This window comes from Manduca sexta, chromosome 25, assembly GCF_014839805.1.
Source record: "Manduca sexta isolate Smith_Timp_Sample1 chromosome 25, JHU_Msex_v1.0, whole genome shotgun sequence".
Lineage (NCBI taxonomy): Eukaryota > Metazoa > Arthropoda > Insecta > Lepidoptera > Sphingidae > Manduca > Manduca sexta.
Genome location: NC_051139.1, coordinates 77,647 through 149,735, shown reverse-complemented (window position 1 = coordinate 149,735; position 72,089 = coordinate 77,647). Strand labels below are relative to the sequence as shown.

General features: G+C 35.7%; 1 protein-coding gene across 1 annotated transcript; it reads right to left on the bottom strand.

Annotated features, from left to right (window-relative positions):
* Positions 1-38,907: 38,907 nt before the first annotated feature.
* On the bottom strand, positions 38,908-48,226 carry LOC115453454 (lipase 3). Its single transcript, XM_037442688.1, has 5 exons — positions 48,075-48,226; positions 46,872-47,076; positions 42,887-43,260; positions 42,510-42,650; positions 38,908-39,759 (listed from the first exon to the last, which is right to left on the bottom strand). The coding sequence occupies exons 1-5, from the start codon at positions 48,141-48,143 to the stop codon at positions 39,358-39,360; spliced, it is 1,191 nt and encodes a 396-aa protein (XP_037298585.1). The 5' UTR covers positions 48,144-48,226; the 3' UTR covers positions 38,908-39,357.
* Positions 48,227-72,089: the final 23,863 nt, after the last annotated feature.

Sequence of the window (72,089 nt, the reverse complement as noted above, 5' to 3'; positions counted from 1 at the left end):
TAATAGCCCGGTACACAAACATTTTACTAATACCAAGTGTATGGAGAGTTTTAAAAATTGCATTTGGCTCCATACCTACTTTGTGTAATGCTATCACAGCGATTCGGTTCTCTTTATCACCCCACACCATTTTAATATCGCAAAATATTTTACAATGTATTGGCGCCAAAATGAGAAAACACAATGAACAATCGTATAAAAATGACAGATTCGAAATTCAAATGTAATATTTTTTTATAATTAAGTGTAACAGTATTTATGGCCAGACTAAGTATATTGTCAAGTCACAATCATTGCGTTTGTGTGAAAATCAGTTTATGACAAATTTTGAAAAACGAACCGTTAACGGGGTTTGCTAGCTTCATACATTCATCAAACTTTCCTCAGCGTTTAGTGAAAGCATAGCAAACACTTTCGCATTTTTAGTATGAATTTTATAAAGGCAGGTTATGGCTTGGAACAATCCCTACCAGTCTACAGGGTGATTTCAATTTCCCCTGCTGAAAAATATGCAGTGATTTTTACCCGTTGTTAAATTGCTGCGTTAAATCTATAAACCGGAAGTTGAGCCACTCGCCAATCGCTATCAATATTCTTTAAAAAAAAGCCACAAAAATGCATCGAAACCGTATTTTATTACTCCCGATTTATTACCCTTTTTTAATGCAACTTACTGTTAGTGTTTCTAGGCGCTACAAATCCAATAGATAACAATTTAGTTTCGCGGTTAACATTTTCAGTAGTAAGTTTTGTTCTCAGCTGTGAGCTAATAATTTAGGTCTGGTGTTATTATTTTTTCGATGTTCCGCTTCAGTGAAAATCTTTTCCAGGAATAAAAAGGCCCCGGGGACCGTATATTTCCAGGAACAAGCGGCCCTGCCGCTTTACATCTCAAAGAGCAATCATAACCGATAACCCGTGACGTGGCCGTGTATGAAAATTGCCATTTTGCAATTAATTTTAATGTTTTTTGTTCCAGGTAATTACGGGAGCGGTGTCCGTTTAATGGAAGTGTCAGTGAAGTAATCGATGTCAAGTGACGGTAGTCATTTTGTTATGGATTAATATATCGCTTTTTGGATGTGAAGTCGATCTACATTATTGGACTACATACTGTCTTTATTGGGTTCTGTATACTTTTATTATACTACACACTGTCTCTATTGGGTTCTGTATACTTGTTCTTGTGCTACACATTTATGCCATTAAGGTGTCACACACCTTTTTTAATCAGTATTCGCCTTTATTTTGAATAATAGTGACATTGACACAAATGAAATCATAATAAAATCTCGCTATGGTCCTCGCACTGTAGTCCACGCGGCTTTTGGTAACTCGAAAATTATTTGCTAGAGAATAACCTACCATCAATCACAAAAAAATAACTCCCAAACAATCCCTAACAAATACCAGTTAATCAAATCTGAATTTCATTCAAGAGAGGCCATATCGATAACCGAACTGCCCGCGGGGCCTGCTTCATAAACATTACGCCTTTGGGCGATGCGTAACAATCGCTGCCCAAGTTTTCGCATGGATTAACATAGTTCATAAGTGAGGTAACTTCGTAAGTTGAGGACTGGTGTGAATTTAATTCTGGAGTTTGTGTATTCCGGGTTACATTTGACCGTCCGTTTTTGCTGCTAAAATTGTACGTCGTATTTCATGCGTTATTAAAGTGATAAATAGAAGCAATACCATCCAGAAATTGTTTTTCTGAACATGGCGGCAGATTGCACGCAACTTAACTCTAACCACATGCCAAACCGGCGAATGGGTAGAGTGCTACTAGTAAAAGGGGAGATCTTCTTTAAAGTTTCACTAAACTATCCACCATGCCTGTAGTTCTGGAAAAATACTGCATGAACCGTCACTATGCTATTAATCCAAAAACATTAAACGTAAACAAATATAGTCTCTTACAGGCACATAATAGGTCACATGTCCGGCACTCGCATACTTCTGCTATACTCTACGTATATACCGCTGCATGTAGGTATACAATATTGATTTGTGCAGTTCAGGACCTCCTTTCTAGGACGCGCAGTTTATATTGGTCGTAAAAATACAATTTCGAACGCGTCATATGGATTGATTTACGATATGACTTCAAGTGTCTTCGCGCGTCTGAAGGGCAGCTATACTCACATGAGAAAATGATTTGTTTGGTTTGTTTATGGTATGGGGTGGTAGAGATTCGGTTATTTAAAACATAAGTGGCCTGTGGGGCTGTGGAAAATAATCGAAAAACCAAATATTAATATACGTTTTGAATACTGTTTTATACGATGTATAATGTGCACTTTAAAATAGATAATTTAAATCTGTTCTTGAAGTAAAAAGAAATCTAGTAAACTTCGAATGCAAAATAAACAAGCTACATTCGTTTCTAACGTCTAAAATTCAAATCTAAGCTAGAAAAGCAGAAAGCACTCATAAAAACCTGAAGTTTTCGGTACAATGAATTTAAAGCAGGCTCCAGTAACAGTACTCGAGGAGCTTGGAATTCAAAGTTGGTTTTTCCAGTCACGAAGGATGGTAATGAAAACTTATTATTTTTCTAAAATGTGCGGTTGCGTTTTCTACTTTTAAATGAATTAGAAAGATAGGGTAGAGGAGTCTGATTTTTTTTAAACGGCTTGGTAAGGGAAATAGATTATAATAAAAAACTGCCCTTAAATAAAAGCAATAGGGCCTAGGATTGTGAACTATGACTGCACTAGGATCATCCTAATACTTTAAAAATTAAGATGATGCTCCCCAATTTCGCTGACTTCAATTATCCCAAGCTGAATGACTATAATGCTCGTAAGGAATAAAAATATTTATTAGCAAACCGACCTCACCTACCATTGAATTAACAAACACTAGACCATTGTGGGATCAGTTATTTTTGCTTAGTTTTTGCCTCAGTGGTATATTTAATCTAAAGAACAGCTAAATACATATTTAGCGACATCTACCGGCACACAGCTCAACTACCTTCTGCTTAAGCAAAATTAACTCAACTAGGTACTGTATAATAAAGTTCCATTATTACAACAACTCCAAAACAACATTTAGTTCATTAAGCAACTGCTTTTTCTTTGCACAACAAATCACAATTATAACTTGGAAAAATCTACTAAATGCTTCTTTTTTAATGCTGCAGGCGAACAAAGAAACTACGCGGGCTTAACGAGATTATTATGAAACTTATTATAATACATCAAGGATTTAAGTCGTTAGAATTACATTTAATGCATATAGTAAACTATAAATGCTGAGGCAGTATGTTTAATCAGCCTTGAAACACAGATTTACGAACTAATGAGTAACCACCCAAGACGTTGATCTATTGACTTTATAACACAGTGCACGACTTTCTGAACACAGGAGCAATATCTCTTCAAAAACACCGCTAGTAGTGGAAATAGAAAATAAAAAATGAATAATATACTTTATTTATCACGTAGGCGAACAACGTTGCACTTATTTATTTATTTATTTATTAACACTTTGTACACATGGTATACAGGCGGACTTAATGCCATGGGCATTCTCTCCCAGTCAACCTTGGGGTGGTGTAGAGTGGACGGAGGTAGGTGTATAATAAAAGAAGTGAAAAACAAATAAGAAGAGAAATAGTAAAACAAATGTAATTAAAACATACTCGCATATATAAATATATAGATATATAAAAAAATACATATATATATACATATATAAAAATAAATAAATATATAAATACACTAATAAGTCAATTAGAGGAATCTGCTACTTCTGCCAGCAACAATCGACGAACTCTCATTTTAAAAGCCAGCCGTGTTGAGGACGACCTGATTTCGAGCGGGAGTGCGTTCCAAAGAAGGATAGATTATCATACAGCCAAAACAATTTATACGAATAACATTTATTATTCCTAAAATACATTTAAATTACTTATACATATTATCACTACGGACATTTTATATTAGCGATAAAATTAATTAAAAAAACACAAGGTAAATCAAAGCGGATGTAGCCCAAGCTAGCCGGTGAGGACTATATGAGCTCTAACCCAAATAAGCTACCAGACTTTTACATGCTACCTAAGACACAGTAACTGTGGTATTCAGATTAACACCATGTCGAAACACTTAGTAACTCGGTTTATAGTCTAGATTCGCGACCTCCACATTAGGGTTTCTCAGAAGTGGGGTACGCGTATCACTTGGAGTAAACCAGTACAAGTGTAGGAGAAAGTACAACGCACGCACGAAGGTTTTCACACCTCATCACAAAAAATAATTTAATAATAATAATATCAGCCCTGTATTATATACTTGCCCACTGCTGAGCATACCTTGAAAGCAGGGTAATAACTGGGTATAAGGATTAAAATCTTAATTAAATGTCGGTCCGAAAAGTTGGGCGTCCACCTGGAAGATGAACAGACGACTTAATTCTCTCTGTCTCTCTCTGGCCTTATACTTCTTTTTAAAAATATTATAATTGTATGGCAAAGTTGCACTTTATTTGACGATTTAAGGTTGCAGAAAAATCGTCGTCTGGAAATCTCTAGGGGAGGCCTATGTTCAAGAGTGAATTTCATATGGCTAATGATGGTTATCACATTTTAGAGTCCAATCTGTGAGTTTCGTTGCTATTATTCCTTAGCACTTATCATCAATTAAGCGACCTTATCTCGTCGGCATAACGAGTAACAGTCCTAAATTACACTCCAAACAAATCTACCGCAGTCGCATGAAATTTTCATTAGCCCGTACATAAGTTTCATAACAAAAGCAATATGAAGTTTCAATATCACTTGTTTGTTCGGTGCATTGAGAACGAATTTAACCACATTCGCGCCGAATTCAGCTTGCCTGTAAGTGATTTTAGCTGTTTCGTGTTATTAGTATCGTTTTTTGTTAAATCTGGTTTTGGTGGGAGTCTACGCGATATATATTGCAGTTAGTACACGTGGTGAAAAGATGTTTTAGTAACTCGCTTCAGGATTACATTAAGGTATTATGCTCGCGGGAATCCAATTCGCCCGCTCTTTCTTACATGATACTGTCTATTATGATTCTGGTCCTATTTCAAGATAAAACTTAAATAATTAATTTCCCGCTTCCACCAGCTTATTTAGGACCCCAGTTTGACGGTTTAATCAGCTGTCACTAGTGTGTTTCAGTAAACAATTCCAGTATTACCATTAACATTCGATCTGATTTCTAAAATGAACAATTCAAAATAAGTCATTTGTATGAAAAAATCTTTATTCAGAGCACTTCTTTTTTTGCCACGCGTTACTTTGACAGTACGTCAGGGGCGAAAGGTGATGTTTTCCAACACAACATGTAGGTACTAATATGGATAAATGTAGTCTGCAAATCGTTCTAATGATAATTAATAAAGGGAAGCCGGCAAGAATCGGCTTAAAGGGACCCTTCGCCACTGCAGTGCGTAACAAACACGTCCATCTCATCGTGTTTAAGACAATAAAAATTGGCATACAAAATACAATTCCACGCTAATTTCACAAAAATAACGTGACACGGCCGCATTACAAGCTTATTCTGTCATAAAAGGATAAAGTCCCTTGTTTATTTTCGCGATCGATCGAAAAATGCGATTCGGTACGTTATTGAAATCAGTATTATACCAACAGTCCAAAACTAAGTTATTACAACTCTCTGACACACTATTCCACGCTACTTTGTAACTCCCGCTAAATACAATTAGTGACCAGTCTCACGGAATCGTTCGACCTTTAATAAAGTTTCCAGTTTCAACTACTTCGCGACGTCGACTGCCTGAGATTTAAACTTTGTCTTCCTCACTTGAATTTCTGAACAATACCGTCATCATCGCATTCATCTGTTTGGCATCAATGATCTATGTATTAAGACTACACTCTTGATGGCTCCCATCGATTTTAAGTATTTCCTTAGATAAAAAAAAATGTTGGGTCGATATCATGAGAAAATATTATATAAAATGAAGTGGTCTGTGTAATAAATTTTAACCAAATCCAGCAAACGGCTTACGCGTGTTAGGGTAACTAATTTAATAATAAAACAAACATTTTTCACATTCAAAATACTTCATAAAATATAAATGCTGATCGTGTTTTGTTAACTAAACTGTCATACAAATATCGCTGTCATATATGACTTTCGTACTTACTAAAGAATTAGGCACTATAACTGGGTTTTTATATATTCATTACAATGTTCCGGTTTTATGTATCAAAAGCAATAAAAATATGATAGCGCAATCCTAGATCACCTTTCACCTGTACAATAACACAAGTAGAAACCGTTACAAAATACATTTCAGTGTAACTTTTCGCTTCCAGTCTGAACGAGTAGTTAGTGCATAGAGCACCAACAGTTTGTGCTACCATACATCTGAAATATATAGGATTTTTCCAAGTTTACAAGATTTCTAAAAATCTTTTTTTTGTGACTGCCAATTTGCTACATTGTATCTGATAGAAACAAAAAACTTCGTAAAATGTAAATTAATAACAGTTATTGCGTCTCGTTCGCAAAAAAATTGCCGGTATTTATAAAACAAATGAGATTCGTAGCTTTGGGATTTAGATAAATTCAATTATAGCATGAAATTTAACAATATAATAACAATAAAAAATATTAGCCAATCACAACGGCCCTATGTCTACGCACTGCTAAGGCTGCCATTCCGCCAACACTGAGAAACCGACTTGTTATCGCAGCAAAGATAGAGCTTAGATAAATAACATCTATGAAGAAGGGGGTCAGACTATAAACCTTCTTTTTCATAATGCATTATCCGCCAAGGAAAGTCCACTGCTGAACATAGGCCTCCCGCAAATATTTCTCTATTATACCTAAAACTATAAACCTTACATAACAATATTTTTTGCAAACCAAAATTTGAAGGATTTGTCCTACATAATCCGAGTATCCAGTTCATCTAGCCATCGTTTAAAAAGTCGTCAGTCGCGAGCGATTGATATACGGTCAGCGGCAGATGTGGCCGGGGGCAATTTATTGCCACTGACAGGAGAACGTTTTTTACGATCGCTACCAGATGTAGGACCGATGCAGTATTGGATTTTGAAGGATAACACTAAGGAGTACAATCTCGATAACGTATTGTTAAAGTTGAAAAAAAATCTTTCAAAATGACCTTTGTGCGTAAAATGTAGTAGTGAAACGCTAACGAATGCATTTAAGAATTTTTAAACAATATTTCTGGCATTTTCTTTGGCACTTTGCAGTTAGTTGGAAATGTAAATTCTGGAAGACTCATACACCTTCACACGTTGTTAGTAATCACTCCTTTTTGGGCCAGCACCGCATTTATTATAATTCTTCTTGTAATGTTAGTGTTTATAGGCCATAGGCATCACTCAAATCAGGCGACCTTCTATATCAGGCTTATGCTCTTTGTGTTGCTTTCTCTATTGCAAAACATTATTTATAATAAAAACAGGACACGAACTATTGCGCCAAACGATTATAGGATTTAACTAAGCAATTAGTGAGTTACGCAACTGGGCTTGGGTTTTAAGCGCTCACCGTTCATTTAACAAATAACTAAAGTAATGTTATTCGAAAGGCTAGACAGCTAGCTTTGTAGAATAATAAATTATTTGTGAGCAAACGACTAATAACATCTTTAACGAGGTATAACATCTTTTATTTATAAATTAATATAGAGACGAGCTAGTCGTTTTGGTATAATAGCTGACAAACAACTAGAACACATTACTATGGCTGGATGATTTGTATGCCGGCTATCGATATCACCACGAACTGCCCTGAGCAGTGACAATGTCACTCAAAATTTTAGTAACAAAAACTTATCAGTCATTTGCGGCACTCGTCATCCTAAAATATTAGATTTTAAGTCTCGTAATGACTCGTAATGACTAGAAACACTTTGACTATAATGTCTTTCGAAAGGGAACACTGCTGTTTGATCTATTACAATGCGTGTGTGTGAGTGTTACTCTTTTCAGTATTAAGCTGTTTGCAAATATACTAAAATCACAATTCTTTAAGCTTTGAAATTATTTAAATTATCTATCTAACCCTATTCGCTAACTAAAACCACAAATGGCGCAATTAGAAATCAAAGTACTAGGGTCTAAACATTACAAATGAATATCTAAATCAGTCAGGGAATCAAACGCAATAAATACTCGCGATCTAATCTAAAGGAATCAGCCGATTTGAGCTGAAAGGTATCATTTATCAGCTGAATGGAAACTACGAAATGATACCCGCGCGGCGTGGCTGCCGTCTTGGGTCTGAACATCGTTGTTTGTGATAACAGCCCTAATGTAAAGATCGAGGTGCAGTGAATGATGTTTAGGGGATGTTTTTATTTACTAGCGAATTGGCGATACCTGGTGGAGTTTTCTTTGTATTTACCTTGGCTGCTTTGAGATTGTCATAATGGTTTTCGATAAGAGTTTTTCTTTAGATATGAATACTGTAAAAGACTTGGCAGGAATAACTCTGTGGCTAGATTTATTTATTGATGAGTTGATAGTGACTTCGATAAGTGGAGTTTTATTTGCATTAACCACTGTCATATTTCTTGAACTAAGCCTATTTGTTACTGAATTTCAAACAACATAAAAGGGATTAAAATTCGTTTAATCATAAACGAAATAAGTTAACAGATAGATTTGTGATACTATTTTAATAAATAGTAAATAGATTTGTGTGGCTTAATATGTTTTTAAAGGTAAATTTGGATTAATGTGAAATTCCATTATTTGCTCCTTAACTGCATATTGGATATAATTATCCACCACAAAACCAAAGTATTTTACGAAATTTATTTGTTTATATTTTGCACAATGGTACTAAATAGTTAATTATCTCTATGATCAACTTATAAAAAAACTGCGGCCAAGGAAATCGCATAAGATCTTGTAGAGCCTAGAGAACGGGGTTAAGCATCGAAGACAATTGCTTAAGAGAACAGTTATAATCTAGAACCATTCCCCCACATGTGATCTCTCCCCTGGGAGCAATAACCACCGCTAGGTTTCCTAAGTGACCGTTGCAGAATGCAATTTCATTGAGATGCGCTAGGGGAGACATTTGTCTAGGTTTATTCTGGAACTAGTAGTTTTAATGTGATTTTATTAATATTTTAGGATTTAACATGAATAGTTTAATCAATAATTAACTTATTATTATTTTGGCTTTTAAATGATTTAATATGTTTTTTGTTGACTACTTTGTTTTATGTAAAATGATTTTAGACATAGTTGTTTTCATTTTTCTTGAACATATATTATTCTACGTGACGGAATATACCTGGTTTTATTTTCTAACCAGCAAAGGAAATTTATCACTCGGTCATAAATTGGAGACAACGTTGCTTATTCCAATTTTATGCTGTTTCCAGTAAGTACTATGTAATACGTTGTGCACCTGTTTGGTGAATCCTCGCTTAACTCTTTGTCTTTGACACAGACAGGTTTACACGTAGTCTATTGCGTTATACTAGAGCCTTCTTATTCCTGTCCTTAAAGATCGTCATCAATTTCTCTATTGGGAGTATTTGAATAACCTAATGACTTATAATCTGTTAACCAGATGAGTCGTTACCAGAGTTCAGTAACAAAATCCTAAGTTTTATAAACTTCCTTATTAGGCATGGCAAACGTTGTCAATTCTACCGACAAACTCAACTGCTTGAGCACCTTCAGCAACTGGCAGTTACAGTAGTATGGAACATATTAACAGCGTCTACGCGGTGCCTTAGGTCGGTGCACGTAATTTCGGTTGAATCTGCCGCGACACACTGATGTATGCGCCTATAAAAATGGTTTATTTTATGAGTTCTTTTATGCCCGCCGCGTATGAGGTTCATGCCAATATCGGGTGTTATGCAAACCAGCAATGTACTTTGTACATGTTTTAGTAGCAATCCTATAGAGGTCAGTGTGCGAATACTGAAGTGAAAGGACATTGTAGCCAGTACCATAACAGCAATATTGTAACTTTGACTTTTTGGACGAGTCCTCAGTCCCCTCCGTGACGATGGAGCTGCAAACTTTTCAAAACGTAGGGAGAAAATTTTAAAGTAAAAACCATGATAAAATTCTAAAAATAGTTTTATTTTAATATCTAACATTCGCTTAAACACAAATCATTAAGTAATTACTTTTTTATACAGGCACAGGAATATGCCGCTCTCGATCTGATGGTAAGCCGAGTAGGTCCAGATGTTAACTAACGTTAGATGTTTATCTCTCGCCTATCGAGACAATTATGCCAGTTTGACCGGATATCCTTGGCTGATCCCGGTACGCAACACACTTACTTGGGCCACTATGGCGGGTTTAACATAACGTGAACTATATACTGATGCCAATATACTACCATCGAGTTTAACTGAAGTGTGATGAGGAGCGTAGGTCAGTCGTTACTCAAAGTTCTACGTTCCCTGAAAGTGCATAGTGTGACGCCACGAACCAAAATAATAATTAAAGTGGTCTAAAAGTTCATAAATATAAATAAAAATTCTAATGAAACTAAACTTAATGTTTTCTCATTAACGCTTTATTTCCTCATTTTATGGATCTGTAATAACAAAGATTTACTGGAGTTGTAATTAAACATTAAGTTGTTTATCTTTTGACCTCATGCTATCTGCGGCTTCTGTCTTTAGTGTTTCTGTGGTATTTATATTAGAATATTGAATTATCTTATTAAGAATTGCTCGACATTCAATCATGATATTAGGTTTTTCTGGTCAGTATCATATCACATCCTAAACACACATGGCGAAAAGTGGCTGCCATGGTTGCACCTCTGCCTACCCCTTCGGGAATATAGTTGAATTGTGATTGTTTCCAACGCCTTTTCGCCTGCGGCAATCCTTCCCTGGAATTATACAATTACACAATTTTCTGAATACAAATTAACCAATGTGCCAATCTAAAATTAGCTCTATCTAAGTGCCAATATCATCTCAATCCCTTTAGTGGTCTTTGGGTTAAATGCTAATTACTAGAACTATTGTTACGATGCTGATTTTAAGAATTACATGCTGCCCTTGTCACCTTAACCATTATTATGCCGCATTAGTCCAATAATCACACTAACTACAATGTCGTTCAGGAATACAATAAACTGCTTGGCACAAGAAATAAACATTACATTCCCACTCAGACTTTTGTATGAGAGATCTAGTAAACATTTAATGTAAAATGGTAACTATATAATAACTTAACCTCTTTAGCCGTTATCACACTATTTTTCTGTACTACCTACAGGGCCTTTATAGATGAAGGTATGTATGTACTCCCTAATTGTCAATTTCAATCGCCAATCAATAGTTACTACTGCTATTGTGTACTGTTGATTTGTCGATTTTTTCACCAATTTGGTCTAGCTCTGGTGATTTCTAGTTTGAAAATTTTGTAGCCGTTGTAACTATTGCGCATTATAAGGTAAAGTCATCTCAATAGGGGACCGGACAGGTATTACCAAAAAATCTGAAATTCAGTTTAAAGTAAAGTTTGTAATATTAAAAATTTTATCTCATATTTGTTTTTGTAAAAGAGTTGTGATTTGTATTTTTAAATCAATAAATAAAATACAATAATTATAATATTTTTAGTCTATTCTTTACGGCAAATGAAACACCAATCACGGCGCATGACGTCACACGTGGGTAAAATGTAAACAAACAGACGTCATCTGGATGTCATACCGCGTTGTGTTATTTTAATGCTTTAAAGGTGTTTTTTGACACAGAACTGCTCTAATAATTAATATTAATTTATACGGGACGTTGTTACTATCTTCCAGCTTAACGTTTACAGATTGTTTAATCGTTAATCATAATGGACCGCAAAAAATATCGTTGGTGCGTCGTACCTCAATGTAATAATACTTCTATATCTTTACCAAACAAATTATTTATTGATGTACCACGAAAAGCAGATATACGAATAAAGTGGTTGCAGTTAGCAAGACGAACCTACGACGGAATGTCTGCAGACTTACCGATTTAGTTCTGTGAGGATCACTTTGATGTAAGTAAATAAAAATAGTGTTTCGGTTTAAAATAAATCGATGAATATTTCAAAAAATTAAGTAAATCATTTGTACACCCAGCGAGGTTATGGTTATGAGATGTATTTATTTATGTTTTAGCTGCCACATGATATGGAATAGAATATTTATTTATATAGAATTCTGGTTGTTACACAGTAACCTGAGATTGCCTGAGATTAGCACGGTCTATGCAGTGTTGCCAGATCATAATTTCTCTTTACCCCAGGATTATTTGGAATTTAAAATTTTACCCTTAAACCAATCATAAATAATTCGGTACTGTTTTTCTATATCCTTATCTATGCAGACGCCACTTCTTTCTTCACTTCCACTTCAATAATTATTAAATTAATTATCTCATTTTATTAGGAATAACTAGCTGTACACGAAAATTGTATTGAATAAAAAATTATAATTGTTTCATGGTCTACAATTTTTGTAGGAAACATCTTTCTCTAAGATCAATATTTATTACAATACCGTGAAACAATAGCTTTAATACCTTAACTCGTAGAATTACCCCAAAAATTACCATAAAAAAAATACCCTTCTGATTCAGTTTTACCCTAAATCTAGGGTAAATAACCCTAATCTGGCATTATTGAATCACTGTTCAAATGACTTGTCAAGTTGCTTTATCCAGGGGGTGGACACTTAGAACATTTTGTGTAATGGTGAATGATTATATATCTTAATGCCGTTACATAGAGTTTAGTTTTGGTTGACAAAAGGACGTCTCATCGTAACATCTTGTACCAACATAATAATCCAAAAAAATTAAAGCATGTTGGCTACCATGATAGTTGATAATTTGCCGCCATTATTGACGGTAGATTTGTCATTGTTGGAGTTTATTTGCAAAAAAAATTGTATAATTGCGATTATGTTCAATAATAAGTTAAGTTTTATGTCGAATATGTTGAGTTGAGCCAGCTTTTCCGTTTCGTGTATATTTCTTCTTGAGGCAATTTGTGTAGTGTGTGTTACGAGATAGTGATTCTTATTATTCCGAGATATTGACTCTAATTCTGTTTACATTTGTGTAGTTTATTTATTTTGTGTGCGAGAATGGGGAAAAGAATTAATGTGTATAAAAATGTGAGGTTTGTGGCATACAAAAGTACCCAAAGTCAAACATATTTATGGCTAAGTATCCACTTGATCCACACCGGTAACAGAAAATTTATATTATGATTTAAAACATTACATAAAAGTGATGTATATTTAATTCAAATTTACAAACTCAGGTAGTCGTTGAAGAGAATACTCTAGATTATGGAGTTTCAATTCTATGCTTAGTAACCTAATCAAAAAGGCACGTGCGAAATCTATGAATTTGCCCTTGCAATAATTGTATCATAGTAATTGTTGATTGGACGGAATTTGACAATTTCTATATAAAATTGGAAATAAATAACGGAAAACTGGAGTGTTATGAATTTCTAAGTAGGACACCTAAACATTATACAATTTATACATAAGAAATTCACGTGATAATATTGTGTATTTTCTAATTAAATAAAGGGAATTATTAAAAATTGTGGACGTTTTATTTTTAATATTCTAAATTCAATCATAATTTATACCAGTGTAAGATTTATGGTCAGCAATTTTTATCGATATAAAGCTGTCGATACAAAATTATAGATAATATCGATTACATAAGGAACGTCCCTAGAAACGAGCAGATTTATAGTAAGTTGGCAGCCTTGCGTGTCAGTTTTTCTGCGTAATATTGGTACAAAATATAACTCTACTGGGCTCACGTATGTGTGCATGAGCTCAAATTCAATGTACCAAGTGCCGCCTCTTCTTACGTAGTATATTACTTACTCTATGGCTTTATCCACGTATGACGTCACACGAGACGAAATGACATAATGTGGCATTTGCGCGGGAATTATAGCTATTTAACATTTAGGCATGGTTTTATGTACTTTTTAAGCTTTATTTGTGCAAAATACTATTTTTCTTGGCTATTTATATCCACAATGATCAATTTAAAACACCTTCTGAAAATTTGTCCGGTCCCCTATTATATAAGAAATATCTTTTGTCCGCGGCTCCGCCGGCGTCAAAGCTTTTTTCCGGGATGAAAAGTAATGTAGCTTTCTATTAGTGGAAAATTTTCAAAATCGATTCAGTAATGCCAGAGATTAGCCTCACAAACTCATAAACATTTTCTTTATATATCAATATAGATAACTGCGAAATAATATGACTTCCCAGAAATACTCTGCAAATATATTATTAATCTTATTATTGTTTGGTATATATTATTTTATAACAAAGCACAGATCTTATACAATGTAATGACCTCGTTAATGTGAATGAATATATTTCCCTGGCAGCGGTCATTTTGATAATTCGCATGAATTAGTACGGTCACGTCGCTATCTTTCTTATTTATACATGACGATTATCTTGGCTTCACACTGGTTGTTTTTACCCCACTGTTTGTTAACGGGTAATAGTTAACGCGACTCCATTGGTACACCATTACTAAAGATTTTATAAACGAGAAACTTAATATTTAACAACAAATTATTTTATGAAAAACTATTTGTTTGATAAATATTAAAGTGCCTCGACGTGTTCAAGTTTAATTACATTATAAAGGCGCGATGAGCGTGTTTATGTCATACGACTTTCGGCAGACGAAACCTTTGCTGGCGTATCTATTCTCTTGGGCGTATCGGTCCAAATATAGACGATAGTCTTTTTATTAAGTCACGTGTCAGATTTGGACTGCATTTGACATTAATTGCCAGATTTCAACCATCATGTCAGGGGTACAAATACACGGACAGAATGTTTTAATTATATTTAAATGTCATTATACAATTTCTTAACGTTATTATGAACAGCGGGCTGTTTACTTGAATTCTTAATTAATTATCTATTAATTAATTGGTATCTTTGTAAATACCGTAATTTTTCCCGACCGATTCTTAAGAAGGGGGTGAAAGGTCAATTATACGTACATACTGTAAATTATCTTTTAGTGTTAAGAGCATAGTGATAGCGGTAAGTAGAACGGACGGAAGACGGAGGTCGCGTGTTTATATACAACTCTAATCCCCTTATTTACAAACGTTACTTAGAGACAGAGCAATGCTATGATAAAAAGGCTTTCTTAGTGCTTTCAGCATGAAAGTGTTCATAGTGCGTAGACATAGGAGAGAACGGGGCGCTGTGATTAGTTAATATTGACATCAATAGCGAAGGGTGGAATTTTTGATTGATTGAGATACCGCTGTGGTTTAGTTTGCTGTCAAATGAAACTAAAGAAAACTATAAAATTGTTGAGCATGTATAAGATTATAATATAATAATATCAGCCCTGTATTATATACTTGCCCACTGTTGAGCACGGGCCTCCTCTACTACTGAGAGGGATTAGGCCTTAGTCCACCAGGCTGGCCTAGTGCGGATTGGTAGACTTCACACACCTTCGAAATTCCTATAGAGAACTTCTCAGATGTGCAGGTTTCCTCACGATGTTTTCCTTCACCGTTAAAGCGAACGATAAATTCACAAAGAATACACACATGATTTTTTTAGAAAAGTCAGAGGTGTGTGCCCTTGGGATTTGAACCTGCGGACATTCGTCTCGGCAGTCCGTTCCACACCCAACTAGGCTATCGCCGCTATGTATAAGATTATTGTGTATAAATGTACTAGAGACCAAGTAGAGTATTTTGAATACGGGTATAAAACACTAGTTCAAAAAATTAGGACACAAATCCTTGATGACCTATTTACGTATTTATTATTTCGAAACCACAAGGATTCCATGCAATTTGTGACTGATAATACACAATGGATGTATGTAGAAGACATATTGTATTGACAGTACATTGGCTTTGCCACTTTTTTATCTTCTTGAAGTGCTTCTTCATTGCTGAAGGTTAGCTGTCAAGTTCTTGTATTCCTCCTTGTAATTGGGCAGGCGGAACAGGTGTTCAATAGAGTTGGTCCCCCGGGTGTTTCTTAGCGACGATTTTTTTCTTTTACCTCTGTTTCTTCACCTTGCTCACCATTATTAATTGTAGCAGCATATATTTTTCCTACCTAAACACGTAGCTGAGATATCCTACCTTGATTTTGTTTATATTGCATATTACTCAGTCCACTCTCTACTACTCAAACTATTCTGAATTAACCCACGCGTTACATTGACAAAGTCACAAGTTTGGCAACATTCACACTGCGCAGTGATTGTGTTTCCAACTCATTAGGGAAGTTGTATCGCACTCCCGAGCGTGGCTCGTTTACCCCTAATGGTACGGACTAATAGTAGCCAGGTGGACCTTGACCCTAAGATAAGATGATTAAAGAGATCGTTTAATTAAACCATAAACGTTATTAAAATACGTTGCCGTTTGTTTTTAGCTCAAATTATTTTATAGATAAAAACCGAAAAAAACAGTGATTTTCACAGTGTATTATTTGTTCCCTTAGGCTGTTTATATAGAACATACTAAGATGTGATATGATTTCCTATTAGTTCAAGTATTGTTATTGTCACTAGAACTTAGACATAAATAAAATCTCCCTACGATGTCGACGAGGCTAGAGAGCGTTGATTGGAGTCTATACACCAGTGGCGAAGCGTCCATACAAGCCGATTCCTACCGGGTTACCTTTTGTAAATTAACATAAAATAATTTAAATGAAAAACATAACTATATAACTAGAATAATAATAGTATTTTCAAACAAGTCATCCTATACCTACTTATTTCATTTACTTCAACGATTACGGTACATAGTTCATATTATCAATTCGTTAAATCGTAATTCGCGCGCAGTGCTCGCGCCTTATAGTGTTCGAAGTGAACCCGGCCGCGCGTAGCTTCCCTCGCGATATTGTTGTCTCTTTCACACGCAGCACGGTGTCTTTGTCTAATCTTTTGGAAGTGACGTAAAAATACATGTGTGCGTGCGTCTATGTGTACTTCAGGGTAACCCGAGAATTTGCGGCTTAATGTTGGGCCATTGGCGCGCATTTTTTTAATAATTTAGAATGTATAACTAGTGTTTGTGTATAGTGTGGGTTATTAATTTTTGTTGGGCTCTTTTACATAAGTACCTATGTTCAATATATGTGATTATTTGTTAAATTTAGAGTTTAGAAATAATGTTTATGTTAGAAGGAAATTATTATGTATTATGATATTTTACTGATTTTAATTTATTATGAACAGCGTATTACATGTTAACTGTAGAAAAAAATATTTCCTCGGGTTACCTTTTGAAAATTTTCACCCTTCGCCACTGCTATACACTACCAAATATATTTGCATTTGAAATAATCTGCCCATAGTGGGTTGTAACGCAAGCATGTTGCGGGGTCAGCAGGTAAAACCGGCCGCCATAATTCTGGCAACCGTCCAGAGAGATCATGTACAACGCTTTTTCGACTACACTGTAATCACTAACTGTATAGTAGTCGGTAGTCATATAAACAAAAAACTGATTCGTCATGCCAGTCTACAATATCACATTAAAAACACAATAGAGTTCAAAATACATAAAAGCGATTACTACGTAGAACTAGATCAGAGCGTTACGAATTGCTACGGCGCATAGCTACGGTTCTACGAAAGTGCTACGTTCAATTGTGTTGCAGTACAATGGGACATAGGTAATTCCAGTAATTACAGTGTGTGATTACGTCACAGATATGCTTGTTAGACGCTAGTTGACTTCGGATCAGATTATAATTAGGTTTACTATTCACAGTTTTAACTAAACAGACATACAATATTAACGTTTTTTGTAGAGTCATTATGAAATAGTACCTTGTTACCTCTTTCACATCCGTAATTTTGGCGAAACATAATAACAATGAAAAACAGTCAATAATGAAAATGTTCAGAGTTAAACAACAAAAAATAAAACACAGACGATAGCCGGCTGAACTACGAAGTTACACAAAAACACGAATAGTTTGAAACCCCAACTACATTTAACCCTCAACTGGCATTAACACGCCGCAACTTAACACTCAATAGGGCAGGTACAGAGATACAGGCGTCTCGGCGTACTATTATAGTTACATTCAATACAAGGGCCACAAAGAGATGTGCGCGTAAACGCGACAGCCCTACGCAACATCAAAAACATTGAGGCATCTCCCTTTCATGGATAGGGTTGTCGCTTTTGGTTTTGGTATGGCCAAAGTTTTCATAAAAATCATGCAACATTTTTTTTTTATAACGCGTGCAGGTTTTCTTTTTCTTGTTTCTCCTTCTCCGGTGTCATACCGGAGTCTATCGGAGAAAAACATCGTAAAGTTATAGTTTAACAGTACCTTTAAAACATATCTCACAGCAAGGCCAAGGTTTTTCTGAACCATGAGCCATGCAAGGTATGTTGACAAAGGTGTCTCGTTTGCGCTAAAAAAACTATTTGATCTAAGATATTACTGGTCAGAATATAATTATATAGGTATGTACCATTTACATTACTTCTATTTCCATATAAAGTCTATTTATAAGGCGTCTATTGGTTATCACATAGTGGCAGCCCTGCACAGAGGGTACAATGGGCCCGTCTGGCCTCTCCCCTCAGCCGACATTAGTACGCGAACCACGCATTCAGGAGCCCTTAGGGACGGCCTTTGTTGCCCCACCTTTATTGTTTTGTGACGAGATTCTTTGACGGTTGGTGTTTCTTTAACTTTTTATAATTCTTTTTCTTATGTTTTTCTATTTTGTTAGTGGCCCCCGGTTTCCTTCGCTTTGACACTTTTGATGTGGCTTAATGAAAATAAGGCCAATGAAGTTTGATAAAATCTAAATTTTTGTTATTGTTCAAAACATTTCGGTGTTAATGTATAATTACCATTGCCATTTGTACCACCGATGTTTTAATTATTTTCACCAAATCTTTACATATTTTTTATATTTTTTATAATTATGGTGTACAATAAAGTTTTAAATAAATAAATATATGTTTTAAAATAGATTCACGCATTTCAATCAATTTAAAAAAGAGCATTTTTATGGGTCTTTAAATATCGCACAGTCGGCTTTCGAATAATGACGGTGTTACTAGAGTCTAAAATAATTCTTCAAAAACTCTTGAAATAGCTTTGTAAGATGTTGAAAAGGATACAATAACCTCATTAATTTTCTTATTATAAATTTTCCCATATTTTTTTGTAAATAGATTTATTTTAATCATAAACTCTCAATAACCTTATACAAAAATAACCCGAACCGCGCACCAATCCTTGCTCTTCACAAGTTAAAAATACATAATAAGTCACCGTTACTAACGAACAGCAAATAATTCCCCTTAATCCAGTCCAGAATCCCCGTTTACGGGACATTTTAATTCTGAAACGCTCGGAGCTATCAAACAATATGGTCTATAAAGGTAATACAAGGCCAGCCCGTATCTGCATTTCGACTTAACTGAGCTTATTAATTTTTATTGGCCGTTTTTACAAGCGATAGTCGCAGTTATTTTTTTAATTAAACCCGGCGACAGAAGGAATACAAATGAGTGGATAAAGGATTGCGAGTTTTGGATTAAGTGTTTTTGTAAGGCTTGGCCCACACTTATGTTAATGTTTGACGCTCATTGTCGCAATTACGAAGACGTGATTACTGCCTTAAATATCGCATGACGTTGAGTGGTTACACTAGGGGCCGTAGGGAAGATTACTTTTTACAATTGTTAATGCTAATAAAAAAAAAATATGACATTATTGATAAGTCTAGCGCTAGTATATGTCATTGTCATATGTATAACGTTAACGATTGTTCTTTTTTATTGCTTTGAATGACGAGACGAGCTTGCCGTTCGCTTGTTGGTAAGCGATAGGATCACCCATAAACAGTAAAAACACTATTCAACACCTTGAATTACAAAGTATTGTTTGGTGTTCCACTGCGCTCTCCATCCTGAGACATGAGATGTTAAGTCTTATTATGTCCAGTAGTTACACTGGCTACAATGCTCTTCAAACCGGAATGCAACAGTGACTATATACTTCTGTTTGGCGGCAGAAATAGACATTGCGGTTTTACCTTCCCAGGCGGACTCTCACATATGTGAGACCACCAGTTAATTATCTTCTATTTCGACCCAAAACCCTTTAAAAATACTAATTTAGAATGGAAACGATACGATATTTATTTGTCAGTAATACCATACAACTGGCGTCGGTTTGACCTTCTGCCCGCGTTGTGAGGCTTCTGGTGTTGCGTTACGTGTTTTCAGTGATTTTGTAGTCTTCAGTTAATGTAGACAACTGTATAAAAAGTTAAAAAAAGACTTGATAAAATAGGTTAAATACTATTATTCTATTTATTAACGGATCTCTGAAGAATTGTGACGGTGCTAACACATTTGAAAAGAGAAATGCACTGCGCTTTTCATAATGCCTTATAATTATATTGACAGTTGAAAGGCAAATTTACTTAAGCGACATTTTTTTCGACACTAAGTTTCATACATATCTAAAATGCTCATTTTAATTATTTTTTTTCTAGTCCTAGTTAAAAATTTTCGAAAAAAAGTGTCGCTTAGGCAATTAGCTTTTTAACCGTTTATATTGAACGTTACAAAAACTCGAACATAGCCGACAGCTTAACGGTCATCAAAGACAATGTATCACGCTTGCATGCTATATCACACATGAAAAGTATGTATAAAGGATGTTTACTCTCACACGCAACAGTAATTTTCCCCAACATTAAAATATGTTTTCCGCCACCCTTCACTTAATGTGTAATTGCGAAGTTTAAATTATAATTTGTAAAACCCATCTTTAATGCATATTTATGAGTAGGGGAAAAATCTCTACATACAGTCATTAATAAAGTAACAGACCGAGCGATAAGCTGACAGCGGTTATCCATAAACACTTTTAATCTCGGATTAAGTTAATCACCACTTTATCTATTTAATTTCTTAATGTGTGTCAAAACAGTGTTTAACTGATTAATAAACTGTGCTAAATGCGTATATATTATAATTATTATAGCATAAAAGAATTGCATTCCCGATGTAGCCGCAGCCGAAATATATGAACTGGCGTGTCATAAGTTCAAATCCTAAGGCGGACATTTCGTGTGGGTTTTCCTAATAAGGTTTGCTCGGAAAGGAATCCTTCAGTATTCTTAGATAAAGAAGTTTATTTAACGGAACCTCTCCCTTTTATGTGCATTGAACAATTATTGAAATCTTTCATAGTTCGGAAAGGAATTCTCTAGTAGACTTCGATAAAGAAGTTTATTTAACGAAACCCCTCCCTTTTATGTGCATTGAGCAGTAATCATTCATAATTGTCCAAAAGTTTGACTAATGACAGTTGACCATGCTCGCTGTACGCTTCTGCTTGCCCCCCACCCGCGGGCGAGGTAATGTTCGCGTGCGTTTGACGGGAACACACCCCGCGCGGTCTGTTTCGGCCATCGTTCTTTTAGCTGTGTTTCTAAATGCCTTTTTAAGTGAATTAGATTTTTTTATCGTCTGGTACCGATGCAACATGGAATCGATTCCTGCCGGCTACCCGTTTAACTTGATGTAAAGTTTTATTATATTTAGAACGACCGCATTTATGTATATTATTAGTACCTTTAAGTCGTGTCGGGTTCTCTTACGGAAAATTTCATCCGTCGCCATTACAATACAAAACAAAAACTCTTTATTGCACACACACGAAAAACAAAACAAAATTTAAAAGGACACAAACCAAATACGATGCGATATAGTTATAGATTTACATATAATATGTCTACATACCACTGTTTAGTGCAATCTGCAGGCAAGCACCAGTGAGTCAATTAAGAGGAATTTATGCCAAATTAATTGAATATAATGAAGCTTAACATCCTCCGCGCTCATCATACTGAGACCTCAATTCTCACGATGCACATGCATTGTTCTTTAGACCGGCATACACAGGATAAATCGCGGTAGAGAAACACATCAATAACTCAAACTATTATCGCTACGTTTTCCTTCGATAAGGCGATATTCGCTCGGAAGGCGTCGTCGCCTTAGGCCTCCGTTGAGCCATTTTTATCATGATTCCGCTTCACCGAGCATCGCACGTGTGAGTTTATCGATCGATTTTAAAATAACCTCGTCCTTTACCTTTGAATATTTAGATTTTTGTATAAATTTATGGTTTTAGAATACGTAAATAGGTTCACGCCTGTAAATAGCCTCAATGTGTTGTCAGCGCTATTTTTTCAAGCTTTGGTAATATCGCCTCTGTGACGTAATTGTATTGCGGTACGAGTGCAGTACTGAGGTCTCGGATTCGATCCCGGGTTGGACAAATTGTTTTTTTTTTTCAACTCAATATCAGCCCGGAGTCTGCAGATTGAGATACTAACCTAAGATCTCCCAGTCTACAAGACACGTACGCCACGGTCAAGGTCAATTTCTCTGCCAAACTATAGGGCTTTCAATAATAGTAAGTGTGAGATGAAGGGAGCAACAGGATCATCCTGTGTATCCGGTTCCAACAGGCCAGCAAAATTGTGTCAATTACCAAGGGCTAATTATCTTTCATCAGTCGACATTCTATTGGACCCAACTTCACTTACCATCAGGTACAGTAGGGGCAAAATGCACGTATACAGTGCCGGATTTATATTTTTTATGAGTCTAGATCACTTTATTCCGCCACCCCATTCAGGTAGGTTTATGTATGTAGGTTTTTAAAATACTTAATAACTTTCCATTTGTTTGCACTATGAAAGGCACTACAGTTATATAAACGAATGATTAATTAAATCATGTGAGCGTCCTCTGAAATCTGCCGCCCCTAAGAGGCTGCCGCCCATAGGCCACGACCTATACGGCCTATTTACAAATCCAGGACTGCACGTATAAAAAAGAAAATGTGCATCTCCATCAGAAATCCACAATTTATATAGCAAATGCTATTTACCGAACATATTTACGTCATCGGTATTCTCGTCTCTTATTGGGTTACTGAGTAAAGATTCCCTTACGTTCGCCGAGCGATGTTAAAACTCGAAAGGTTGTCTGGAGGAGATCGCGATAAAAACGTCTATTATAAACACTTTTTAGATGTTACGCCAAAAACGTTTCGATGCTCAATAATTTCTGATTGAAATCATACAATTGAATTTGTAAACATTATTATTATTAATTGGTAATAGGTTTGTCTGAGTATGAAGTTAGCGGGCTGGTATTGTTTGTACTGGGAAGGCGCTTATCAAGTGACTGGCTTTCAGTGGCGAAATATATGGGTACTAATATGGATGTGATCTGCAAATCGTTCTGAACATAATTAGGTTCTAAAGAAATTCTAAATAAAGAGGAACCGGCAGAAATCAGTTCATATAGACCCTACACCAGTGGTGGCTTCCTTTTATGGTTATTTAGTACTACAAATTATTACCACGACTGCCTCGGTGGCGTAGTTGTATTGCACGTCCGGTACAATAGCGCTCTGAGGTCCTGGGTTCGAATCCCGGGTCGGGCAAAGTGATATTTGGGTTTTTCTGCTCAGTATCAGCCCGGAGTCTGGAATTTGTGCCCGATATGGCGATAGGCTCGCCCCTATCACATCATGGGACGGAACATACTTGGCGAAAAGTGGGTGCCCTAGTTGCTCCTCTGCATACCCCTTCTGGGATAAAATGCGTGATGTTATGTATGTTATGTATGTACAAATTATTATTCAATAGTCTTGTCAACCCTGATACGCAGAATATTTTCTCACACAAAATATTCGAAAAATATTTAACCTCCCACGCCTACTTAAATTCAAGAGGCAACCCGACTCGTGAGATATTTCGCCAATCGCTTCAGAATCGCTGCGTATTTTAGCGAAATTTGGCTATTTATCAGTTCATCCATTCTTGTAAAACATTTTTAGTACAATATATACAGAAGTAATATCTTTCATATCCCGCATATTCCCCTCCATCTTTGGAGCTATGACACGTCCTTCAGATACGGTAAGCTGGTTTGGTTATGATCCTCAGAAATTTGAGGTCTAAAGGTCCCAGATTATATGCCAGGTGGACCGATTACCTTCACACGTGGCAACCCTGCAGCTAACCGTGTGACGGGTAAAGTATCTCCCGTCGTATTTCGCTTGCGACTCGCAACGTATTTTAGCGAAATTCGACTATTATTTACGAGTTTCGTACGTCAATGCTAATGCGGCCCTGTCTTGATCGAATACATTTTACACAGACTTTGCAATATTTATAAACACCTGGGTGTGGTGGTATTAAAAATACATGACATGAAAACGTAATTTGTATCCTTTGACGTTGAATGTGTGTCATGTTAGATAACATTTTCTTGTAAAATGTTTGCCATTTTATTTGTTCTTTATTGGAATGTTGTAAAAAAGAGCAACATCTTGTTCGCTTATATATTTAACTAACTTTTGTTCGCAGCTACGTCCGCGTGAAGGTGTTGTCCGGGATAAAAGTCCCGCTATACGTTTTTCTGGGAAAGAAAGCAGCCTATAACCTTCCCTGGGTCTTCAACTATCTCTATACCAAATGTCATAAAAATCCGTCCAGTAGATTTTGAAAAAACCATAACATACAGACAGACAGAAAAAGGGACTTTGTTTTATAATAATATGTATAGACGTTGTAAAAAACAGCAGCATCTTGTTAGCTTTTTATATTTAATGTAGAAAACATATCTAATTACTAAACTAGACGGTAGAGCATATAAAAAGTCTAGCATGTACCAATGTTATGTCAAATCTAACTCCAATAATTTGTAGTCTGCCTTAAAAGACATTGTAGACAGTGGTATTACATTATGAGTCTTAAAATCCGATACGTTACGTACATAGTTGAATGACATTCAAATTATGGACGGTATTCGTATTTTTTATGAACAAATATTCCGATATCAAGCGATCAAACTGTTCGTCTCTTTTAAAAACTTTGGTATATATTGTACTCAATTATATAAACTACAGTATTATACAGTTAATTTACCCGCATAGTATTGTATAATTACACTGAGGGTTCCTTTAAGTTTGGGGTCGAATTGAAGGGGACCCTTGTCACAACAAAAATACAAATGTACTTATAAATAAGACAATTAAATTTAGGTTTAACGAGTGAATAATTTAGCGATTGGCGTTTGTTCGGGAAAATAGCATGGCCCAGGGCTCCTAAGGGACAGGCAGAAAGAAGCACAAACACCGTTCTTGCATACTTTTTGTCCCAGGATGTGATAAGCTATAAACATCGCCATATCCATTTGCTTTTCTGCTCTGAGGTCTCGGATTCGAATCCCTGGTCGGGAAAAGTTATATTGGGTTTTTCTTCTCAGTCAGTCAGCCCGGAGTGTGGAATATGTGGCGATAGCCTCGCCCCTACATCATGGAACGGAGGACACGGCGAAAAGTACTAGAAAGGTACTAGTTGCGCCTCTGGCTACTCCTTCGGGGACAAAAGACATATGTTCGTGTGTGTTACTGAAATACAATTTTTTTATTTATCTAAATGCAGAATCCAGCTTTCTATGGCCGTAAATACATCGCTACAAACGAATATTTTTAGAACGTATAAGAGCGATAAAATGTGTATCGATTTCATAAACTATTTACCCGCGCGGCAGTCACGTAGCGATGTCGCTGGCGATTCACACGTCACATTTATATTTTAATATATGATCTTACTCCTCTTATTAGTAGAGCCAACAATTTCGGAGTAACATACTAAACAATCTCTTGGCAGATCGTTTCATAATTGATGGGTTATTGTCGTAAATATAGTGATATTTATGTGGTAATTAAATACTTTGCTGCCAAATATTATATTTGGATACAATCTTTTAGTAAACGAAATAATATTACCAAATATTAAATTAAAAGATAATATAATTTGCAATTACACCAAACGGTAATTTCATGAAATTGTTATAACAATGCTCGAGATAAATATCGGTAAATATTTATCCTGTAACGTAAAGCTTTGCAGCATTTAGTTATATCTGTATTCTGTGTTCCGAGAAAGAATAGGAGCGATCCATCACAATTAGCCGTTGTTTGTGGAGTAACAAGCGGTCGCAATTTCGGTCGGATATTAAATTTTGTATTAACTTTTTCTCTGAGCTCATAGTTATTACGCGGCAGCTCTAATGGCCGAGTACCGTCTTACAGAAAACCTAGTTTTATGTCACTTAATAAAATAAGGAAGCTTGCGAGGTGGTAAGCGTCCATGAAGTTAGAAGTAAACATTACCAAAACCCAGTACTTTGGATTAGACAGCTCTGTCTGTCCTTCAAACCTTATAACATAAAATGGTATAGCTCAGTACCTTATAAACTTCACTAAAAATAATCAATTTAGCCCGTGTACACACTGTTACTTAACAGAAAAAAAAGCTTTAATGCCTGCAGAGAGACCCTCGTTTATACCTACCCGTGTTCACGAACGTATAGGATCGGAAGCTCATAGTTTTCTTTGGCTTTATTCAGCAATTATCTGGCAGCCAACTAAAGTAAAGTTGTATGTAAATATCAGACCTATGTCTACGCACTGTGAACACTGACATGTCGAAGCACTAAATAACAGAATTGTTAACACGGCATTGCCTCGTACTTAGCCAAGGAACGTTTGTGAATACGGATCCTAATGTATTTGTGCCACAAGAATATAATATGAATAGAATTATAAATGAAATTCTGCAGTCAGTGACTGTCTATTGATTTCTTCTCAAAAAAGCTGCTCTAACACGGTCGAGACTACATTGTGTTCTCAAAGCTTTTTGTTAATAGGGTGCAAAATGCAAATTATATTTACACAACTCATCCGCTTACCAATCTCATTTAGAATCGATTAATTCTCGAATCCAATTGATTACTCGATTTAAACTGATCTTGACGAGTTCAATTAAATCGAAATTCATTCGATTCGATAATTATTCGTTTTAATCGAGTCGCTGCCGAATGATGACGATCGTTTGATAGCGACGCATTTGTGGCCTTTCATTTTGTGAATGCGAATTAAAATACGGAATTTTGGGCTCTGTCGACAGGAGATAAATACATTTTGAATTCATTTATTTTTAAACAACGAAATGACGACCGGGCGTTCGTCTGATAATAAACGCTGTAACTATATAAAAAATATAAAACATTTCGTTACTCTAAACCAGGGGTGGCCAACCGGTCGATCGCGATCGAGTGGTCGATCGCGACAACAAGTCTAGTCGATCGTGGCAAGGCAAAAATATAAATAAGTAGATCAGACCGCGCATCATACCTAATCACTAACTGCTGCACGCATCGATTTGTATTATTTTTTAATCAAAATAATAATAAATTGTGTGCTGAACTATGTTGTTTCATTTAAGATTTCAAGATGTATGCAGCTTGGTAGATGGCGCAGAGTATCATCAGTGAAAAGTAGATCTTGGGTCTTACCAAGTTGGCCACCCCTGCTCTAAACCATTGTATTTTTAAATATCCAGAAACATGGTTTCGATGTTAAAATTCAAATACAATTCCGTGTAGCGAAATAACGTATTTCATGGCATAGAAATAAAAAAGGTATATCCAGAGCGCGATTTTTTTTTTTGTTATACTCAACTGGTCGTATGGAAACTGACGTAGACTCTCTTCCGGCTTTGTTAGGAAATAGCAATGTTTAGGTTCTCAAACTTATTTCATCTACTGCGCACTTTGCGAACCAATTATTTTCTAGTGCTTCCCGAAATGACTTTATTCTAAATATATTTATTGTTTCATATGTTTTATCCTTTTTCGTAGTTGTAACTTACATCTATGCTAATAAGTTTTATAAATGCGAAAATCTCTGTATTTGTATTATTCTTACGTTCTTACGGCTAAATTACTGAAAGTTTTATATGAAATTTGGTATCACTTCATCGCCCTTAATTTCTTCTAGACCCTTTATCGCCTCTCTGAAAGCCTCTAACGCTCACAAGGAAGCGTTATCGCTCACTTTGAAAAGTACTTTTAAGGCTATACCTATTTATAGACCTTGTGAACGTCTTACCATATTTAATTAGCTATCCTATATATACCAATATTGGCATAGGCCTCTCCAAGATCTTCTCTTCAATTGAGATCCGTATTGCATAAATAGCGAACCAACTTCTATTGTCTAGTTCGGCCACTACTCTCCGGTCTGCCATCACCCATGCAAGCAGTGTCAGTTCTTCACAGGCGACAGACGTGAGCAGCCTTGCAAGGAGCTCACCACTTATATTGGCTAAAAAAATACCTGTTTGTAAAAATTGTGATCAAATGTCACATAAGCAACAATAAAGTTATTATTTTTTTGTTTACATTTTACTATTCTTTTTTTAATAGTTGTGATTAGATACAACAAAACACGGTATTATGACATGTATAATACGCCCTAAATGTACCCCAAAATTCACTGACAGACCATGCCTTATGAGGGCTGTTCAATAAGGTCTATAGATATTAAAATGTTTTGTCAAAACTTGGAATGGCGGGCCCCGATGCAGGGTTACGAGGGGCGCACTCCCAAATTAACCCGTAATATGTACGCGCATCACGATATCGGCCCTGAGTGAAATATTAAAGGGACGACTGACTTACCATAGATGATATTCAGAGTGGATTGTCGTATCAATTTTAATTTCTCGTGTGTTAATGATTGTGCCCATGTAAGCTACCAAGATGTCCAACCTAATGAGATGTTGTTGATTTTTTGGCATTGCAACTGTAAATCTATTTCAAGACAGACGTCCTTAGCGAAATAGTGATAAGTAAAAATTCAGTTTTTTTTTTACGATTTCTGTGCAAACGTGGCGTTCATCATCACAACCGAACATCACCTGTCTCGTTAATAATGTTTACATTTTACTAACCGCCTTCCAAAGTAAGGAGAAGGTTCTCAATTCGTGTGTTTGTATTTTCGTTTGTCTATGCAGATTTCTCTGAGTTTTATGAACTGATTTGCATGATTCCTTTTTATTTGGTATACTTCTACCAGAGTTCGCGAAATGGTCTAAACTTAATATAAATTTTGGGTTTCCCAGTTTTTATTTTTTTATAAATTATGGACGTCATTTTTATCAACGGAATTAGGATTCGCCGTCTGTCAGTCGTCGTATCGAAGGCGATCAGAAGTGTAGAGTTCGTTAGTAGGGAATCGAATCCCGAGGGAGTAGTTCGGGCCCTAACACCGCCGGCGGGCCGACGTGAGCTGAATACTGCTTCCCGGAAACGGTACGCTTGCGACCAGAACTGTTACTATATGCGTTTTAAGGTTCCTGTAGCCAGTAAAAATTATGTAGTGAATTAATAATGCATTGTGTTACTGCGTATTTGTCATATATTAAATTTTATAACCGTTAAAGATTTCACACTTACAGTGCGTATACTAGCAGAAATAGACAAAATCGTACACTACCGTTGTTGAAAAATACTCTCACAGTCGAGAAACCTACGAATAAAACGTTTTATCTATACATATCGATGTGTTACTACGAACAAGTTTTCACTACATTACATAAATATCAAGTAGAATAGTGGAAATTTCTATTCAGAGTTTTAAAAATTATTTAAATTTCATTCAATACGTGCCTTACCAGACCATTCCCTAAGGATTTTCAACGAATAAAAGGCAAATACGAATTCCGTGCGCGAATGTACCCAATAATCCTATTTAATTCCAATAGTGTTTGTTAAGAAAACGACAGCCATGTAATTGGCTTACGCGTTATATTTTCCCTTATTGTTCCTTTTCTTCGAGAACTGGATGGCGACTACTCACCATTTACCATCAGGTTACCTACTCATTCTCTGATTTAAAAAGTGTTTTATAGTCAATTATAGATATCCTCCTAGATGATGGCTAGTTGTTGTTACGTACCCAGGGTTATAATTATAATCAGCCCTGTATTTATATACTATTCCACTGTTAGGCACAGGCTTACTCTACTTTCTGACCTTAGGCCTCCACACTGGCCTAGTGCTGATTGGCAGACTTCACATACCTTCAAAATTCTTACAGAAAACTTTGAAGGCATCCAGATTTCCTTACGATTATTTATGGTCGCTACGCATTTGTTTCAGGACATTAAAAACAAACAAATACACCACGCATTTATCCTCGAAGGGATATGCTGAGGTGAAACTAGGCGACGACTTTTCGCCGAGTGTGTTCCGTCCCATGATGTGATAGGGGGCGAGCCTATCGCCATATCGGGCACAAATTCTAGACTTCAGGCTGATACTGAGCAAAAAACCTAAATATCATTGCCCGACCCGGGATTCAAACCCAGGGCCTCAGAGCGCTACTGTACCGCGTATGCGGTAGAACTATTTCACCGAGGCAGTCGTAGTTTAAAGACGCATTTAAACTAATCTGTAGTGTCTAGAATTAATGGTTGCTAACGGTTTTTTCAGATTGCACGGAATTAAAGTAGATAAGAACATTACCGTGCATCTTATATACGAGTGCTCTAAAATAACACTGCATTGTACTACTTTAAGTAATTACAACTGTAAGTACTACATCGGTGGCATAGTTGTAGTTGAGTACGACTGCATCACCGAGGTGTCGGGTTTGATCCTCGGGTTGGGCAAAGTGATATTGGATTGGTGGCGTCCTCGTTCCCTATCACATAGGGCGGGATATGCAAAGCGGAAAAGTGGATCTGCACCCCTGCCTACCTACTTTAGATAAAAGGTGTGAGAGTGTTTTTAAGTAGTTGGTATGTCAGCGAAAACGAAGTCAGATGCACATTATTTGTTTATTTTTGTTGCTAAGCAAGCGGTTTGTTAGACCGTATGTATTTGTACCCGATTAGATAGTGCGGGTCATTAATGACAGTGCAATAAAACCGCGACATGAGGCTGAGGGCAGGTCTATCAGTCACATATAGACCCCTAATTAACAACAGAGTGCTGATAATTAAAGATTAAGGAAAATCAATGAATGTAGGAAAACAGTTCTCAGAATGATGATCGCATTCAGACGCCGCGCTTGATGTGATTATCAAATGTTGATTCGAGGTTATCGCAAAACCAATTAATTGAGTTAGCTGCGACTACGTGTGCGGCCATTTGAATAGCTTAGACTGCGACTTTGATAAGAAAATTGTATGACAAGGAAAAAAATCGTTTTATCTTAGGAATTCTTTTTCTCCACAAACAAAAAATAAAGGATTTGTTCACGCAAAATTTTCTTATAAAAGACTTAGCTTCGCTTGATATTCTATGTAACAATACAACCTGTATATGTACATGTTTATGTACACTATAACATGGCCTATGTACATACATGCTGGTACATACATACATAGTGTATAGATGTACATTTATATTGCGTTATTTCACCAGCAAATTTAGTAAAAACTTTTAGCACCTCATTTATTTAATTTCCTCTTCATACAGCCTACTTCCAGTACAGCCTACAGTATACGCACGTCCCATTCCTCCCGTCCCAGCGTGCCGGACGCACTTGTGAGTGCATCCTTCCGCTTCGAGGTGACAGACGCTGCAGATATCAAAATATTATTTATTTTTTAACTACGCTCGCTCTGTTGTTCGTTGTTCTGTGCAATTGTGTTTATGGAGTCATACACAATAGCTTATTGTAATTTATATTTTTATAAATTTTAAAGTTTATTGGAAGTTAACGCAAATACCGCTGAATGGATTTCGAAGGAGTACACCAAGTTAAATCTAGATCAATATGTAGACCAGGTGTGGTGAACCTTTATTGATTAACGGGCCATTATTTAAAAAATATATATTATGTGCCAGTTACGTGTCATCCAGGGCCAGTTTTAGCGACCTTATTTATATCCAAACAATTTTTTTATTTGGTATAGTTTGAATTATTTTGTCTCGTGCCCCCACTGGCACGGGTACCTATGATTCGCCATCCCTGATTTAGGTCAAGGATGATCGTCTCTAGTCAGTCGATACTCTATCTGGAAGCCAACCTACTTATAATCACATTCAATAATCACTGTGTTGTATAAAAAAATAAAAGCTCATGTCAAACCACCTTCGACTTCCTTCATCACCACGATATCAGACTAATAGCTGTTTATCCGCTTAATGGTCGCGATAAATGCTAGACCGACCAGTTACTGAGACCCGGGGAGCACTTTAAATTCTTTACACCAGTAAAGAATACGAGGGTCTATCTCAGTGGTGTCCGCAGTGACTGTTGACACTCGGGGTGTGTTGTGCCGGGAGAATGTGTTGTTCATTGTCGCCGACTCAGTGCAGATCGGAACGTGATAGCGTCCGTTTATTCGGAGAGTTATCAATACAGGATCCCAGTCACTTTCATCAATCTATCGTGAAGATGGATCAATAGAACAAAGTTAATTTTGATATACTTAAAAATTACTTTTTTGAATGGTTTATTCTTGGGATCAAATAGATTAAGATCATTTGATACAGGAAATGTTAATCATATGGTTAAAATCTGGATAGCTAACAATGTCAATTTTAGTAAACTAGTCGAATATTGCCAGATAAGACACTCATGACAGCGACGGTCATGATTCATAATGTAATTTTACAGTACTTATTGATCGCAGGGTCGTCTGGATAAATGTCCGTTCCCGAATATAAAAGTCAATGGCATCCTGCAAAAGAAGCTTCATAGAAACAGATTTAGACATCAGAGCGGTAATTCCAGAGATTATAGTTCAAATAAACTCTTCAGCTTTATAACATTAAAACGAAGGATATATTTGCCGCTCAATCGGCAATCTCCGTGTCGATGGCTGTGGAAAACACTCTAATGGCGGGACAGACGATATTTGCACACCGGACTGCGGGGAACATTTTAGTTTTTTATGTCTCGCTGGGTAAATATATCTGTTCAGGACATTTGCTTTGTCAATACTTCGATACAATTGACAGTGTAATTACGTGGCATTGAGATCTCTCTCTATTCCATAATATGTTATTAATGTACTATTGATCTGTGTTTTTAAATGGTTTAGCCGACCACTGTTTGTTCAGTTTCTTCTTCAGTCAAATAATTATTACGGAGTTGGCAATAGCGCAATTTCTGGTATGGTGCAATCTCTTACAAAATTTTATAAGCGCCTCTTTGTTTAGAGAAGCAAATGATTTATGATTAATAATATATTGATAATATCAAATTACTATCAAATTCATTGAATTTAGAAACAAATGATTACAGGATAAGCTAATGCAGTGGTGTAACACTATACAAATAAACAGTATTTTGTCTTACAATCCTCATATTTTATATAAAATTATCATGGCCGCTATCTTTGTGAATTCACTCAAAGAACAGACATATATATCCGTTTCGTCTGCAAGGAAATATAAAAATATCCCACCAATGAAAAAAAATCTATCCCATACAATTTTGTTGTAAGATTTATAAAATGCCAAAACAGCAATCGAAAATTCAAATCTCTTTAGTAATTGGATAATACAATTTCTGTTTCATGAAAAATAATATTCTACCAATCTCTTCTTTATAGCTTGATAAGATTCTGAACTTTTCCTTCAAGATTTATTTAGAATTTGCGTCTAGCGTTTCCTTTCCTTCAACATAATACTTTGTATTTTCTTGAATATTTTGTTAAGATAAGTATTTTTGGATTCTTGATAGTATTAACATCGTTTATCTGTAAATTTGTAGATTAATTTAAATTACATCTGTATAATTTCTAATATTCTAGATTAAAACAGTGCAGTGTTGAGTGTTTTGAAATTCACTGTTATGTGTTCATGGATTGACAGTAATGTAGGCTGCGAACACGAACTAAGCGTTAGTTTAGCTTAGCTCACGGAGCTGAAATATTTTTTCATACTTTGAAGATCGCTAACTATGTAAAATACATTAATGTATTTTCTCAACCATGCAAGCTTATCTATTAACTTAGCTTTTGTTTTGCAACTGATGTTACCATCAGGCGGGTAACACTCAACTTTCATATAAAAATATACAGAAAAATACGTGAATAAAATATGAAAGATACTTAAATATTAATTCAGCGTAGATATCTAGAGCAATCATAATAGACTAAAGTAAACAAAATTTAGAAAAAATATTCTCAATATAAATTCACCTACAATATGACCCTTAACATAAGAGGTTCCATTAAGGTCATTAGGACAGACTGAGTTGTCCGGCAGGCGTTGCGAGTGCAATCAGTTGCGGTTGGCCGTCCATCGGCGGTGTCCGGGGAGCCTCCCTACCACCCTGTGACCCTGCTGCCTTGCCACCATGCCTGCCTGCGTCGTACTAAATCGATTGTGCAAAACATCTTACGTCTTTAATATTACTGGCTCATGATTGGTTCCGCGACCAATGTAAATCTATATCTGTAGATTCTCAAGTTGAATAGCTTGATTACGGATTACTTAGTTTAAGAGTTCTAAAGAACCAACAAAAGTTGCTATAATTAAATTTTTTATTAATGTTTTGTTATTTTTCAGGTAAATAAAATTTTATTGGTGCATGGTAAGAGAAATAAATTATATTTCCTCTAAACTAGAACTACAATTGACAAGTTAAAATAAAACCACACTTAACGCTAAAGAGTAAAGTTCATTTTTACCCCATAATGAAATTATCATTTTTCATATTTACCCCATAAAACAAGAATCAGCGATACTTGCAGTTTTGCATTAAATTCCTACAAAGGGGGTAACTGGAGCTGACTAAAAGATTAGATGAAGCCCAATAAATGTAACAATGGTGTCCTATATGCAAACTAACCCTCTGTATTTCCATTTTCCTTTGTCCGGTAAGGCTTGTCCACATTTACGGGAATCAACGTCACGTGTAACGCTCAAATATTGCCAAGTGAATGCTATGTACATTTTTAATTTAAAATATTAAGATGGTGATATGCTTGCTTTGGCCTACATGCGTCCCCGTCTACCCCTTCAGCTGAAATTACAGAGAACCGCGGTTGTGTTATGTTAATTTTAAGTGATTTGCGTAAGAAATCTTGAGTAAGAGTTATCTTTTACTCATTTTATGATACATAATTTTGTTTTTTAAATAATTTAAGGTATTTTATGTTTAGTGTTTTAATTTAAACTTTTCACATAAACTTAAATGTAAATAAGATTAGGGTATTTGTAAAATGTGAACGTCGCGAATATTCTAAACTTCTGTTAGAAGAAGAAAATGTATCGTGAAATTTACAGAAACACGTTCGAGAAAGGATTACTTAAGAACTAAATCTACTTTAAGGCTATTAACACCTGTATTGGCACTCAGGTGCGCGACATTCAAACGAAAGAAAAACAATTTATTATTTCCTTTTAAACGGCGTGAATAGATCTATTCTCAAAGAGACTTCTTCAATTTTTTTCTTTTCCGACATTATCTCTTAACCCGTGCAAAAAGGTACTTTACTCGCACGTAATAAAACTTAAAACGAATGTAAAGCGCGTCAAACAGGAATTTCCATTTGAACAAGCCCGGTTTAGTTCCACGAAAAAGATATATGGATTTGAAAAAGCGAAAATTGACACAATATTGTCCTTTGGAACGCGTTTCGTCTCGTAAATATGCTCGGTTTTAAAGCGAAATTCTAAATGTCCCATAAAAGTTGTTGAAATTCTGAGGTAAGGAGTCGTTACGAGGCTTCTTTTATAAAGTGTCAAGTTTTATAGATATTTTACCGACCCCGGGTTATGAGGCCCGTTCCGCGTAGTAAAATCTCTCGCGTGAGCCGAATTCATGAAACGCCTTATGTTCCTTTTGTTGTGGGATTTATCTTAAGAAGCCCATTGGTTTACCAAACCATGTGGTATGCACCTATTAAACTTATGTTTCAAGTTTAATTTTCAATTTTATAACAAATAAAGCCATTTCTTAGCTATAAGGTTCTCATCTACATAATGACGGGTGAAAATCTTTGGTTATGTATTTAACTTGCTACTTTCCATCAAAATTTATGATATAATATACTGCATAATATACAATTATATAATGGCACGAATCTGATTTAAAATAATACAAAAAAAGCAAAAAAAAACTGTGATGTAAATCAAATAAAATGTTGAGAATATTGTTATTTTCATTGTATCATTTAAAAACTGATATTGGAGAGCGCTACAATATTCTATTCTACAGTTTCATCACCGCTTTTCTCGGATAGAAACTGCTTTTCAAAATAAAAATAATATAAAACTTCAATTATTTTTATATTATTATAGGTTTAAGTCCTGACGCTAATAAATAAATCTGTTTCTGAACTAATTAGTATTTGAAATTCCCTTGAATACATAAACTAAACTAATTTGCAGTACTACGAAATTCATCGCTATGCTAAATCTTGGCACACGCAAACATGAAAACTCATATTTAATTAACAAGGTCTTTATACTTTTAGTCTAACTAATTATATTTATGAAATTTAAATGTCTCAATTTTACATGCAAATACTTGAAGTTGTTTATTATACTTAAAAGGAATAAAACTAAAATATTTAAGGGTGAATGAACACGCTTATTCCTCGTAGTGGGATGTACTAAGATATCATGATGGGGGTCTATTGAAAATTATACGTTGCGCTCCCGTTGAATAGCCATTAGTCATGAAATGTGCTATATTTTGACCATTGTTTGGATCATAATAGTTGTAGAATAATCGGTGGCAAAATAGGTCCAGGCCATTTCTTGTTAAATGAGAACACGTCATCTCAATATTTACGTACACACTTTGTTTTTTGTATTACTAGAGTTACTAAAACCAGACAGTCCTAAAAACCAAGCAAACTTACATTACCTACCTACCTATGTGGTAGGTCTCTTGAATGTTATATATTTTATAATTTGTATTTTGAAACATTAAATATATTTAGTGAGTGAAAATAACGTGTTTCTCTACCCCCCAGCTGCTAGCTAACTCCCTCTCTGCTTCATAAGTGGTTCGTTTAGGGTCTTTGTACCTGCAATTGCGGGCTCATAAAACAGCATTACATTTGGGTCATGATGAATACCAGCTCGTGATCGTTTTTGATATGCTCATAAATATTGTTTACTGGTACTACCGGTGAGTTTAATATACATCATGAATATATGATTCGTGGGGCTGTGAAATAATGTAGTAGTAGGTGTTCATTAATGACACGCTCAAATAATGGCTCATTTTATTCACTATGGTTGAAGGAATATGCTGTAAACTTGGGTCATAAGTCAAAACAGTTTCTACGTCTGTGATAAAGTTAATGTTAAACCTCCAATGAAATAGACCTTTTCAGTGTTTTATTATGAATATTACCGATAGTTGCAGATTAATGATATATAAGAGTTATACATCTAGTTGATCCTGATGCATGCGTCAATCAAGCTTATTAATACAATGCGTTATATAAATTATTCAGTGAATAATATTTATTACCTTTCATTAGCAAGGGCATTATATTCCGCCCGGTCGGCAAAGTGTATCAAGTTGTGCATAAAATAAATATAGACAAGGGTTATTATACATTCCTGACTACACAGCAATAGAAATCTCATGTGGTGAGTATTAAGAGGAAACTAGTTAAGTCTTATTGGAAATTTAGAAGTATAAAAATTGGTTTGCTATTCAAGGAAGGGTTCACACTAATTAACCAAAGCCATTACCATTCCAAATTCTTAAAAAAATACTTTTCAAAACGAAACGCAATAAGCCCTGAATAGTATCAGAATAAAGCAGTGGCATCTGCATTTTTGAAATTCCATCACTAGGCTCAAATTCCAGGCACACGGTTAGAAATAAATTCACACAAATCACTGGCCGAAGCCGCAAATGGGCGCGATCGATTTGTTTCGCGCCAGCCTTCCATTTCAAAGCCCCTAATGACATCGCAGCGCTGAATTGAAGAGCGCCCTGCTTGGCAGTGTTGGGTATCAAAAGGCCTACGCTGGACGAATAAATCACCAGACAGGCCGGACGAATCCGGACGAGTCGGACACTCGGCCAACTAATGGACCCCTGTCAGGGAAATTAATGATAGGCCGTGGGCAATGACGCGCGACCTTCATTTTCAAAATTTGTTTGCCAAGTTTCCTTGTTTATTGAAACGGGCCAAGGTTAAGAGGTGTAATGGCTCCTTAAATGTAATTATGTTTATTTAATGAGACGGATGCGTCGTTCGTATGATAGTAAGCAAAGTAGCAGCACTACCAATAGTTATCAATTACGATCTGCATATCCACACTAAGCTTATTGAGCTAATTTCCATAATATTACCGGAGGCACACCATCGTCATGTCGGAGACAAAGCCCGTCCGCGGGCTTACGTGAATTTCATAACCTTACCTGGAATTTGAATCCAAAAACAACTCAGCATTCTAACCTCCCCAAAATAATGGAATAAATGAAAATTACAGCTTTACCACAACACAATACATGTTTTAGGGTGTTGTTTGGCCGCATTTTAATGTTATTGTCGACGTCTTCACTTGCCTTTTATGATACTTGTGAACTCGCGCTCGTTATGACATTACGTGTTACTTTGGACCCTTTGTGAGGTTCTTGAGTGTTCAGGTATTGTGTTAAATGTTTAAAGAACTTGTTTTGAAGGTTTGTTTTAGACAAGAAATTAGAACAAGATACTGTTAATTTTATGTACTCGACACGCGATACAAAAATAATAATCAGTTTTAGCAACTGTCCATTTCACTCGTGATTGGATAAACGATTTTGTTTAAGCAATTATCAGCCTTCATAATGATCTGAATAGAAATATTATCTCGTTGCCGCCATATTGTGCAACGTCTGTCGCAACAAACTGATAGGCTGCACGGAGCTTTATATTTGGCGTTAGAATTTGAAAAAGTGATGGTACTCAACCAATCGCCCTGTCTTTTGTAATTGATAAACTCTTCAAGATATGAGGTTATTGAAATAAAATTCTCGCTTATTTGAATATTACTTTTATTGAACATCACCATGGCTGCCGGGCAAATAGATCATTGATAAAGTTTTCCTTAATTCTATACCTCTATATCTTTTCATGCTAAAATATATTTCACCGTTACCATATTTTATTCAATGATTTCTATGTATCTCCCTTATTGAGGACTTTAATATCATATAACTTATCTAACTAGTAGTCGATAATCTACCCGCTACCGGCTTTTGACGAAAACAATTTTATTATAATTTACCAATTTTAATAGTAGTATATAAGTATATGCAATTAATTTTAAATTCCGCTGGATTTGAAATTTCGCGTACCGTAATTCTTATATAATATAGGTCTTAGTTTTCATAAAAATCGCTATCAGCTTACGTTTTCTGTTTATTTTTAAAATATTAAACTATTTGCGATAACCCGAAATCAACCTTGCTTAATAGATCTCTCGAACTAGCGACCAAATCCAGACACTGCATTTATTTGTTCAATGACGTATTCGTTAACTAATTCCTTAGAGTCTTTGGCTGCGATGAAATCCTCGTGCTGGAAGTCTTCTCTGGCTACCTTCCTTACCTTACAATTAGGCATATCAGCGGCCATAGCTAAAACATCTCTTGGGTCGAGTAAGGTGTCGCTTACTGTATAATGCATGGTAACATCAGCTGTAATCAGTCCTAAGTTATATTTTGGTGGGGATGAAGACCCGTACTTCCTAAGGTTCTTGAGGAGGCCAAAGTTCCATCTCCGGAAGGTCTTGTCTTTGATGTTCTGACCGTAGTGGGCTATCTGTTTGATGGCGGCACCTGCAGGCTCGTAGTTGCCGAACATGCCCTCGGAATCACCAGAACCTCTCTGGAAGTTAAAAATAATGGTGTTGCTATTTCGTAAAGTTACATTATTTGAAGATTGCTTTGAAAAAGTTTGGCAAAAGGTATCACTACTACGTTATCATTTATCTATACTAATATATAAAGTTGATGAGTTTGTTTGTGTCTTTGAACATCAATCTCAAGAACTAGGAACAAAACCGATTTTGAAAATCTTTTCACTAATAGCAAGCTACGTTACCCCTGAGTGCTACTACTACTTTTTATCCCGAGAAAATATAAAGCGGGACTTTTATTCCGGAATAAAAATCACGGGGCGGAGCCGCGAGCACAATCTAGTAGTAATATAAATGGATTTATTTATGTATAAAAGCTGTTTTATTAATACAACAAATTTGTTTTAATTATTCATAAGTCTGTCCGGAATCACTGAAATACCTAAACCGATTTAAACTCCAGTTTTATTGAGAGAAACCGACTTTTCAGAGTAAGGCTTCTATATACAGGCAGCGCCATTATCAAACACGTGTATACAGTATTAAACAAATAATTTCTTTGAAATATTATTTGCGTATTTCTTATTCTAGCCCGTTTCACCTCCATAGCTCATTACGGTTTATCTAGTTGGCTCTCGTTGGCTTTAAATTATTCTTTTATCTTAAATAATCTATCTTTATTGCTGCTGCTAAATTTAAAATATTTCGCCATTTAGATTATTATGAAGGAAAATAAAAGCCCTTCGGTGAGAAATTAAAGTGTAAGGAATTCATATTTTTTTAAGAACATGCCTTTATCCTTGAAAGGGTTGGCAAAACTGTAGGGAAATGCTGTTTATCTACCAATAGATCAGAAAGCCTATCACAATATCATAATAAATTTAGTGTTTAATAAAATATATTAAATCTATACATATTATAAAACAAAATCTCCAAAAGCTGTCTGTCTGTATGTCATCGATTTTCTCACCATTTACTACTGCTATTTTTGTGTGGCTTTTACTAAAAAAAATAGTACAGTTCTTGAGGAAAATTTAGGTTACTAGTGCCTTACGGTTTTATATAAATTAACTGAAATTTAACGATTATCAGATAGATTAATCAGTAATTATCTAGTTCCAAACAGGCCGGCATTACTGTGTCGACTGGCGAGGGTAAACATTTATAGTCAATTGATATCTGGACCCCACTCCGCTTCCCATCAGGTTCAATGAGTTCACTTTGCCGTGTCTGTATAAGAAACTATATTTCTAACTAGCTTCCGCTCGCAGCTTCGCCCGCGTGGATTTCGGACTTCAAAAATGGAGGAGGTGCTCAATTTTTCGGGATGTTTTTTTAAGTATGGTGGTATGCAGGTGGTCCGATTGTCCTGTCAGGGTCTGATGATGGGATCCTGGTGAAATCGAAGGAAGCTTATAGCATGATTCAGTATTCACGCGTGATGGCTTATTATTAGCGTATTTCATGTATAACTTTGGTGTTTCTATACCGATTTCTATGATTCTTTTTATGGAATATTTAATAATGTTAACTTTTTAATTAGGGATGACTGAGAGTGTTATAAACGTAAGAGTAGACAAATATAATGAGAAAGCTTCGAACTGCTAAGCTATCGGGAGTTACACGTGTTATTGTGAGTCAACCATAAAAGATAGACATATGCTGTCGTGGGATATTTTTACATAATTTTAAGGAGAACATTTCCGTCATTCATGATTTCTGTGTAGCTTTAACCATTAAGGTTGCACACGCGACGGAAGCTTAAAAAATGGAGTAACTTCTCCCGTTTTCCCAACATTTCCCTTCACTGCTCTGCTCCTATTAATTGTAGCGTGATGAAAAGTATACTATAACCAGCACAGGAGTATGACAAATAATTGTACCAAGTTTCGTTAAAATCCGTCGAGTAGTTTTTGTTTCTATAACGGTTATACAGACAGACAGACAGACAGACAGACAGACAAAAAATTTACTAATTGCATTTTTGGCATCAGTATCGATCCCTAATCACCCCCTGATAGTTATTTTGGAAATATATTTCATGTACAGAATTGACCTCTCTACAGATTTATTATAAGTATAGATTATCCTAATGTGTTTATTTTTTCTTTTCAGGTAAGTTCATTCAACACCTATTCAAGGGAAACAAAAGCAGACTTGAATACTCGATAAAAGTAAATTGTTTTTACATCAATCGGCCCGAAGTTTACTAGTTCTTAAAGGATTTTTTTTATTGGCACCATTTGCGGATTATTGTACAAATGCAGGATAAAGCGTAATTGCCGGCAATTTGCTAGTCACGATCATATTTTATGAATCGCAATTTACTTTGTTCGGCTGATAAGCAATAAACAATTGTTTATGCGAATTTAATATTATCTCTAGTGATATAAAACTGTAGTTTAAAGTATTTCTAGGATTTGGAATTTCCCCTCAAGAGGAACCTATTTTAATTCAGTGCTTACCGGCAAACATTTCAGAAATTTATTTTATTAAATATATTTTCTATTAGATAATGTATCGCCGTACAAACATAGGATAAAAGCCGTTATCTCTCGGTACGGGTCGGTTTTTGTACTTAGCTACCATACCTCCAATAAAACTGGAACTCTAGCAATGTTAAAGCCGATACTATAGTTACTGAGACAATAACTGATGAAGTAGTATGAAATATAGTTTATACATCATTACATTACATTAAAGGTCAAACTAAACGGCCATTCTTCCTATCATAGAAATAAACAAAAGAAGTCGCGAGGAAAACACAATAAAAACATACCACTATTTGGTCTACGCCAGTCAAGTCGCACATGTAGTTGTATCCAAGGTTTCCTGTACAAGAGTCAGCAGATCTGCCGACGCTGCGGGAGTCAGAGCTGGGAGGGAATAACTCCACCATGCCTATGGTCAAAGCGAAGTTCTGAAAATATACAAAATGTCGGTAGTAGTTTCGCTTCAACATAAATTAACTTGACCGGTGGAATTTATTGTGTTCAAAAAACCATTGTGATAAAACGTGATTAGGTTCATTTTCGCGATCCTATCCATTTAGTTTTAAATTGAACATCACGTCCACAAGTTATCTATAGTAATACATGTTGAAAGCTTAAACGATGACAAGTACTTATCAAGTACAAAAATATTAAAAATACTTACGTAAATAACATTAGAGAGCGCAGCAAGACCGGACATTTGCGAGTTAGGGAAGTGCTTCATATACCCAACGCCAGCCAGAAGATGAACCGACTCCAACTTCTCATTATACTCTGGTCTCATAGAGCTCATCACCAAGAACGCGGTTCCACCTTGGGAATGTCCTATGTAGTGCAATTTCTCCCTGCCAGTGTGTTTGAGCGCATAGTCGATCATTTCGGGAACATCAATCATTCCGATCTCTTCCCAGCTGAAGTCGAAAAAGTCGAACTTCTGCCGAGCATGGTCAGGGTTGAGGGAGACGTGGGCGCGAGAATTCCTGTTGCCTCGCGCGTTTCCCATCCACACGTCAAAACCAGCGTCCGCTAAGTTAAATGCTGAATAAAACAAAAATAAAGTTCAAGCTAATATTGCGTAGCAGGTAAATAAAAGACCTCGCCATGTTATACATATAAGGAACAAACTTTCTTATAGATAATGACAATGATATCTTTTTAATGTTAAGCACAAGTGACGCCCTCAAGTCACACATCACGCCTTTATCTCGAAGTAGTGGGCAGAGGTGCAACCAGGGCTTCCACTTTTCGCTAAGTTGTTCTGTCCCATGATGTGATAGGGGCGCGAGTCTAACGACATAAGAACCCAAATATTTTGAGGTTCCTTAACTTAGATTGGGGATCAACGCAAACATCTGGCAACACTGATCTAGATGTTCCGACTGCATACTTCGCAACATGCTACACAACAAATTCGCGTCATTAAACTGCAACATGGAAATGTATATCCCATTAAAAGCCGTAATCAGCAGAGCTCAAGCAACAGGTCGGTACAGAGGTTTTTAACGAACGCATTTCAGAACACGTTTCAATGTATTTTTCAGTTTCATCCGAGTTTCATCTGAATGGCTTTTCATTTGGTTTCTGATATATGAAGTTTAATTCATAGCGGTAGTTGGACATTTTATATATATTATAGCATTTACCTGCGGTTTCGATTGGTTAGGTGAAAAATAAAATTCAATCCATGGATTTTGTATGTAACTGGATATTTAAATTTTCTATTTATAAATATTTTTAGAATAGTTTTGATTATTCCAGAGATAAAACCTGAAAAATATATTCGTGTAATTTTAATGTTTATTTACTACAAACATCAGGTATTATTTAATAATAATAATAATATCAGCCCTGCAGTGGCGAAGCGTCCATACAAGCCGATTCCCACCGGCTTCCCTTTTAGGTTTTCGGTGATACTAAACAAAACATTTAATAGGCAAATATAAATTTACAACATACCAGACAGTGGACAATAATTATAATAGCTTAAGGTGGTAGCTCAAGGTCCATTTTCATACATTTTGTTTCGGCTTTAATCTGGGTAACTAAACAAGTATTGGCAAGTAAAGAATTTAAATTCACGTCTAGTCAGTGATTAGTTCTCGCAGTTGAAAGAAAAATGTAAAAATAATGAATAATCATGGATATTTCGGCCTTTAAAATTTAATTTGACGAAATTTTACCACCTTACCTACTACCTTAACTTATTAATTAATGATCACTTAATAATGACATCTATCGGCGAATAGCCCGTTGTTTGTTAATTTAATTGATATCGATTACCTATTTTAAATAACGTTAGATGGCGCACCTTGTATTTAGTTCCCCAGAAATTCCGTTACCAAAGTGAAATTGTGACGCCACTGGCCTAAGGTAACCCGCTGTCAAGCGGCTTAATGTCGTAGTATGTTTTTTAGCACTTTGTATGACTTTCTATGCCAGTGTTTGTCGGAATCGCGCGGAAGATATGGGCAAAGGGAACCCGAGCATTTTCGGCTTCACGTTAACCGACTTTGTATAGTTGTCACTTTTTACGTCCATTAAACGTCATAATTTATTATGCTACCAAGTTGCGGTGTTTGTAAATTGTCATATTCATTTTATTTTTTGATAGTTTTGTGATATTTAGTTACCAGCTCTTTGTTTATTTAGAAACTACAAATAAATGTGTATTATAATGGAATTAACGACCTGTGATCAGTTTAATGTCTACCTTTACGTAAGTATACTAATAGTCTAATACCAAGTATACTAATAGTATAAAACCATCTAAATACTAATATGTGAAATTACAGACTAATAGTCTGTAATTTCACATATTAGTATTTAGATGGTTAAATATTAAAAGTAGATCTGAAAGTTTTTGATTTTAGACACAAAATGTGTGTTAGAAGAAAATAAATACTTACTTATTATATTTTACTGAATTTAAAACGATACAAGCAAAAGTTAACGAATAACCTTTCTTGATTATTTAAATTGATAATTATATACGTTTATCATGTAAATACCTTTAAACTGTTGGTCTGTTCGGCGATCGTGATACCTATTTCTATATGGGGTAATTACATTCAAAGTTTTATTTTGAAAAAAAAAATACTTATTTGTAGGTAGTGTGGTTATAATTTTAATACTTACTTTTGTTACTGTTATAACAAATTAATAGGTAAGTACTTATATTTGTGATTAATGGAAGGCGAATTATCTACATTTATTGTTCGATTTTATAAATGTTTCAATTATTTACGCATAATAGGTAATTTAGTAGGTATGTCAACGTTAGTCGATTTCGAATCAAGACTAATTCGTTGTCTTAGTTATTATTTTCCCATAAATTGCTCCCGATATCTTAACTGACGCAAATCTTTTCACACCGGGTTACCTTTTGAAAAATTTCACCCTTCGCCACTGCAGCCCTGTATTATATACTCGCCCACTGCTGAGCACGGGCCTCCTCTACTACTGAGAGGGACTAGGCCTTAGTCCACCACGCTGGCTAAGGTGGATTGGTAGACTTCATACACCCTCGAAAATTCCTAATAGAGAATTTCTCAGATGTGCAGGATTCCTCACGATGTTTTCCCTCACCGTTAAAGCAAGCGATAATTCACAAAGAATACACACATATTTTTTTAGAAAAGTCCGAGGTGTGTGCCCTTGGGCTTTGAACCTGCGGACATTCGTCTCGGCATTCCGTTCCGCAATAAACTAGGCTATCGCCGCTTATTAAGCGCATAACAGTGCTTATTTTCGAATGACTTGCTACTATTTATACTAGTATGACCATCTCATAAATGAGTGATTGTGTATTACTGAAATTATTTTTCATCAAAATCTGATAATATCTCTGATAATAATGTATCTATTTTCGCGATAAAAAGATAATTTACAATTAACGATGGTTCGATTATAAATCATTGCCATTAAAGTATTAATCGGTTAATATGTTGTATCGATAAGCGATGTAGATCTATAATTGTATAGATAGCAATATCTAGCGGTTGTTAAATGTAAGCATTAATTATTCTTTTGTTTGCCAGGGTCAAGAGCAAACTTTTGCACTTATGATCTATTGATGAATTTATTAAACACAATACAAAGATTCCAAGGAATAAAATTCGTTTGAAATTTGTGAATTAATGTAGTTAACGCAACTGACAATCAAAAGTGTACTCGACTTACTAACTGAACACAATGCATATTAGGCTTGGATGTAGCCCAGTTCACGTATTTTACGGTCTGCACACTAGTCTGAAAATATATTGTAGCTATGCGAGCTTAGCTAAGTTAACAACCCTCATCAAGAATTTGTGCTAGCCCTGAATGAACCAGTCAGCACACGAATATGTCTTCAACGTAACACCACTTTCGTATCACACACATACTGTTCGTCTCGGTGGCGTCTGTCTCTCGCGTGCATAATGCGACACCGCCCTGAGGTTTCGGGATCGAAGTCCGGGTTTTCCAGTGATATAGAGTTCTTCTATGCAGTATAAGCCCGGAATCTGGAATTTGTGCCCCATATGGCGATAGATAGGCTCTCCGCCTATCACATCATGGGACGGAAAACATATGGCGAAAATGGATGCTCACTTACACCTCTACCTATCTCGCAGATAAAAGCGTGATGTGTGTTTATTTGATTTACCTACCTAAGCTATTCTCGTGTCCCAGAAGGACGTATGAGTTGGAAGCGGCTAGAAGACCATGCATTAGGAACACTACCGGCCTGTTGTGTTTGTGTGATGATCTCTCATGTCTTCGGTAGGGAATCCGGTTGACTTGAAGTACGTACCCATCAGAAGTGGTTACATAATGGGTTTCTGTGTGGTATCCTTCTGACTTGATAAGGTTTTCCTGGGAAAGAAATTACATTATGAATATTTTCGTATTGACTGCGTGATGTCTGTGATTTGAATTATTTTTGTAAACACGAAGTCCTATTATATAGATAACAGTTGTAGAATAATTGAAGTAGCAAAAATACCTTCACTTATCTTTACTGAATACTTCCTATTGTTATTCAAAAGATATTTTCTTCAACCAACAATTATATGTACACAATTCAGAAACATATTAAAAATATTGTGTTTACTTCGATAAAAAATGTATTTAACGATTTCCACGGAATAATTATTCTATTTTATGGGAATTCTTTAATTAGGTTAAATCATAATATAGATGATAAATAATACAGAGAATAGAGACAATGCGTGAGTCACGATCCTCAGAATAATAAGTAAAAAATGACTACTGTAAGGCCTACAATAAAAAAATTTCAACACTGCAGGTCGACAGAAGAGACAGGTTTTGGCTCAGTCCCTTTGTATATCTACGTGTGGAGCTATATCTATCGAGCGTAGTTTGAAACAAAATTAAAATAAAGACATAATTTTAGAAAAGTCAGAGGTGTGAGCCCTTGGGATTTTAACCTGCAGATATTCGTTTCGGCAGTCCGTTCCACTACTAGGCTAACGCCGCTTGAAATAAAATTATAGTTGAGAAGAAAATAGGGACAGTATTTCAAAAACTTTCATATGTTATACATGTGCCTACTTATTGCATCATATATTATATATCATTGAAATCAATACAATTTGCAGTCACTCTCTATTAGCATTGCTAAATTTCTGTTGCATATTATATAGTCAGTCGCTCTCCATACTCTTATTTTAACAAATGAGTACTATGTAAGAAAACTGGTTACAATATATTATATTCAAAACACCATTGTTTACTTCTTCAACCGCAAACAAAAGGCATACATATTTTGACTAGTTTTCATTTAGAAAAGATTTAGCTACCCAAAAATCTATACTCGCCTCTTTTCTAAGTTTACAAATCAATAAACTCACCGTATCAAACAGATCAAAACACGCCGCCCCCACCACAGCGACCACCAGAAACACCAGCAAATTCTTCATGATGCCCTACCGAATGTCCTCGAAATTCTGCAAGCCTGTATATATATATGGTGTTATCATATCGTTTGCCACCAGTAGCCAAGCCTTTTATAGCACGATTATCAGCTCAACTAACTATAATACTATAATAGAATTCATGATAATAGATTATTAGACAAGAATTTAATTTACACTTAGTATTTGCTTGCGACTTCGATCGCGTAAAAACACTTTCTTGCTACCAACATTTCTAAATCACTTTATCGATACATAGCTCTATCTATAGGACACCAGTGCCATCTATTAAAAATTGGAATGCAGGATCGAAATAATGGCGATAAAAGAAACCCGTTTGTTAATCCAGAACATGTTCCGTATGCCAACTTGCAACCAAATATGTTCAGCGGTTTCTGAGTTTAACCATAACATTCAAAACAATTTTACAAAAGAACTTTTTGGATTTTATCGCGGTTTCTTATATATTATAATTTCTCTCGACGTTCCGAAGACAGCAGATTTACGTTTTAATGTGTTTTTAAAAGTAAACGCACATCCCTGAATAGATTTGGATAAAATCTGGCATCATAATAGACCATCCTGGATTGATGTTAGATATTCATGTTTTATCGCGGATTTTTTTCCCGGGAAATGGTTCAAGCAGTTAGAGCCCACAAACCTTGGTTGCATGCTACGTATACGTGCCAGTAAACATTTTGATCATTGAAACCCTCTGTCGTCAATATGAATACTAGAAAACCTAAAATAACAAAAGAATCAGTAAATAAAGCTGTAAACCTAAGATTACTGTTTATGATCCTTGTGTAATAATAATGGATTTTATTGTGTTATTGCCGAATGATATCGAAACGGTAGCAATGGATAACTTAATAACAACATATATATTATTTCATTTATCTATGTTACTTACGTCATGAAAATATTTTGTTTACAATTTCTTTCTATTTTCTAATTTGGGCGCCCTTCATACTTTGTGAACGGGTGACGTTAACAAATGTGCGGTATACACAGATACACTCTCTGTTCCTCTACTCTCATAGGCCGATGAGACGGCAATCCGACATAATCGGAATTCATAGTAATTGTGTAAAAATGAAATGTTAGAGCGCGTTGCTGCTATTTTGTGTCATTTATTGCAACAAGCTGACAACATCTGCGCGATACTTAGATGTTAAAGTTTAAAATTGGTGCCGAAGGAACGTCCCTTGTTGATCGACGTATTTGGAAAACACTGTATTTACGCTCAAATATAGTGTGAAGTGTAATCATCAGGATTGTGCCACAAACTAGATAATGAACGAAAGGCTCACTCTCTCTTACATCATGATAGGGTAACTTACGGTGAAAAGTGAGCTTACATAGTTGCGTCTCTACTTATCCCTTTGGGGAAGAAAAGGTGTGTGCATGTGTGCTCAAACAAATATCTACCCTCGTATCAATCACCAGCTTTTGGTCGCAGCTCGACACATGTTAAAGACCGTTACTGGGAAAGATAAAAGCGGTCAAACAAAATCAACCCTTCAGTATATAAGATAAATGTTATTTTATTTATTTAATTAGAAAAGATAACAACTCCTAAAACAAATTATCTGATAATTAGATATTTAAACGTCTCAACCGAGAATAGTGGTTACCCAAGTCACTTTGCCGCTAGTAAAGGTTGACATCAGACATCGCGAGATTTCCGACAAGTATGAAAGAATTGGCCGTTCTTATTCATGTTCTTGTCAGAAACTTACGCGGCTCCATCGGCGTGGAAATCCGAATGTCACGAAAAGTTTCACGAAGATCAATAACCCGAAGACTCGCACGTTTTTACATTATGCAACGCTTTTGACAAGTTGGTTGAGAATGTAGAGAATCAACTTTTGACATATTTAGTATGAGATCTTTTAAGCAATCTTCCATTGAATACATTCAGGTGAAGTTGTTAGAAATTTTACAATGCTAGTATGCTTGAGGTTTTTTTGTATTGCGTTACGGGATTAGCTGATGTTTTGTTTAGTAATGGCGGCAAGGGATGTCTGAAATAGTTCTTTTCCGAAGCTGTGTTCTGGTATTAGCCGATACACACAAATCAGGCCAGCATAATACATACGAGCATTGAGTGTTACAAACCCTCTAGACAAGAAAACCCACTACTTGTAGACAAAACTGTGTAGATACATCATCCCTGTCAAAGTGATTTGGAGGTTGTGAAAAATCTCATTACTTTAGATTTTTGTAAATTAAGAGGAGGCTGTAGCACATAAATTTTCATCTTGATGGTAATTTTTTAAATCTACGCTGGCAACACGCGTCGGTAAGCTGATTATCCGCCGCTCTTTGTAATGATAACATCGGAGATAGTACTCAGTATCCTGTAGCGTACTTAATAACTCGCAGGGTTGCCAGGTATGTGTAGCAATTTGATAAATTTTTTATCGTTAAATTTATTTTTATTCAAAATGTGTTGCATCAGGTGTACCCTTATGTCAATAAATTATCCACTTCAATATATTATGTGATTTGTACTATTTCACAGTTATTTTACAACATTATCTTTTAAAATGCGTAGCAACATGCGTTTGATTACGAAATATGTCTTTACTTTAAACTGATTTTAAAAAGAGCAACACCAGAGTTTCTTGCCCGTTCTTCTCTGGTGAGAACTGCTTTCCGACCTGGTGGTAGAGTTAATATTGACGGAATCTAAATAATGTATAACATTTTACGGATTCAAATAAATCATTTCATTTCATATCATATTAAACCTACCTTTAAACTCCGATATAAAAAAACAACCTAAATACTTTCACAGCTTAATACCTATCACATAATTACCAAGTGACAACCCTATCTATCGCCAGTGCCACAAAGTCGCTTACCCATAATCTACAACACAGTAATCAGGGGCGTCTTCACACGCGTTGTTTGGAGCCGGGCTATTTGCGTGCATAATGGGTTATTACAGCCGATGGCAACCCTGACGTGTAATACGCCTCGTTAGGGCACCGTTTACTCATATATTAGCGATCCGCTTGGCGTTGTGTGGAAATTTAGAGTTCTTAATCTAGTGATAGTGTGGAACCGGTGAGGACCTAAGTTTGAGTCGATTGAAGATTTTTTGTAGCTTGTTGTATATTAAAGAAAAATTAAACCTGCACAGTTGTCAGATTTTCGTAACAATGTCGAAATCTGTTTTTAAATAGAAAATTTTATATAGGGATGATTTTATTGTTTTCTAAACTCTAGTTTCGTTAGCCTGAGTAAAGTTTGAATTTTGAGTCAGTCGTTACAAAAAAGTTCTTCTAAAGTCAAATTATTACATTTGCTCCCACAACTCCACCCGAGACAAATACATATTAAAGAAATTCGTTCCAACGCGGGGATTGAACTCACGACCTTTCTTCGTGAAATGAATTATTTTCGGTTAAACCTGTTAATATTCATTCTGTGAAGTGCATAAAATTGATTTGTTAAATAAGCAAACCAAAGGTCGAGCCATGTCCAATTCGAAATAACATGCGCAATATTTTAATAAAACAATGTAATCACATATTATTAGTTGTTTATTTGCCATTCGGTTAATATTTCATAATGCATATTTAAAATGAGAACAAAGTACAACCCGCATACTAATGAATTTTATGTAAAATATCAAAGATAATAAATACGTCATGATTAATTAGTGGATGCTAAGGGAAACCTTTTATACTCCATAACTAGCTTTTGTTCGCGGCTTCGCCCGCGTGAAGGAGTTTTCCGGGATAAAAGTCCCGCTATATATTTTCCCGGGATAGAAAGTAGCCTATAAACTTCCCAGGGTCTTAAACTATCGCCATAGTAAATTTCGTAAAAATCCGTTCAGAAGATTTTGAAAAAATCGATAACATATAGACAGCTTGTAGGTAATTTGTTTAATAATATTATAAATAGATATCGTGCCCATTCAATTAATTAGACTAGTTACTTACTATAACGTTACTTATCTCAAGCCTACGAAAATACTTCCTCGAGCTACATAATTAAATCTCGGCCACATACATGACTTTATACACTATTTTAAAACTGTCAGCCCTACACCTCAAAATTCATGGTTTGCAAACCATTTCGCGACACAAACTCCTTTGCGAAAGTGCACTCGAATAAAGGGTAAAACAAAAGTGAATTGGTAGCCAGCTTTTGCTAAATTGACTCGTGAGCTGAAAAAATCCCGATATCGCGGTTCGGACGTTTTACATTTCTCTACACTTTCTTTGTACATAGGGTTCATTTTAAACAATATGGCTAATCTGTTATTGGGAAATATTTCGTTTGTGAATGTATAGGTTATAAATATGGAAAAAAAACTAGTGGCTCATCATGTTTCGGAAATAGGCCACGGGTATGCGATGTGTATGAGACTTTACACTTTATGTCTTGAGTGACGAGTGCAGTTTAGTGCCACGCACTCCTACTTTGTTATTTAAACGTCTGTATGGTGTTACAAGTTATTATTCCTGGTCGATCGCCTACCTTCAGGCGAGCGATATGCTCATCTCCTTATAAGCAATAAAAAAGCATATACACACATCACGCTTTTATTCCCGACCTAGGAATCGACAGGAACTCGGAGGTTATCCTACCTCGCACGCAATACAACTACGTCATCGAGTTAGATAGAGAAAAGAAAGAAAGACTACATCATTCCGACGACTTAGAGGAATGCACCATCGCTTGCTAATCATTAGGTTTTAGATTTACGCCTCAGGATTGCCAATAATACGCTAAACCTTATTTACTAAGGCGTAGTTCGATTAATGTCGACTAATGATATTGGCATTTTCGCGACCGCCAGTTATCTGTCTTATATTAATAACAACGGTGAAGCACAAAATATAACTTTTTTATCCTTATTCACTTTGATAAATGGCATTAGACCGATTTTAGGAACGATTTGACCTTGTGATACGGTAAATTTGAGATTAATTAGTAACATTAACGATTAAAAATAATTTTCAGAGTGACTCAAATCTAATTTTATCGCACACATCTTGCAGGATGTCTAAAAATACACAGTATGTAAACACTATTTTACTTACATATTGTAGTTAATATATATTGACTGTATAAACAAGATTATTTTTAGCATATCACAAACCCGAAATCAGTTTGTTGAGAATCAGTAGCACAATCTCATTGGTTTAATTTTTAACATTCATGTTATATTTTATCCCAAAACCATATTAAAATTTCGTCAAGCTTTTTATTAATACAAATCTGGTTAATGTCGGTCTCTTACTGATACTACTCCAGCCGGCATTTACAATTACCCTTCCCCACCCCGGGGCCCCGCACACGTCCCGCTCGGTCCCTGCGGCGACGCAGGCGGCTCGCTTGACATATAAATTCCGCGTGTTTTCATTATCATTTTTATGTGATATTTTATACCAAAATCTAATTTCGTTGTTTCGTCTTTATGGTATACAAAAATTTATGTTGTATATATACTGGACATCGCGAGACATAACAGTCAATGTCTTAAGGTGACGAGACCGGTATACCACCACTAAGGTAGGTCGCCCTCGCCGAAACACTACTGAAGTGCGACAGCATCGCGATTGTAGTACAGAATGGTGCATGTGGACAATGGCGGATTCCCAACGACAGCATCGCTAACCATTGATTTTGTTTTATACTAGTTGACCCGACAGACGTTGTCCCGTCTTAACTATGAATTTGCAGCGCGCATTCTGTCAATCGTTGACAATTTCAAACAATTGACAGTTATATAAAATTAATGTTTTCGTTAAGTTTTCTTAAATTTTCTAATTTTCCGACCAATTTTTGATTTTTTTCTTTCATAAGAACCTTCTCCTGACAATAACAAACACAACAAAAAAAAATGTGAAATCGGTCCAACCGTTCACGCGTGATGGCGTGACCATGGGAAATAGGGATTCATTTATATATACCGATATATAGATTAATATTTTTATTATAATAAGAGTTTTGTTTTATGTTTAATAGTTTATTATACCTAGAAAACCGGTGTGCTAATTTTTCCCAGAAATCCAGTAAGATTATATTATTATCGCTAATCATTTAGCAATTTTCATTTCCTATCTTAGATATTAATCATCAGAAATCTTTGTAATTCATAGAACACGTAGTATATCATGAATCATTACACATATTTTCAGTGTTGATAAAATTATAGGACGAGAAAAAAATAAGATTCGAAACATTATAAAATTGATAGTTGCTTCAACTTAATTGCTAAACTAGCTTTGCCTACGAATCTGCCCGCGTAATAATAGTTTGTTCAGGTTAAATGTATTCCCGACAAATTAGCATATAGCAGTTGAAAGAGTAATGTAGCTTCCTATTAGTAAAGAAAAATTCAAAATCGGTTTAGTAGTTTCTGAGATTAGCGCGTCCAAACAAACAAGCTCTTCAACTTTATATTTTACTATAGATTTAATCAGTATCATTGACTACACGCGAGTTTGTCCAATTAATACATAATAGTAACAAGATTTAATATCGCTTGCAGTCAAAACTCTATGAATGGCAAGCAGTCTGACTCCCTGCTCATAAAGGGTTCGAAACTTAATAAACTAGCACAACGCCATCTTTAATTAAAGATAGATAACAAAACGTGAATTCCTCTCGTAAAACGTAACCGTACTAAATGAATTAAAAGTTATAATGATAGCGAAAGAACCTTATGAAACAAATAAACTTCATGCTTACACAGGGTTGACACGCGTTTCGGTTTAAGTGGATTTTTCCCCATTCCTTGGACAGTTTTTAAACAATTATATCACAGTAGCTGTCTCTATGGTTTTTAGTTACAAACAGTAGCAACTCCACCCAAAGCTGTAAAAGATATAAATCTTTATTACATTAAAATACGCTCGTCATACTAGGATACGACATCACGTTTTGATGATATCTTTAGGTTCAAATTATACCTTATTGTCTTAGAAGGTGCTTAGTAATATAGTTACGAAATGTTCTTCCTCCCCCCACTGCTATCAACGAACCCCCATAAATTTTAAATGCATTAGAATTATTTTAACAAAAGCTAGGATTCAAGTGTATTGTTCTGCGACAACAATCAATGATGGTAACACTACGCCCATGAAATACAGCGAAAGTTTTCAAGACAAGCCTTGGACATGCGGTTAGCAATTTATACAACCAGTTAGTCGCTTTACATTATTTATTTGGTAAATTAGTCTGCGTTAGTCTAGCGAGTGGACTATCGAGGCGGTGGTCGCTAGTTCAAAATCAGCTGCTTTCAGTTTTCGTAATTTGAAAACACACACACACGCCTTTTATCCCCTGAGGGGTAGGAAGTGGCGCATTTTTCGCTGTGTTTGTTCCGTCCTATGATGTGATAGTGGGCGACCCTATCGCCGTATCAGGCAAAAATTCCTGACTGGGCTGATATTAAATAGAAAATCCCAAAATCATTGTATCCGACCCGGGGATCGAATCCGGGACCTTCTCATTAGAGTCATACCTCGATAGAACTACACTACCGAGCCAGTCGTTCAGTTCGTAATCTTTGGGTTTCTTGAGATTATAAGAATTCAGTATATGAATTGCACTACGTACAATTCAGGATATTGACTATACCATATTGGACCATAGGCTAAACCCTTTATATTAATAACTAGCTTCCGCCCGCAGCGTCAAAAATGGAGGATGTTATAGCATATTTAAGCATCTTCATCATATTAGCTCCAATCTTTAATTTCAGTTTAATCAGTCGAAAAATTATACAAACTTTCATCCCCTATTTTATCCCCTTGGGCGTAGAATTAATCAAAATCCTTTCTTAGCGGATGCCTACGTCATTACATCTACCTGCATGCCAAATTTGAGCCCGATCCGTCCAGTGGTTTTGGCTGTGCGTTGATAGATCACTATGTCAGTCAGTCACCTTTGAGTTATATATATTTATATACACCTACTTACTGTCCGTATGTCACCTGCGGTGCCTTATTGATAATCAACGCTGCGGTATCAGACTAGTACTGCATCAAGTAGCTGAATGAGGGGTCCCATTGCTGGCACAATACGTATAATTTATACTTTTAGATTTATGTTTTTGTTTTGTTGTGTTACTATACGCACGTTATGCTATTTGTGTTCAATAATAAATATTTCTTTCTCACATTACAATCTCACGAGCTTCAATTGATTCGTTTTAAACAGAATTTAAGCGTTGTTTAGGGTATACAATATTGATGTCATGAGCAGCAAATTTGATTTGGAAGCTGTATCCCTCCCTAGCTTGTTAACGTGAACAGTACTCAATTTTAGATTTCCCCGGCGGCTATCGGGAGAACTATGGAGGTTTATACGCTATTTTCTGGACATACGGGACTTCAACGATACGAGAAATACCTTTTACGTACGTAAATTGGACGAAGTTTAACTAAAACTAATTTTCGTTTATTCAACGTGTGTTTTCAAATTCGGAATATTTTTCTTTGTTAATTGGTATTTAGATTTAAAATAAATATTTCTATGATTTGGTTGGTTGGTATGACTAAGTAAAGTGAAAACTGATGAATCTTGGACAGTGTTTTATAAGGCTATTGAATTTGGGTGATGCTAAACACAGTAGGAACTGGAGACTTAAACAAGATACCTTTAAACAATAGTAAACGCTAATAGAGAACAAACGAATATATGGAAACTAGCTTTGGCTTTTGCATTTCACACGCGTGAAAGAGTTTTCCGGGATAAAAGTCCCGCCATATATTTTCGCGGGATTGAAAGTAGCCTATAACCTGAAGGTCTTCAACTATATCCATACCAAATATCACACCATACCTCGTTAAAAATCCGGTCAGTAGATTTTGAGAAAATCAACAACATACAGACAGACAGAAAACGGGACATTGTTTTATAATATTTACAAATAGATTATATTATAAAAGTCAAGCGATCAAAGCGAACGGACAGATAAGGAAAATTCTGTAAAAAAGAATAGAATACATTGCAACCGTAAGTATCTTGAGCAGTAGATTTTAAAAACTCAGGAGTAGTGTTCAACGTGCTATCTTTTGTACATTTCACTCTACAACAATATGAATACTAATGAAACACTGGTCACACTCGAACGGTGCTAAGAGACAGCACACCCAGTTATATATTGTCACGTTTCCGAACGTTCCGCGCGCAGACTGTTTCGAAATATATTTTTCATGGATCTAACAATTCGTTTTCAAGTTTAAAGGTTCGTAGTATCTTTTCCTGCGACCGTTCATGTGAATTGGTTTCTGTTTTTTCGCTCGATCTGTTATTACTTTAGCGTATGTTATTTCACGTGATATTTCCGCGGCTGGATCGATTTTTTGCGTATTTCGTGAATTTTAATAGAAACGCCTATGTATATTTTTGGGGAGCACTATCGTGAATGCATCAAAATCCGTAGTGGGTACAGCATATTTTTCGCAATGCGCGATGAATATTGCACATGTTATTGGCTACGTATATGCTTTAATATTCAGTTTCGAATCCCGGGTCGGGTAAAGTGACATTAGCTTCCTCTGCTCAATGTCACCCTGGACTCTGGACTTTGTGCCGGATTTGGCGATAACTTTTCTATCATATCATGGGACAGAACACATTCTGCTTACCTCTTCGCATATAAAGCCTTGATGTGTTTATGTGGATAACCCAAAAGTGGGTGATGTAAAGAAGACCCTAGATGTTTTATTTTTACACATTTGTTTGATATTAAAATAAAACAACCTTACGGATTTATTCGCAAAAAAAATTACATATTACATATATTTATATGTACTCTCGACTTTTCGGACAGGTCGCCTTCACGGTCACAAGCAGGACTGAGTTGTTGATCTTTCGAAAATTTAATGTTACTGTATTTACCATCATTTTTTAATTAAGACTACACAAAATTATAAAAAATAAAACAAAAGATGTTGATGGTCCGATTTACATAGAAGGAGCTCACAGTTAGGTCACTCTTAGGGCTGACAGATGGTCTTTAGGGTTCCGGTTTAATTACACATATAACCAGATCATGACCTGTGAAACCAACTATCTTCTCTGTTGAAATTTGAATGTATTTGAATTATAGTAGTCTTGGGGCTTTCAGTAATCGTTGGTCTCACAAACTCCTCACTCAGTAACATTAAACATAATAAAACCAACTCATTAACTAGCGAGTGATAAATAAAGAACGTTTATTTAAAATAATATTCAGTAAGTGCGCGGTTAAATATTAAACTTGAACTATGAAATAATGATGAAGCGTTTCATCGAAATGAGAATAATTAATGGATTTATTCTGCAAGTGTTTACGTAGTTCATTTAATTTAAAACTGTTATTGTTCTTAGTGTTTCGGCTCCGTGGTGTCTGAAACGCGAGGTCGCCAGTTCGATTATACAACACAATAAACACACAAACCCTACGTCCCCGAAGGAGTAGACAGAGATTCAAAGCACCCACTTATCGCCGTGTGTTTTCTGTCCCCTTACGAGATAAGGGCTTATCGCCATATCGGGCATCTGCATTAATATAAATGGCGATGCAATAGTTTTTATGTTTGAGTAATGTAAAGCTCCCTTTGCGACTGTTACTAAATGATGAAAGTTTTACAAGAGAATTTAGCGCACGTCATTCGCTCGGAGGATTACGGTTTGACAACACGGATTACCTTTAAATAATTAAATTTGTATATAGTTTCGGGATATTGAAAGGTTCAAAGGATTTGATGGAATAAATCAAACGCACTTCTAAATCCTAAGGATTATAATCGCGTTTGGACTTTTATAGATGACAAGATCTAAATTCCTCGTTTAATAATAATATAATAATAATACCAGCCCTGTATTATATACTTGCCCACTGCTGAGCACGGGCCTCCTCTACTATTGAGAGGGATTAGGCCTTAGTCCACCACGCTGGCCTAGTGCGGATTGGTAGACTTCACACACCTTCGAAATTCCTATAGAGAACTTCTCGGATGTGCAGGTTTCCTCACGATGTTTTCCTTCACCGTTAAAGCGAACGATAAATTCACAAAGAATACACACATGATTTTTTAGAAAAGTCAGAGGTGTGTGCCCTCGGGATTTGAACCTGCGGACATTCGTCTTGGCAGACCGTTCCACACCCAACTAGGCTATCGCCGCGGTAATTCCTCGTTTAATGTGAGTTTACTAAATGTAGTGTGTATTTTCGCTAATATGTATAATACTATGATGTTGTGGCAACATTATGTCGCTCTCTGTATTTTCTAACCTAACCTAACCTTACCTGTTGTTGATTATGTCTACTACCATTACGGAAACATAAATGACTATATTATACATAAAGTCGAGGCACTTACAAGCCCATTTTACAAACAAACGAGGCTTTATAATATCTAACACAATTTATAACATTTACACTATTCAGACGGTTATTCATACTAGTTAAGTGGATAAGATTCTGAGTTCGAATCTCAGGTCAGAAAATATATGAGATATCCGATTCTGAGATTGGTATTTGTGCTCGTTATGGCGATTAGTTTGTTTCAAACACTTTGCCTAACACTTAATATATTAACGTGCGCATGTGTGCATCTGGTGATAAGATCCTCCCACCAACCGACAGCGACCGCTATTTACCTACAGTATACCTGTAATGTCCAAATAACGTGCTACATAAGCGGGTCAGTGCAGTAATTACGGGCTGACACGCCGATGTGTTGTCATTTGTCACGCTGGATTAGTACGTTTAGTCCAGTGTTCGCGCTTGGATGATGTGCCTATGGATCCCCAGATTATAACGTATGATGTGTGGACTGTGGTATAATGCCATCCAATTTGTTATGAATTTAGTATGACAAATTATTAATTAATTAAAATGGACTGCATCGGTGACGTAGTTGTATTACGGTACAACTGCAGTGCTGGGGTTTCGAGTTTGATCCTCGGGTCAGGGTAAGAGATATTAGCTTTTTCTACTCTATTAGCCCGGGAGTTTAGAATTTGTGCCCCATACGGCGATAGGCTCGCTTTCATCACATCATGGGACGCGATAAAAAATGGACCACTTGCGACTCTGCCTACCCCGTCTGGGATAAAAAGGGGTATGTGTGTGGATATTAGTAATTATAGTACTAGTGTTCGATGTTCGCTATATTTTTTCAACTGAATAGCAAGGATTTTCTGAAAAACGCGTCATAGTGCTCGATCCGTCGAGTAAGCTGCGACTAGCTCGTGTACATCTAACGTATACGACAACGGCGTAAGATAAGAAAATATCCCAGTGAATTTAGAGAAACACAATGTTTCTCTATAATGGGCTTTATATTTCGGCCTCATTGTACATATCGTATCGCGTTACTATAAAAACTCGGATGAAGTACAATTTAGGCTATATATATGTCCTATGGGTCAATTTGTCATACTGGTAAAAATATGTAGTAGAGTCCTACTCTATGCAGTATTGTCTACAGCATAAATTAGCCCATTAAATGTCGGAGTTCCACTGGCTCACAAAATAACTAAATAAAGGAAGAACTTCTGTTCTTCGTACAGTCAGTGCAAATTTTCCGAATCCTATAGAATATAGGTTCCTTCCTCTTCTTAAGACGTGACAACCCGTACAGTTACTCATACTGTATTCACAATCCAATCCAATCCAATTTATTTTATTTGGCTGTATCGTTTATACGATAATTAAACTGTATTCACAGGCTACAATTATAATATAACCTCTTCAATCATATAATGTCAAAAAATAACCAACCCTTTGAAACAACTTGAACACTTGAGCTAGCCTTTTATAAAACTTGTTTGCAGTACATTTTACAGGGCGGTAATATAGCGGTGTTATTTGTTAAACTTTAAGGCTGACAGTATGTCGATACAAGCCAGTGTGTACCCGTCAGGCAGATTGGAAGAAAAATTTTACCGAAATAGCGTGACATTGCAAGACGAAAGTTTGTTAGAGATTTTGGAACGCCTGCGACCGGGAAATTGTTTTGCGCGTGTAATTGCTAGGACAATTCTGTCAGGCGCTGTGATTGAAATTGCGTGAAATTGATGAAAAGTTATAGCATTGATACATGCAGTGTTTATCAAACAATATTTTCATTATCATTAATAGGTAATTGGATAGCCGGTTTATGCTCTTCATTATGATAATAACGTCGGTTATTGGTTCTCATATTTGAGGAATATAAAATTAACCTGAATATTTTGTTGGAGTTTATATTTACTTTTTCATTGTACATAAATTATATTAATATTTAGCGATTTTTTAGTACCGTGCTTAAAAATGTTTTTATTAATAGACAATCTCTGAGTACTATGGGCTACTTTAGAACCCAAAAGTGCACTCAGACGCGGGCGAAATTACGAGTAAAACGTAGTATAAATGCGACTGATATTTTATTCTTTAAAGGATCATTACAATGCATCTTTACTAAGCTATTACTACATCTTGTACGATATAACACGACGTTCCCAGAGCAATATTCTTTATTAAAGCTGAACAAAGATCCCGACAAAAGTTCGTAATTTTTTATTCTTAAATAAATTCAAGATAGTATTCTTTTGTAGCAAACTTAATACCTTGGAAGTTGTATCGATTACTAGGTAATTGTGATTGAGTTTATAGTAAGAAAGATGCCCAAATAGTCCAGATCAAGGCAGGCAAACCTTAATTCGATTTCGAAAATTTTAACCGAATATTAAAGAAACATAGATCTGTTTACCTATGTACCTCCTGCTCCACGGAGGAAAATTATATTAGGTAAATGACATGCTCCAATAATTATCCTTCAATATCCTTTAAACTTGATTATTTTTCACTGCTAAGCGATAGAAGAAGCCAGCAATATCCAAGACGACGAATTAGCACACGACAGAATGAGTTATGTTACCCAGAAAGCTGTTACATACCTCTATAACGCAAATATGCTCTCCAGTTCGGCAATACCTTGAAGGTATCTTAAAAAATCCTATATTATGAGCATTTTTATCACCGAACCCATATGGGAACGAGATAAATCAGAACGAAATGTCACCGATCCTAATACACGGTTATTATGGGCTTTGAGATACTTTCAGGTAAGGTGGTGTAATGTACAGGGCTGAATTTTATCAGATAGATTTATTTTTAGTAATTTACTTATTTTAACATTACCTTAATAAATAACAACATATACTTGCCTTCTTGAATACAACACTTTTCCATAACGTATTCATAGATGTAAAAAAAAGTCTAAGATTGGAACAAAATAAATATTAACAAAAATATTGAAATAAAACATTTTTCAGATTTTATCATGGTTTTTTAAATTAACAATTTTTTCTCCCGTTCGAAGACTGCAGCTGTCATAGTCACAGGGGAGACTTAGGTGTTGGTTGTCCGAAAAGTCATAATTACAATGTCTACCTACATTTTACAATTATGAAACCGGGATTTTTGGTAAATATATTTGTTATGTATGGATGATTTTGTCACAATGTTAGCATAGGCAAAAAAAATATATGGTGTCATATAGTGACAGGTGTGCATATGCGAAGTTTAAAGAACGAAAAGGCTTACTTCGGGAAAAAGCTTCTCGACACGTAGTGCTAATTCAATAATACCGTTTACTTCGTGGTTCTTGTGATTGTTGGCTTCTCCTCGTTATAGTTATCAAAGAAACTTAATAATCATAACCCCCTCTGAACTGTGTTACTGCGTTGCAAAACCGAAAGTTATTTTATAAAATGGCTTAACCAATTTTGAAAGATATTTCTTTACTAGGTTAAATATTTATCATAGAGTAATCAAGGCTATATTGCATCGTGAAAAAAATATAGATAAAGCCGCGAGAAGATGCTTGTATTATTCTAAAAGCTTTAAATTATCGAGAGACAGATTTGGTGAGACGAGACGCGGCAAACTTCTTTGTCTGAATATTTTACAACGGTCTATATTGAGTTTGGTCTGTCATTCTGAAGTAGAAGTGTTCTGAAGCTTTAAGCTTTCGCTCTTGACTTGTTCAAAGAGTATAATGTAAACACTAAAACCATGAAACCTTCCAAATTCATCTAAGAACATTATTTTTTGTAAAAATATATTTCTAGTTGTGTTTATGAATATGTGGCTTTTATAAAATGAACTTTGCTCAACATGCGTAAACTATTTTATTACTTGTTCTTATATCAAAGAGCAATGTTTTAGACGTTATACTTCTAAAAAAGAAATGCGCTTCTTGTTTAAAACATTTTACAGTTCATTGCAAGCTATCTTATACTAAGTTAATAAAATTATTAACACTGACTGACTACCAGACAACGTACAACTAAACCGCTGAGTCTAGAAGTATGAAATTTTGCACACGAGTTCCTGATACTACGAAGTTGAGTTCTAAGGTAAGCTGTTGGTAAATTAATTCGCTAAGCTTTTCTCATTTATATTAAAAACTATATACTCGGAATCTGTCAAACGAAATTATCTATCATGCCATTTTATGTCAAATTATTACTGAATCACAAAAAGTCTACCTGAAAAAGAAACAGTACATCGACGTAAATCAATATAAACCATGACGAAAATAATAGAATCCACAGAAGAGATACCATGCACGCACTGCGACCGGTTACGGACGATATTCAAGCTGATAGCCATCTCCGCTGTCCTGCCAATGGTGTTCTTCGCTGCTATCCTTCTAATCCTTGGCAGTGAGAAACTCCAGGATCCCGTAACCCTGGTAGTGGAGTTCGTGTTCGGGCTTCTTTACATGCAACTATTTGTGGCCACTTCTATTCTTCTAGTCAGTTTCGTGAGGCGCACCGAACCATTGTTCAAATACCATTATTGGTACTTGGTGTTCCATGTAGTGATAATCGGATTGTTTTTATGTTCGTGTCTGTTTATGACTATGGTGAACGAGGCTTATGTGCTATGTAGTGTGGTTTTGTTGGTTGGTGGTGTTTATTTTTATTTTCTGCATCATGTGATGGAGGCGAGTCGTCGCGCGGCAAGTCGACAGTATTAACTTTAAAAATTGGATGAGCTTTAAAGATTGGAGGTTTAATTATTCGTGACTTGGAGTCCCGTAAATTGCAAATAGCGCTCTTTATATTTTTTTTAAATACAAGTATTAAAGCTCTTACAATTCTTTTTTTATTATTAGTAAACAATAATGAAACTAGAACCTGATTCACAGTCTAAATAGTTACGCTGCAACTAAATCAATGAAAGTAAATGTTTATATGTAACTATTTTGAACGCCAACGCTATTTAGTTACGCTAGCCTCTTGATTAATCAGTTTCCTTTGAGTCAGCTGACCTTTGTCCTCACAGATCAAATACCTACACTTTGACAACAGCGTCTTGGTAATTAGACTGGTGTAACAATTGCGACTGAGGAGTAACTACAGATGCAGTAATATTTTTAATACAAAGATTTCTAATGTTACGCGAATGTTAGACATTAAAATTAAACTATTTTTCGGATTTTATCGCGGTTTTAATGTTTTAGTTTTCTGCAGACATTTCGAAGACTGCAGCCTCCATGGTCACGGGGGGGACTGAGGTGTTGTTCATCCGCAAAGTCAAAGCTACGATATCTACCTACATTTTACAATTATATAACTTTTTAAATTTTTAACGTCGGGAGAAAATTGAAACATTAAAACCGCGATAAAATCCGAAAAATAGTTTAATTTTAATTTTCAGTATAGTTCGAAAGGTTTAGCTGGTAGGATGCATACCAGCTCTACTAAATATGAGCAAGTCACTTGTTTCTCTGCATAAGCCCTTGGCCGCCTACAGTCAGATGCCATGTCCCAGAACCGTATGTAATTTTTTATATAGTCTAACCAGGAAAATATTAAACATATATTGAATATTTATTTACTTAGACAATAACTTTAAAACGAAAAGTACAAGTAGTGGCACAACGAAGTTTTTTAAAATTTTTTTTGGTCAGGCACACACATTGATCAAAGACTGACTTCAGGCTGGGATATTTTGGACAAGAAGACCTTGTCTAGTAAACAGTAAAAAATAATTGCAACAAAAATAACTTTATCAATGGAGATAAGTTTATTTATATTATACAAAATAATTGAGCCAGTAATTATAATGTTAAAGCTATAAAATAGATGATCTATCAAGGAAATAAAACTACATGTTTTTTTAGTATAAACTTTAAGATAAATGCGCATATACTGATAACATTAATTAGCGTATTTATATGAGATTGCAAAATAGGTTTATATTACTTAGTATGGAACAAAAGATTTTTTGTTCCTCGGAATATGGTCTATTCAAATTAACTTTTTTCTAGGAAAATACTTTTTATATTGTCTCGGCGGTGACCTCAATGCACGTGATGGTAAACGGACTAGGGTCCAGACAGAATGACTAACGCAAAATGATTAACCCTAGTCAGTCGAGACAATCCGGTGTGTTTGAACTATAATAATCCAAGAAGCTTTATCCGCTAGTCTGTCCGTGGGTGCGTGCGAGGAAGTCTTAAATTTTTCTCCAGGAAAATCCTTTCACTTCACCGTAACATGATTTCTGTCAGACAGACCAACGGACTCTTAGGATTTATATGACAGAATTACTGTTGCGTCGTAGCTGGCTGAAACGACAGTCCATCGGACACATTTAAGTATATAGCATACCAGTAAGGTTATATATGACTGCCTCCATATACGAGTACTATTACCCCGCTGTGGTCCTGGGTTCGAATCCCGGGTCGGGCCAAAATAAGTGTGGCTGGGTTTTTCTATATTAAAAAAATACTAAGTCGCAGCTCGGAGTCAGGAATATGGCGATATGATACCCCCGTGCCACGGAAAGCACGTAAAGCCGTTGGTCCTGCGCCTGAACTCTCTCCGGTCATGTCGGATTGCCGTCTTACCGAACTATGAGAGTGAAGGAACAGAGAGTGCTTGTGTATTGCGCACACACCTGTGCACTATAATATCTCCTGCGTACTTGGCTGATCTCCGTCTAGATTGGCCTCCGTGGCCGAAACTTGGTTAGGAAAGAATCAAAAATCATCATATATCTTATGTATATCAAAATTACCGAAAACGTGTCTTCCCAGTATATTCGCATATACATCAAAACTGGATTTGCATATTAACAAGCTAATTACCCCGGATCCCTTCCTAAATGAATTTAATTCGCGTTTGTCGCCCGAGTCTGTGGCGCGGGCAGTTAAGGCGAGTACTCATTAGATTACTTTTAGTATTGATATTATGTAGTACAAATATGCTATAAGTATTACTTACAAGCTAAATGCTTGATTGTTCAATTTCCAGAAAACAGCTGATTTTAATTTTATGGGATTGCCGCAGGATCAAGTTTCCAATCATTTCTCCAAAATAACTATAGTAATATTGGTTAGGAACCCAGACCAACGGTCATATTATAACTACGGCATAACCATCAACCGTCCTTTGACAATGTATTCGTAAACTAGAATTTTTCTCGCCGAAACGATCATCTGTTCCCTCTGGCATTGTGTTCCTAGACGATCAAATGCATGCGCCGTGCACAACGGTCCAACAATATCACTAGTTCAAGACGGTAAGCGCTGTAATGTGCACTCACCCTTATAATCCGATTTAGGTACACGTCCCAAACGTAAACTTCAGAATTTGCATAACGTCCACGATAATTTCGGGATAGATCGGGTTCAGTGCCAACTGATATGAGGTCTTGAGGCAGTTAATTGTAATGGTACTGTTGCTTCAGGGTTTGACGATAGTTCGTTATGTAGGTCATAAATATATTATAAAAAGCCTTTTATTTCTTACTAAATTATACAGAAAAATAAAACTTATTTCTAGTTATAATTATCTATGTATAAAGTATCTTTTAGTTTATATATATTATTATCATAGTTTATATTTTTTACAGTTATACATGCATTTTATATACTTAGTTCTTATTATGTAAGAACCCCTCGCTGCTCGAAGGTGAAGGCCTCCTCTAGAGAATTCCATGTATCCCGATCTTTTGCTGTCTCCATCCAATAAATATATTAATCGGCCTTATTTAAACGTAGCACATTTAAATAACTTACAAAAAAAAATTGTTTGTTTTTATCGTTCGAAAAATTTACATCAATCAGTCAGGTCTCTCGACGGTCGTTTGAGTTAGCTCTATAATCGCTGCGAATAATACTAATACGGACACTTAAAGCTAAGTTATGGATGTATTGCTTACACAAATGTAAGAAAGTGAAGGATATGTTACGGCATTCAAATCTCCGTCATTCTAACAAACCATTGGATATAAATAGCAATTCTATCGTACGTTTACTGCTTGACAGTAGTACAACCATCTAAGATACGTTTTAAATCGACGCGTCTCGGTCCTTTTCTGACACAAAACTTCAGAAATTTGACTAGTAACAATATTTATAAAGCCAAGAGAGGAAATATGCCAAGGCAATACATTATTGTTCTAAAAAAGCAAATTGAACTTACGTTCCAAAAAAACTGTATAAAATAAAAGGGGAAGGTGGGCCAATTGCAACCATCACAAAAACAAACAAACAGACCGCAGACACTTAATAAAACTTGCGCAAAGTCCAGCTGAAAGATGGCCGACCGTTTTCGCAAAGAACAAATTGTTGTAACTTTTTAACATCACCTCATCAAATTATGTCGGAGGGTCGTTTTAAACAGAATATTTTATGAGCTCTGTCCGTGAATTTTTCAACAATACTCTGGTTTATGGTGGAAATTTCCTTATTCGCTGTTATGACGTCACTGGTAAATTTTAAGACGTTACGCGGCTTAAGATTTTTACAAAATTACTTAAAGAATGGTATGTTGTTTGTTAACATTTCTGAAGATTTTATTTGGATTGGGGGTAATCCTGGTGTTTCACAGAAACCCAAAGTAAAGTAACAGATTGTTAGGTTTCGTACATTGAGTGAGATTTCTGAATACCTAATTCCATTTCTGATACCTATTGTGTTCCTTTAATTCTTTGCATGTTTATTAGAGGTTTATATCACTCAACATTATGGCCCTATTTTAACAGCTTGTCCTATTAAAACTAATTACTCATTAACGAGGTAAAATGATCGGCCATTGATGATACTACAAGGATGCTAACACAGCCTCCTACTGTCAGATGCCGTGAAACGTCAAGTCATGCATCATGCAAATGATTACGGCGTTGTACCTCACACACGTCATGTCAAACTTGACTGATAGATTTCGTGCGTATATTAGATCAATAATTATTGTTATAATAGCTTTTGCTTGTAGTTTTGTTTGTGTTATTGTCCACCCGGAACAAAAAGTAACATACAGCACTCAGGGATAGTGTAGTGTTCCATTAGTGAAAGATTTTTTCATATTAATATCAGTAGCTCTAGGGATTATCGCGTTCAAACCAAAGAACAATTTCCTTTGCTATATATTTTAGTTTAGATTAAGAAAAGGAAAAAATACAAATAGGTATCTAAATTAATATCTATCATTTCTAATTGAAGATCGATATTTTATACTATCTATGGTGACTTTGGTTTCGTTTATTCGAATAAAATTACATTAGGCCTAATGCTATATACTGTCCAAATATAATATGCACTAACAAGATAATATTATTCCTCAACGGTAAATCACAAATAACCATTACACTATTTACCCCTTCGTATACCAACAAAAAAGTTGCATTTGGAAAGCAGAGAGCAAAACCGGTAACTTCTAATTAATAGTTAATCGATATAACAATAAAGAACTGAACGAATGAATATTCACGTCGAGGCATCCCGCCGCGCATTATTTTGAACAAGCAATAATTGCGTTAACAGTAAACCAGTTAAAATGGGCGAATTGTAACACGCCGCCGTGAGCCACTCAATCGATGTTTATTACAAAATTTAAATGTGGCTTTTTGCATAATCAATTGTAGCTTTTTTATTTTTGTGGACATTTTTAGTAGTTTTTAAGATATGGCTTTCAGCTATACAAACCTTAATAGCATTGAGATAGTTCAATTAAAGCCAATAACTATTCATCTTATAGAAATATTATAGTGAACGATGAGCACTCAAATGCCGTAGCTAACGAGATAGTTTGCAATTAAAAAACTCTAGAAATGAAGAATACCAATAATAAAGTATTAAAAGGAACAATGAACCTATACAAATTCATTAAAAGTAAAGGCTTAAAAACTTTATTTTCTACATATTAATAAGTTACACTAGAGAAAATCAATCATCAAGCGATCTGTACATCTCATTGCTCGAAAAAAGAACTGTTAATTTCTAGCATATTTGAGCCCATTTCGCTCCGATACGTTGGTTATCTGCAACTTGATCGCTTGTCGGTAGCTGCGTGCATCCACTTAATGACTTCAAGTATCGCTGTCGGCCGCTGTTGCGATTTGTGGAATGTGGATCAGTTTTCATTTCCATGCTAAAAGTTTTCGATTCTACAGAATTGTATATTTTTCCTTTAATATTTGAATTGGCGCTTCCTTAGCTAAAATATATTTTATTTCACAGTTAAATTCAAACCGGATCTCGCAAGCATACAATGGATGGGATATATTTACCATATGTATATTTTAGCGAAGTTAACAAATATCCGAATGATGGAAAATATTTCAAAGTCATCGCAATCAAGACTCGCCATATTAAAATCAAAACCAAATTAAAACTTCAAACACTGAAGCTCCGGAACAAAAGACAAAATTGCTGATAAGCAGCAACCTTCAAATTCCCAACGTCATTCAAGGTCGAGGTTATCTCATTAATCATCTGCTAATTGTCCTCATAATTTTGCAACTCACACACCAGTTACCAACCTCCCCAATTTGACTAGAACTTTCCTTAAAGAAGCCCGGGGCGAAACTTTTTCTTTCATCCTTGTCTGGCTTAATCGAAGTTAAATTGAGGGGAGGTGCGGCCCGCCAGGAAAATTGATTCCGACCAGTCAATCTCGCAGGCTAGACGAGCTTCAGACAATTTATGGCACTCCATTACGTATAATGACAACGTGGTTTTAAACTGCAGAGACTTGATAGTTATGTTTTAAGTGTGGTGTTGTGGGATAAGGTAATCGAAAACCCTTTATAATTCCCCGTTGCCTAAAAGTTAGTAATTCAGTAGCTATTACTAGAGAGTAGAAATTAATGTTAACACTATACCTTGTACTGCATTACGTTCATCAATAATTACCGTGATACATATGGATAATAACCAAAATGCACGAAACAGAAACGCAACGATGTCTGCTCATTGTTTGACGCAGAAAACAATCGCCATAGTACCTATGTAGTCACGCATATGCGAGAACAATAGTGCTATTTATTTATAAATTTCGTAATAAAAAGCCTACAGATTGAAACTGACGTAACTACAAGTAAGGCGCAACATTAGCCGATGGAAGAAGCATCACAGAAAATTGTTCAGCCAATTTGACAAGATGAACATCTGACCATCTTATATCGAACGATAAGACATGACAGGGAGTTGGGACTGACGGCTTAATCGATGAGGCTGCAAACTTCTTTATAGATTTTGCTAGTTTTTGACCTCGTGATAATCTTTGTTCAATATAAAACACTACAGTAGCTTTTGCATGTGACTGCCCGCGTGATAGTCCTTTCTTTTCAGAATTTCATCTATGTATCTCATTCAAATGCATTGTGGTTTATGCGATACTTCTAACAGTCATCCAAATGTCTTCGCAAACTTTTACATTCACAAAATATATTTACAGTAAACTGCACGATTAGATTTTTTATTCTTTATTTCCTAAATACATTCAAACATTAACTTACGTCTTATACAGGCAGTACAGACATTTTGAACGATGTGATCTCCCCCTAAAAGGCCATACATATCGTATGGTAAAACTTTGTATATCGGAAAACAATAAATCAATCTGAATAAAAGAAATATCGCCACTATAAATCGACGTATTTCAAAAGTAAGGTTAGATTAGAACATTCCACGTGATTTATGTTGCGCCAGACGTGTCTAGATAATACGATCTTCAATGGAACAAAAGCGAAAATATCGACAGGGAATCTGTATCGGGTTATTGAGATTAGAAGGTGTACGATGACCGGAGAGCTCCTGGGTTCGAGTCCCAGATAGGACACTGTTGGCGAAGGGTTAAATTTTTCAAAAGGTAACCTGAGGTAAATTAAAATTGCCTTAGTTAGCACATCGCCGCCTAATTACCAGAAAACAAAAATTAAGACACGCAAATAAAACTAAACGGGAAGCTGATAGGTATCGAGTTGTAGTGACGCCTCGCCACTGCTGTGTTAATTTTTCCAACAATTTATCCAGTATTGGATCCAGTAAATTACAAAAAATATGTGATGGGAAATAACGTAACTTATTTTACATCATAAAAAGACGAGTTTTTATCAAGAGTCAAAGTTCTTCGAACTTGTCGACAAATTGTCGTCGAGAATGTCTGAGAGTTCACATCTGTCGGCAATCGATAATCGACGTTATGGAACGCTCTTCTGAATGTGTCGACATTGTAACACTGACAAAGTATTTTGTGATATTCTTAGTTAAAATCAATGATTTCTCAACTCAAGTGTTTGGTTTTGAAACAAGAATAACATTACGAGGAAAGAATAAACTCCTTAAAAATACTTTCATGCGGGAACTATTAAATACATTTTTTTAAATTGTACAAATACAGTGTTTCACTTGTTCTATTATATAATAATAACGGATTCATAATAAATGAATATGAACTATATATGAACACTGAAATAATAATATTTGCATAAGATGTCAGTTTCAATCCAAAATATTACCCCGGTTTTCAATGTATAATTAAATAAGTTGTGGATACGTTCATTTATTACTTACATCCGGCGAGGCACAGGGGAAATCTTTCAGTCGTATCCTGGTACTCTGGCTGCCTGGCTCATTATTAATTAAACTTAAGGGTTTAAACAGAATAGTCTCATGTGCGGGGTTATCTTTGTCTATT

What these genes read in the sequence shown, in the direction of transcription:
- LOC115453454 (XM_037442688.1), bottom strand. Translation starts at nt 48,143, where the DNA reads ATGAAGAATTTGCTGGTGTTTCTGGTGGTCGCTGTGGTGGGGGCGGCG. An exon ending in GTTTTGATCTGTTTGATACG is followed by an intron (nt 47,077 to 48,074) that starts GTGAGTTTATTG and finishes TTTCTTTCCCAG; the next exon opens with GAAAACCTTATCAAGTCAGA. An exon ending in CTGGCGTAGACCAAATAGTG is followed by an intron (nt 39,760 to 42,509) that starts GTATGTTTTTAT and finishes TTTAACTTCCAG; the next exon opens with AGAGGTTCTGGTGATTCCGA.